The 72,089-nt window shown below is 45.0% G+C and overlaps 2 protein-coding genes across 2 annotated transcripts; one reads left to right on the top strand and one right to left on the bottom strand.

Annotated features, from left to right (window-relative positions):
• Positions 1-41,577: 41,577 nt before the first annotated feature.
• On the top strand, positions 41,578-43,415 carry LOC109748437 (putative pentatricopeptide repeat-containing protein At3g28640). The gene has a single exon (XM_020307463.4). The coding sequence runs from the start codon at positions 41,645-41,647 to the stop codon at positions 43,169-43,171; it is 1,527 nt and encodes a 508-aa protein (XP_020163052.1). The 5' UTR covers positions 41,578-41,644; the 3' UTR covers positions 43,172-43,415.
• Positions 43,416-44,551: 1,136 nt separating this feature from the next.
• LOC109748438 (E3 ubiquitin-protein ligase SRFP1) lies at positions 44,552-47,178 on the bottom strand. The gene is made up of 11 exons (XM_020307464.4): positions 46,858-47,178; positions 46,680-46,767; positions 46,495-46,533; positions 46,312-46,344; positions 46,126-46,203; positions 45,970-46,013; positions 45,851-45,891; positions 45,584-45,758; positions 45,397-45,466; positions 45,242-45,271; positions 44,552-45,059 (listed from the first exon to the last, which is right to left on the bottom strand). Exons 1-11 carry the CDS (start codon positions 46,908-46,910, stop codon positions 44,931-44,933), a joined length of 780 nt encoding a protein of 259 aa, XP_020163053.1. The 5' UTR covers positions 46,911-47,178; the 3' UTR covers positions 44,552-44,930.
• Positions 47,179-72,089: the final 24,911 nt, after the last annotated feature.

Below are 72,089 nucleotides of genomic sequence, written 5' to 3'. Positions count from 1 at the left end.
CGTTTAGGTCTACTTGACACGGACGTGATTCCTATATTCATGATCATTGCCTTAGATATCGTCATAACTTTGCGCTTTTCTATCAGTTGCTCGGCAGTAATTTGTTCACCCACCGTAATAAATTCTATCTTGAGAGAAGCCTCTAGTGAAACCTATGGCCCCCGGGTCTATTTTCCATCATACAAGTTTCCGATCTACAATTCTAGTTTCCTATTTACTTTTCTTTGCAATCTTTACTTTCCGTTCCATAAACCAAAAATACCAAAAATATTACTTTACCGTTTATCCATCTCTATCAAATCTCACTTTGCAAATAACCGTGAAGGGATTGACAACCCCTTTGTTGCAAGTTGGTATTTGTTTGTGCAGGTATTCGGTAACTTGTGCGTTGTCTCCTACTGTATTGATAACTTGGTTCCCAAAGCTGAGGGAAATACTTACGCTACTTTGCTGCATCACCCTTTCCTCTTCAAGGGAAAAACCAACGCAAGCTCAAGAGGTAGCAAGAAGGATTTCAGGCGCCGTTGCCGAGGAGATCTACACCAAGCCGAAACATACCAAGTACCCATCATAAACTATCATCCCTCGCATTACATTATTTGCCATTCGCCTCTCGTTTTCCTCTCCCCCACTTCTAAAATGATTTTCGAAAAGATTCGCCCTTCTTTCATTCATCTTTTTCGTTTGCCCTTATGTCTTACTTGGATTGTTTGCTCGTTTGCTTGGTATAATTGTTTGTTTATTGCAAATCAGAACCAAAGCTTATGGATCCTCATCCACTTTCTAATCTTTTTAAGAGATCCAATTATGTCGAATCAATTGCTAGTGAGTTGAGTGCACTAGATTATCTTTATGAAGTTTTGCTTGAAATCCGTGAATCTGAAAATTGTGATGAAGTGCTTTATGAAGTGATCCACGATAGATCTTTGAATAAAAAGCATGATTGCAATGATATTATTATAAATTGTATTAATGTCAATGGTGATAATTATATGCAAAACCCCAAGCTTGGGGATGCTAATTTTGCTATGTCTACTACTTGTTGCAATGATCATGATTGGGGTGATTCTTCTTATGATCTTGAAAATTTATTTAAGCCCCATGATGAATATGAGATTGATAATAATCTTTGCAATAATATTGAAAGTGGGTTTGGAAGAGTGTCAACTTTAGGTCCCACATATTTGGATAATGTTCAATCTTATGAAGTTTTTGATAAAAGTGGGTTTGGAGAGGTCATGACTTTAGTTAATGATATTCCCACTATTTTGGAAGAGTGACAACTTTGTATGCATGTGGATCATGTAGAGAATATGTTATGTGATAGCTATATTGATGAATTTGATTATGATCCTACATGTAATTATTATGAGAGAGGAAAATAGGTTGTAGAAATTTTCATGTTACAAAATTACCTCTCGTTATGTTGAGATTGCTATTGTTCCTTTCTTGTTTCTTGCATATGCTAGTTTTTGCTTGCCTTGATGATTTGTTTGCTTATAAGATCCCTATGCATCGGAAGTATGTTAGACTTAGATGTGTTTTTCACATGTTACATGATGCTCTCTTCGTGTTTCAATCGTTATCTTTCATGTGAGCATCATCGAAATCTCAATGCCTAGCTAAAAGGCTTTAAAGAAAAGCGCTTGTTGGGAGACAACCCAAATTTTTTCCTTCCTGTTTTGCTTTGAATAAATCATCTAGCCTCTGGTTAGATGTGGTTTTGTGTTTTAGTTAGTGTTTGTGCCAAGTAAGACCTATGGGATAGCCTACGATGATAGTTAATTTGATCTTGCTGAAAAACAGAAACTTTTGCGCCCACGAAAACAATTCTTATTCTTAACAGGAACATGTTAAAATACTGATTCTTTTTGCAGAAGATTAATAAAAAAATTATCTAGGATTTCCTATTTTCTCAGGATTTTTGGAGTTACAGAAGTATTCAAAATATTCAGATTGCTACAGACTGTTCTGTTTTTGACAGATTCTATTTTTCGCGTGTTGTTTGCTTATTTTGATGCATCTATGGCTAGTATCGGGGGGTATGAACCATGGAAAAGTTGGAATACAGTAGATATTACACCAATATAAATAAAGAATGAATTCACAACAGTACCAAAAGTGGTGATTTATTTTCTTATACTAACAGAGCTTACGAGATTTTCTGTTGGAGTTTTGTGTTGTGAAGTTTTCAAGTTTTGAGTAAGGATTTGATGGACTATGGAATAAGGAGTGGCAAGATCCTAAGCTTTGGGATGCCCAAGGCACCCCAAGGTAATATTCAAGGATGTCAAAAAGCCTAAGCTTGGGGATGCCCCGGGAAGGCATCCCCTCTTTCGTCTTCGTCTATCGGTAACTTTACTTGAGGCTATATTTTTATTCACCACATGATATGTGTTTTCCTTGGAGCGTCTTGTATGATTTGAGTCTTTGCTTTTTAGTTTTCCACAATCATCCTTGCTATACACACCTTTTGAGAGAGAGACGCATGAATTGTGATTTATTATAATGCTCTATGTGCTTCACTTATATCTTTTGAGCTAGGCAAATTTGCTCTAGTGCTTCACTTATATCTTTTTAGAGCACGGGGTGATTTTATTTTATAGAAATTGATGAACTCTCGTACCTCACTTATATTATTTTGAGAGTCTTTAGAACAGCATGGTAATTTGCTTTGGTTATAAAATTAGTCCTAATATGATAGGCATCCAAGAGGGATATAATTAAAACTTTCATATAAAGTGCATTGAATACTATGAGAAAGTTTGATTCCCTATGATTGTTTTGAGATATGAAGATGATGATATTAGAGTCATGCTAGTAAGTAGTTGTGAATTTGAGCAATACTTGTGTTAAAGTTTCTGAGTCCCGTAGCATGCACGTATGGTGAACTGTTATGTGATGAAGTCGGAGCATGATTTATTTTTTGATTGTCTTCCTTATGAGTGGCGGTCGGGGACGAGCGATGGTCTTTTCCTACCAATCTATCCCCCTAGGAGCATGCGCGTAGTAATTTGTTTTGATGACTAATAGATCTTTGCAATAAGTATGTGAGTTCTTTATGACTAATGTTGAGTCCATGGATTATACGCACTCTCACCTTTCCGCCATTGCTAGCCTCTCTAGTACCGTGCAACTTTCGCCGGTACCATAAACCCACCACATATCCTTCCTCAAAACAGCCACCATACCTACCTATTATGGCATTTCCATAGCCATTCCGAGATATATTACCATGCAACTTTCCACCATTCCATCTATTATGACACGTTCCATCATTGTCATATTGCTTTGCATGATCATGTAGTTGACATCGTATTTGTGGCTAAGCCACCGTTCATCATTTTTATACATGTCGCTCTTGACTCATTGCACATCCCGGTACACCGCCAGAGGCATTCACATAGAGTCATATTTTGTTCTAAGTATCGAGTTGTAATTCTTGAGTTGTAAGTAAATAAAAGTGTGATGATCTTCATTATTAGAGCATTGTCCCATTTGAGGAAAGGATGATGGAGACTATGATTCCCCCACAAGTCAGGATGAGACTCCGGACAAAAAAAAAGAGGCCAAAAAATGAGAGAAGGCCCAAATAAAAAATGAGAGAAAAAGAGAGAAGGGACAATGTTACTATCCTTTTTGCCACACTTTTGCTTCAAAGTAGCACCATGATCTTCATGATAAAGAGTCTCCTATGATATCACTTTCATATACTAGTTGGAATTTTTCACTATAGAACTTGGCTTGTATATTCTAATGACGGGCTTCCTCAAATTGCCCTAGGTCTTCTTGAGCAAGCGATTTGGATGCACACCCACTTAGTTTCTTTTTGAGCTTTCATAAACTTATAGCTCTAGAGCATCCGTTGCATGGCAATCCCTACTCACTCACATTGATATCTATTAATTGGCATCTCCATAGCCCATTGATATGCCTAGTTGATGTGAGACTATCTCCTTATTTTTGTCTTCTCCACAACCACCGTCTATTCGACCTATAGTGCTATGTCCATGGCTCACGCTCATGTATTGCGTGAAAGTTGAAAAAGATTGAGAATGTCAAAAGTATGAAATAATTGCTTGGCTTGTCATGTGCATGATTTAAATATTTTGTGTGATGAAGATGGAGCATAGTCAGACTATATGATTTTGCAGGGATAAGCTTTCTTTGGCCATGTTATTTTGAGAAGACTTAATTATTTTGTTAGTATGCTTGAAGTATTATTGTTTTTATGTCAATATTAAACTTTTGTTTTGAATCTTACGGATCTGAACATTCATGCCACAATAAAGAGAATTACATGGATAAATATGTTAGGTAGCATTCCACATCAAAAATTCTGTTTTTATCATTTACCTACTCGAGGACGAGCTGGAATTAATCTTGGGGATGCTTGATACGTCTCCAACGTATCTATAATTTTTTATTGTTCCATGCTATTATATTATCTGTTTTGGATGTTTTATATGCATTAATATGCTATTTTATATGATTTTTGGGACTAACCTATTAACCTAGAGCCCAGTGCTAGTTTCTGTTTTTTCCTTGTTTAGAGTTTCGCAGAAAAGGAATACCAAACGGAGTCCAAACGGAATAAAACTTTTGCGATGATTTTTCTTGGACCAAAAGACACCCCGGAGACTCGGAGTGCAAGTCAGAAGAGCCACGAGGCGGCCACAGGGATGGAGGGCGCGCCCAGGGGGTAGGGCGTGCCCCCGACCTTGTGGGCCCCTCGTAGCTCCCCTTACCTAGATCTTCCTCCTATATATACTCTTATACCCCAAAAACTTCCAGGGGACCCACGAAACCACTTTTCCACTGCCGCAACCTTCTGTACCCGTGAGATCCCATCTTGGGGCCTTTTCTGGCATCCTGCCGGAGGGGGATTCGATCACGGAGGGCTTCTACATCAACACCATTGCCTCTCCGATGAAGCGTGAGTAGTTTACTTCAGACCTACGGGTCCATAGCTAGTAGCTAGATAGCTTCTTCTCTCTCTTTGATTCTCAATACAAAGTTCTCCTCGATGTTCTTGGAGATCTATTCGATGTAATACTATTTTGCGGTGTGTTTGCCGAGATCCGATGAATTGTGGATTTATGATCAGCTTATCTATGAATATTATTTGAGTCTCCTCTAAATTCTTATATGCATGATTTGATATCTTTGCAATTCTCTTTGAACTATCGATTTGGTTTGGCCAACTAGATTGGTTTTTCTTGCAATGGGAGAAGTGCTTAGCTTTGGGTTCAATCTTGCGGTGTCCTTTCCCAGTGACAGTAGGGGCAGCAAGGCACGTATTGTATTGTTGCCATCGAGGATAAAAATATGGGGTTTTCATCATATTGCTTGAGTTAATTCCTCTACATCATGTCATCCTGCTTAATGCGTTACTCCGTTCTTTATGAACTTAATACTCTAGATGCATGCTGGATAGCGGTCAATGTTTGGAGTAATAGTAGTAGATGCAGAATCGTTTCGGTCTACTTGACACGGACGTGATGCCTATATTCATGATCATTGCCTTAGATATCGTCATAACTTTGCGCTTTTCTATCAACTGCTCGGCAGTAATTTGTTCACCCGCCGTAATAAATTCTATCTTGAGAGAAGCCTCTAGTGAAACATATGGGCCCCGGGTCTATTTTCCATCATACAAGTTTCCGATCTACAATTATAGTTTCCTATTTACTTTTCTTTGCAATCTTTACTTTCCGTTCCATAAACCAAAAATATTTTTTACCGTTTATCCATCTCTATCAGATCTCACTTTGCGAATAACTGTGAAGGGATTTGCAACCCCTTTGTCCTGTTGGTTCCAAGTTGGTGTTTGTTTGTGTAGGTATTCGATGGCTTGTGCATTGTCTCCTACTGGATTGATACCTTGGTTCTCAAAACTAAGGGAAATACTTACGCTACTTTGCTGCATCACCCTTTCCTCTTCAAGGGAAAAACCAACGCAAGCTCAAGAGGTAGCAGGGACACGGTGTTTTGTCTATGTATCCACACATGTATCAAGTTTCTGGTTAATACAATTCTAGCAAGAATAATAAACATTTATCATGATATAAGGAAATATAAAATAACAACTTTATTATTGCCTCTAGGGCATATTTCCTTTAGTCTCCCACTTGCACTAGAGTCAATAATCTAGTTCACACACTGGTACGCGTCTGTGCTATACGAACGGTTTTTAACCCCTTTCCGCGACGGCATTTGGAACCGTTGCCTAGTGAGTGACGGCGATAGGGGGGTCCTTCCCACACGACCCAGAAACCGTCGGGGATATGCCCTCCTGGCACACACGCTCGGCAAAATGAGTTCGTGTGCGACCGACGAGCGCTCAAATACGGAAATACGTACAGTAGAGCTAAACAAATATAATTATAAAGGTGAAATTGTTTTCGGTCGCAAGTACATCCCACACAGTCAGACCCCACTAAATGTTTCCGTTCATATGTACATCCCACACAGTCACTCCAAGGAAAATGTTTCCGTTCATAGGTACATCACACACAATTTTCCCCGTTAAATCGTTTGTGATAGCGTTGCCATTGCACACAATATTAACAATTTTATCATTTACATTATTGAATGCATCACACACGGTGCGTAGAAGAACTGTGTGGCAAAGGCTGTCCATCGCACACAGTTTTTATGTGGCAAACGTTTGCGCAAGGTGGCCTAACGCAAACAGTTTTCAAGAGGATGTCATGTGTGCAGTGGAGATTGATCGCACACGTAGTGGATCCTAGAAACGTTTCTGATCTCCACGTCTATCGCAGACGTTTCTCTTTCGCAAACCGTGTGCAGTGTAATCCCTAATTAATCCCTAATTTAAAAATCACATGTTTTAAATTTGAAAGTAGGCAATCACTTATTTCATATCCAACCATGTTTATTACAAATATAGTTTCAACCACCAATGCACAGGTACAAATACTGAAGAACTACAAAAGCACCAAGTAAAGAATGATGAACCACAGTTGTACTAAAGACTGTAAAGAGAGAGGTGAAAGACATTCTGGTTGCTGGAGAAGGTGAAGCGGCATGCCCATATTGTGCCCTCCTCCATGCGTAATGCGCGCACGACTCTAGGCCAACCCCTTGTGATGGCTGCCCGTCCATCCTTCACTGTCTTCATTACGACTTCTCGATGATCATTGTAGACTGGATGAAATAATTTAACCTTCATTGCGTGTCCACCAATCATGTACTTTGCGAGGTAATCTTGAGTGAACTGCTTCGGGAACCACTACGAATGAAAAGATTCAGACATTGTTGTCTAACAACTCATTATGGGCAGTAAAGAGAGAAGGCTGCAGAGTTTGCAGTTACCCTCCTACAGCTCACTGTTGTGTTGGATAGAGCATAAACAAATAATTTGCTTGCCACCATTCATATCTTTATGCTAATAATCCTTATCAGTTTCCTCACTTGATGCTTGTTCATGAATATCTCATTGCCCCATACGCAAAAAGGGTCGATGCATGGATCCTTGCCAAGGGCATATGTACCTACAAGCAACAAGTCAATATTAGAAGTTAGCAAGGTGTTCAGGCCTGGATCTATATGCACTACATTATGGAACGACGGGGGGGTACAAGCCGAGGGATGAAGCTAACCTCGGCGGAAAATGGTGGCCACTCCCGTTGTTGTCCTGCATAAGTAGCGGAAAGGCATGATAAGTACAGCAACCTTAACATCAAACAAATATAGCAAAGGTAAACAACATCATCTCCAAATGATAGCTTGAATGTGTTGGTTTCAATATGCTGTCAAAGCAGATATGAAATGGAAGGCAATGTTACCGACAGCAGGCTTAACAGCCATGAAATGTTGCAATTCAAACTGGTATTGTTGAAAATGAATAGAACATAGGTAATGCTTAAACATCACACTGGATAAATGTGTAAAACTGAAATAAAGGGCATGTGTTAACTACACCAAGAATAACTGGAACCAAATATAGCCGTTCAAACTGGTATTGATGTAGTCGAGCGGCACAGTTCTAACTTGCACATAATGAACAACACATTGTGAATGACTAAAATAAACAAGGCATAAATGACTAGTATAACAACCAAATATAGCCATTGAAAACTGGACAGAGTCTCACTGCAACCAACCTAACAAGCAAATACAGATAAACAGGGCATATGCTTGAAAACTGGACAAATGCTCACTGCAACCAACCTAACAAGCAGATACAGATAAACAAGGCATCTGCTTGATAACTGGACAAATGCTAAAAAAGCAACCTAACAACCAAATACAGATAAACAAGGCATCTGCTTGATAACTAGACAAATGCTCACTGCAACCAAACTAAGAACCAAATACATATAAACAAGGCATCTGCTCAATAACTCAAAAAATGCTCACTTCAACCAACCTAACAACCAAATACAGATAAACAAGGAATCTACTCACTATAAACAACCAAATATAGCCATTCGTGAAACTGAAGTGGACAATTCATATATAAACATCACATAGACCTATTGAACAATACATTTTTGCATAACTAAAATAATTAAACACGGCACAGTTAAAGCACCTCATGCCAAATGCTACTACAACAAAGGGTACGGGTTGGCAACCTAGAAAAGGTAAGATTTGCTGATAGAATGTTGCCTCACATTTCATGGACGGGATCCTCCTGTTGGAAGAGCATAGACCCATGGTGCGCTCTCTGATGTCACAGATGGGTTGTTTCACCTTGGAAGAACCTTCGTGGGTGCCCTCCTCATGGTCGTGGTCATGGTCGATGAGATCTGACTTGGCAATTGAGGATCCCAAGCCACCGCCGTAGAACGTGTCCTTCAGAAATGACAAAATGGGCTCGATGGTGTATAAAGCTCGCAAATCCTTGACCGCTTGGCAGAGGAGATCAGCGGCAGGGCCGTCGAAGAGATCGACGGCGGTTGAACCAGAGGGGTTGGGGATGGACCACTTAACCTGTGACATGGACCGCGTGAAGCCGTCGCTGTGGACGATCTTGATGTCTTAGCCAGCTTTCCCAAGATACACTAATACGCTAGCCCACTGACATGAAGCCTTCGGCATGGCAATGTAGTCAACGTCTTCGCCGGCTTCCGCGGCGACATGTTGCTCCGGGATCGACAGGTCAGGGCGAACGGCGGCCACCTCGCCAACGTCCGCCGGAGAGGCCATGATAAACCTCTTATTGGCCGAACGCTCGTCGGGCTCCCCGGGATACGTGGTCGAGCTTAGGCTACGACATTATGGAGCAGAGGATGTGGATCTGGTGGGGAGGGACACCGCAGGCCTCATCTAAAAACTCAGGGGAGTGGGGCGACGGTATGGGAATCACTGGGTAACCTGAACTTTATTATCTAAGCTAGGAGGAACGGGCAGACCGACAGGGGTTGGCGGCGGCGCCGGCGCCGGCCGCGAGCTAGGGTTCGAGGGGGGAGGGAGCAGGTGCGGGACTGTGGAGGGGGGTGTTTGAGGATACGCCACGGCTACTGAAAATTTTAGTAATGGTGGGTGGAGATGGTGGTGGACGAGGGAGGGCGACGGTTCAAATGCCTCGGCTACTGCAATTTTACTATAAGGTCGGTGCTGGAGGAGTGTGGGCGACGGTTGAAGTACGGAGGCTACTAAAATTTAGGTAAAGGAATTGATGCGGGGCGGGTGTGCCCAAGATCGCGCATGGTCCAATAACAATATGTGTGTATGATAATAAGGAAAAGTGGCGCGGAACCACCGATTTTTGCAACGCTCAAGGCGGGTAGTTTGTTTTTATATTTCTAGCTAGCTGGTCTATCGCACACGGTTCGTCCTAATTTCCAAATAAACTTACCCGCCTTTAGCTTGCACACAGTGGCAGACCCAGGAATTGTTGACGCCCCAGGCGAACAACTAATGGCTAAAAACTACCCAGAAAAAACTTCAGTTTCAAGGCATACAAGAATCAATCTATGTTTTGCATAACTAGTAAGAAACCAAACATGATATTCAATGGCAGCATTTGTTCCATGATGGGTCAACTAATAAAGCAAGACAAATCAAAAGACAATATGTGGCATAGATAAATGATACAGAAGATTGATACCAAATCAAATGATTGGTTGATCTGAGCCTCCCATGACTACATCTTCAATAGCATACATCGCTAAACCTTCAATCATCAATTTTGAAATGTGAATCAGTGCATAATATAGCAGGAAAAACTAATTAACAATAGATGCAAAATGTGAAAACTTACATGTAGGACGAGGCAAAACACCTTTACGTGTGCGATAACCTTGAAATCGCTCAGTGATCTTGGATTCTTCGATAATAACAAATACATCTCTCTCAATGTAACATGCCATTCTATGATTCATCCAATCATCACCCATTTTGTTCCTCAATCTGGTCTTGATAATGCTCATAGCTGAGAATGCCCTTTCCACGGTTGCGGTTGCAACAGGTAAAATCAATGCTAACTCAACCAGCGGTAAACTAAGGGAAAAGTTGTGTGCATATCACTTTTAACCATATTCATGTCAAGATGACCAAGATCATTGCAATTCATCAAATGTGGATCACCTCTTGCTTCCCGAATGAATGAGTCTATTTGGTTTCTAAGGACAAAAGTCATATGTAGAGAAGTCAGCAACATACATATTAGCAAGATCTACTAGCTTGCCTTCATTATAATTGGCAAATGAATTCTTGGAATCAAGACAAGCAATGCATCTCAACAATTGAGTAGACCTTTCAGCAAAGCGGTTGTTCAACTCCACAATAAGTTGATCATGCAACACATTGAATATTTCAATTTTGAAATGATGGTTGTAAGTTACCAATTGCCCACCCCAAGACCTTGAACAGCCATTAACAGTTCTTGTATCTTCCATATTTGGCACTACAATGTTGTATTTGACACAAAAGTCTGTTACCTCTTTGAAGAGCTCATCCCAACCATTCTGCCTTACACCTTGAATATCGTCCAATGTGGTTTTAATAAATCCCATAGCACGTACAACATTTTGATTTTTCAATTGCAAGCATTGTGATAGGTTGTTAGCCTTGCCCAATAATCTAATCATAAGATGCAATATGGAACAAATTCAAAAGACTCCATGTGCTTTATCAACCCCGCGGCTGTGGTTCATTGGGCAACATTATCTGCATCATTGTGTAAATTTTCTAATACCTTTAGAACTGGTTTCCACATCTCAACAAGACGACACAATGTTTTATGATGTGATCCCCAACGTGTATCACCGGGTCTTGCAAGGTTAGTTAATTGGTTTTTCCCTTTTCCCTCAAGAAGTCCCCGGACTCTATTTGGCGTACTATTTCATCATGTTGCTCTTGGGCTAACTGATCATGTCTTTTACAAGAAGCATTAACAATGTTAACAAACATGCTTGTGTACTCAAAAAAATCCCTTACTGATGAACAACACTTGGCAACAGCAACAACCACTAATTGTAACTGGTGGGCAAAACAATGTATATAATGAGCATAAGGATTTTCCGCCAAGATCAATCTTTGCAACCCACGAAATTGCCCTCTCATGTCTGAAGCCCCATCATAACCCTGCCCTCTCAAATTAGACATAGATAAGCCAAGATTACCAAACATACCATCCAAAGCTACCTTCAGTGAAGTTGTTTTAGTGTCAGGAACATGCTCAACTGCCATGAATCTCTCAATCACCTCCCCTCGTTTGCCGAGATACCTACATAAGACAAAGGAGCATGATTAATATAGAAGAACTTTAAGAAAATACACCTATAAGGCTACAATAACACACACACACAAGCAAATGTACTAACCTCAAACACATAGCCATTTGCTCCTTCATAGATGCATCTCTGGACTCATCAACAAGTAATGCAAATTTACTATCTCCAATCTCCTCAAGAATGGCACTGGTGGTCTCTTTTGCACAAGCCTTGCATAAATCCTTTTGTATCTTATGTGATGTCAGCTTATGGTTATCTCCCGCATTCCCAAATAATTTTGCCACCTTTGGGTCTTTCTTTATGAACAAGTCCAACAACTCTTTAAAGTTACCCTTATTCATTGAGCTAGTAGTCTCATCATGACCACGAAAAGCAAGAGCTTGTAGTATCAAAAAATTGACAATACCCAATATAATCAAGAGGCGGGCTTTGTGTTCTTCTTCTTGCTTCTGAGAACCCCTATCAAAGACATGTGGCAGATTTTGTCTTTGATTTTTGAAATCCTCATAATGTTGCCTAGATTTATTATGAGCACTATCATGCTTGCCAACATGCTGATTAAAAACTTCAGGTCCATCCTTCCAAGATTTGAATCCATTTCTCGTGAATGCTTCAATACCATAGTTTTCAGCTCTTGGTTGCATAAACAGAAAACAATAAAAGCAAAAGGCTGATTTTTTTCAATGCTGTATTCCAACCAGCCGCGATGATCATTGAACCAATAGTCATGAAAGCTCCTACCATTTATCTTTTCATATGTATGATTAGTTGGTTGGCAAGGACCCATACTAATGTACTCCCTTCTAGCAAGATCTCTAATGTCTGGATCTAACTCCTAAATTGGTATTCTCTTACCGGGGTCAAATTCAACATCACCGGGTTTGAGTTCAGCTCTAACATTAGGGGCAGATTCAACATCAATTGTTTGAGCTGAAGGACCCATTTCTATGGCTTCGATGGTTCGAACTTGAAAAAAAGAATTCAGTGTCTTGTTTCTTTTGCTCATCTTGAGCTCCTGTAAAATTTTAGAGAAACAAAAATTTCTCAATGTCAAAATTGGTTTCTACATGACAACATCTAACAAACAGACAAACAGTGGCATCTAGCACCTAAAATCATCATCATCCAGTCGAATACTGACAAGGCAATGGCATCTATAAACAAAAACAGGGCATCAAGCCATCAAAATTGTATTGAGAAAGTGAGGACTACCTCGCTAGACGCCGGGCCGGGCAGCCTGCAGGCTGCAGCCTCGCGCGGTCGCGCCCTAGCCGGGTTCGTTGCCTCCCGCCCTCACCACCTCGCCGGACGCCGGACACGGTGAACAAGACAGCAGCAGCAACCAGCAGGACCGCAGCGGCAGTGGTACAATCGGGGGGGAGGGGGCGGGCGCTGAAACGGGGGGCGCTGGAAGGGGGGTCCGGGGGGTACTGTCGGACGGAGGCAAGAAGCTGACCGGCAACGGCAGGTGGCGACCCGCGACGGCGGGTGGCGACCTGCGACGGCGGGTGGCGACCCGCGACGGCGGGCGGCGACCCGCGACGGCGGGCGGCGACCGGCAACGACTTAGGGTTCGTCAGGTCCAGACTGAGTCGGGGGCAGAGCATCTGGCTATTGCGAGTTCGCGCGGCCGTGCGGGTGAGTTGGCCTGGGCGGCCTGCCGGCTGGGCCTGTTCGCCTGGCTGCCTGAGGTTGGACGTGGGCTGCGCCCCAGGCCAATTTTTTTTAAATATAGGCCTACGATTTTTTCCATGCCCCAGGCAATGGCCTGGGCTGCCTGGGGCCCAAATCCGCCCATGCTTGCACATGTCGTGGTTTTACAGCGCAATGGCATCGCACACGGTTAAGCCAGCACCTCCACCCTTTGCTCGCGCTTGCGCGGTCGTGGTGATTCAGCGCACTTGCATCACACACGGTTGAGCTAGTACCTCCACCTTAATTTGCTCACGCTTGCGCAGGCGTGGTGATTCACAGCGCACTTGTATCGCACACGGTTAAGATATTATACCCGTGTCCGTTGAGCGTCATCAGAGTCTTTGCAGCAAAAAATAACAGAGAGGGTCAGAAGACAGCCACACCAGCATGTGGCCCAAATATATATGAGTGAAAAGGGTGGTCTGTGATGTTCAAATTCCAATGCACAACTTTGACCGCGCGGGCCCACGGTTGGGCGCATCATCGAAGATCGATGAGAGGGGCCAAAAGTCAAGAACCACCTGGAAGTGGCCAAATATATGTAGGAATATTGGGGATGTTTAAAACTTTAAATACACAATGCATAACTTTGGTGGCACCTGCCTCGCAAACCCGAAAGCACCCTTGGATATATATATATATATAATGACATAATGTCGTACCTAGCTAGGATGCTTGGCCCACCACCTCCCACTTCGTGTCAGCGGGGCGGATGCACGTAATGATCGATACTAGTTCCAGGCATTGTAAAGAACTAGGGATGTGACACGGTAGGGAAACATGCCCCTCTTGTGGGCGAAATGATAGTCGCTGCCTCTTCTCGCCTTGAACTTTCTTTTCTACAGGCAACATAGAATAACAGGAGTGTCGGGCTGAAATTTGAAACTGTTCAGGGTTCGTTTGGCCATTGTATATATTACTAATTACTAAGTTTTCTACGCATTTAATGTAGTTCATAATTCAAATTTGAACTACAAGCACATGCTCCAGTGAAGCAAAATGGGTGGGAAATCATACATGTGTCATTGGGTGCATGTTTAGGTCTCATTTAAGGAATGGGAATGAATTACAAACTTGTCGTCGTCCTGAAACATTGAGAATCTTGGTTTTTTAATCCCAGTAAATCAAAAAGTCGCCCAAAAAACATGAAACTTTGCATGGTTTCATGACATGGCACATATATGCCGTGGTAAAAAAATCGTCCAATTTGAGAAGAGGCGCACACATTAGTAGCCAACGAAGTCCTTTTTGAAACAAAAAGCTGACACGTTAATATCGTAAACGGTTGTATTATATTAACCGTGACGAAATTTAACCATACTCGGTGGCGTGCGTGCAGCTGTTTGATTAGACGGGACGAGTGCGAGAAGTCCGCCGTGCAGGCTCGATGGGACGCGTGCGAGCAGTCCGCTGCGCAGGCTCGACGGGACGCGTGCATCCTGTCCACCTCGCAGGCTCGACGGGACATGTGCGAGCAGCAAGGCCGCCCATGCTCACCGGGAAGCGAGCTCTTTGACCTCCATGCACTAGCCGCCGCCCGCCTCGCTCAGAACTTCTCTATTAATGGGTTAATTAAAGCACCTGGACGGAGGGTGTTTGCTTGTGATCCCATGGCAGCATTTGCTTTGTTCGTGTTTTCAAGTTGTATTCCGCTCTAATTTAAATTGCCACATAGGGCAACGGATAATACGACCACAAATAAAATGGCAACGGATAATACGATGAAAAATTTACAATGGCGCAGATAATAATTGTCTTACAAATTCTGGATAATTTAAAATGCCACATGCGGCAAAGCCCGGAAGACACGGGGGCAAGAGAAGAAGGAAATTACAGACAACGATCTGGGTCGCTACTGTCTCTACTCATCGATGGATCGCCGGGCGATGAAATCCTCTAGCTTTTTCTTCAATTCCTCACGACTTTGCTTGAAAGCAGCCACGGATTCCTCCACCTCCTGCTCGCGCTCGATTCGGAGCTTCCTCAAGCCACCCATCAGTTCCCCGACGACCGCTTTCAGCATCATCTCCAAGGCACTGCTCTGCTCATGCAGCATCTTTAGCTGGCGGCCTGCTCCTCTTTCTTGGAGAGCAACTTCAGGAGCTTTGCATTATCACCCATGAGTTGCTCGACGAGGCCGGTCGCCTTGTCAACCGAGGCATCGCTGATCTTGAGCAGCTTCATCAAGCCGTCGACCAGCTCCTGCTGTGTAGTGACGCCAGCGAGAATGTTGTCGTCGCCGGCGAAGGACTTCAGGAACGCCGGCTCGTCGCGATGGCTGATGCCGCGAATGCGCTTGTGAGAGCCCTCGCGTGCTTGTGAGAGCTCATTCGAGGGCTCCGCGGCGTGCCGAGACATCTCTGCTACGGCTGCGGCTTCACGGCGGGACCTCTCTAGTGCTTCCGCGGCCTTGGTGTTTGCTTCCTGGTTATATGTCCACCCTAAACTCCTCCTACCGGTCATGGCAGAATGACTTGACAGGAAAGACCAGTTTTGTGGGTGATGAGGAGAGGAACTGTGAAGTAATTTTCGAGTCGGTAGTTTTTATAGCCCAGTGCTAAGTGTGAACACATATTAGTTTCATAGGTGTGAACAGATTTGCAATTACTTATTGCGTTGTAATCTGCAATGTGACGAGAAACAAGGAAGGTTGACCACATGGTTGCTCGCCGTTGAGGCGGCCGCGGCGCACTCTGCTCAAGTCCGTCCGCGCGTTTTGCTTGCCATTGAGGCGGCCGCGGCGCGCTCCGCTCTAGCGTCCGTGCGCGCGCTCTGCTCGCCGTTGAGGCAAATTTACAATGGCAACGGTTAATAATTCTTAACAACTGTCTTACATATTCAGGATAATTTAAAATGCCACATGCGGCAAGGCCCGGAACACTCACGACCTACATATGCCTACAATTATAATAAAATATAAGCTAAAAGGTTGAGCTGGCGGCCTTCTGACAATGGTCTTCTCGGTCTCCATGATCAGCATAGCACCCTTGCGGTCGTTCACTCCAAGTGTCTCGACCCGCCTCGGCCTACGGAGCTGCTCGCGCTGGGAGGCTCTTGGGGCTGCTGGGCCTCTTCCAGAAGAACTTGACAGCGTGCAATCGCGCGCATGACAACTCCGCGGAACCGCTCTATTTCCATGTCTCTGAAGGAAATATGCCCTAGAGGCAATAATAAAGTTATTATTTATTTCCTTATATCATGATAAATGTTTATTATTCATGCTAGAATTGTATTAACTGGAAACATAATACTTGTGTGCATACATAGACAAACAAAGTGTCACTAGTATGCTTCTACTTGACTAGCTCGTTGATCAAAGATGGTTATGTTTCCTAGCCATAGACATGGGTTGCCATTTGATTAACGGGATCACATCATTAGGAGAATGATGTGATTGACTTGACCCATTCCGTTAGCTTAGCACTCGATCATTTAGTATGTTGATATTGCTTTCTTCATGACTTATACATGTTCCTATGACTATGAGATTATGCAACTCCCGTTTATCGGAGGAACACTTTGTGTGCTACCAACCGTCACAACATAACTGGGTGATTATAAAGGTGCTCTACAGGTGTCTCCGAAGGTACTTGTTGGGTTGGCGTATTTTGAGATTAGGATTTGTCACTCCGATTGTCGGAGAGGTATCTCTGGGCCCACTCGGTAATGCACATCACTTAAGCCTTGCAAGCATTGCAACTAATGAGTTAGTTGCGGGATGATGTATTACGGAACGAGTAAAGAGACTTGCCGGTAACGAGATTGAACTAGGTATTGAGATACCGACGATCGAATCTCGGGCAAGTAACATACCGATGACAAAGGGAACAACGTATGTTGTTATGCGGTCTGACCGATAAAGATCTTCGTAGAATATGTGGGAGCCAATATGAGCATCCAGGTTCCGCTATTGGTTATTGACCAGAGACCTGTCTCGGTCATGTCTACATAGTTCTCGAACCCGTAGGGTCCGCACGCTTAAAGTTTCGATGACGGTTATATTATGAGTTTATGAGTTTTGTTGTACCGAAGGTTGTTCAGAGTCCCGGATGTGATCACGGACGTGACGAGGAGTCTCGAAATGGTCGAGACATGAAGATTGATATATTGGAAGCCTATATTTGGATATCGGAAATGTTCTGGGTGAAATCGGGATTTTACCGGAGCACCGAGGGGTTACCGGAACCCCCCGGGGGCTTAATGGACCATAGTGGGCCTTAGTGGAGAAGAGGAGAGGCGACTAGGGCAGGGCCGCGTGCCCCTCCCCCTCTAGTCCGAATAGGACAAGGAGAGGGGGCCGGCGCCCCCCCCCCTTTCCTTCCTCTCTCCCTCCTCTTTCCCCCCTTCTCCTAATCCAACAAGGAAGGGAGGGAGTCCTACTCCCGGTGGGAGTAGGACTCCTCCTGGCGCGCCTCCTCCTGGCCGGCCGCACCTCCCCCCTTGCTCCTTTATATACGGGGGCAGGGGCACCCCAAAGACACAACAATTGATTTGATCTTTTAGCCGTGTGCGGTGCCCCCCTCCACCATAGTCCACCTCGATAATATTGTAGCGGTGCTTAGGCGAAGCCCTGCGTCGGTAGAACATCATCATCGTCACCACGCCGTCGTGCTAATGAAACTCTCCCTCAACACTCGGCTGGATCGGAGTTTGAGGTCGGGCTGAACGTGTGCTGAACTCGGAGGTGCCGTGCGTTCGGTACTTGATCGGTCGGATCGTGAAGACGTATGACTACATCAACCGCGTTGTGCTAACGCTTCCGCTTTCGGTCTATGAGGGTACGTGGACAACACTCTCCCCTCTTGTTGCTATGCATCACCATGATCTTGCGTGTGCGTAGGATTTTTTTTTAAATTACTACGTTCCCCAACAGTCTCTGGCCTGGTAGCAAATTCCGTCATCACCTGCATCCTCAAGATATCACGTTGCCGATGTTCTACTTCGTCGGGGACGTCAACTCCGCCAAGGATGCGCTCGAGCCTGGCCACGATATCATCAGGATCGAGGTTGACACAGCCGCCACGGGCAATGATGAAGCCGCAGACTGCTGTGTCTTGACTGAATCGCAGAGGTCCTCTGCCCATTCCTTGCGGGGCATCTGGCTCTCGTTGAGCACTGGTGATGGCGGCTCTTCAGGTGGGTCATCGATCATGCCGCCGAGCAGCTCTGGATCTTTCACATGGTGGATGGCAAGCTGCTCATCACACCTCCTCTGCAATATGTCGATTGTGCTCCCAAGGATTGTCACGCCGATATCGCTGCCGATGGGCCATGGTGCCTGCACCGGCCGATGAAGCTCTTGCTCCCCGACCTGCTCCGGCTCGTTCTCCTCGCCGAAGATGTAACGCAGGTAGGCGTCGACGTCGAAGCTTTGGTCGTTGCCTGGCATGCTTGGAATAACTAATGGTAGATGGGTGAGGACTAGATCTGCAAAGAGTGTCGCGGCGGTGCGTTGCCGCCTGGGTTATATGCACTTATGCAGCAAGCCGTTAGCTTGTGGCAGGAAACCGGTGAGGGAAGAGGCGTGGATTTTACAATTCACCCATGTGGAGCGCGGGAAGCATTCGCTGGAACGCGGGAAGACTAAGTGGAGCACACACACAACCCGAATACCGTATCCGGTGCCACGTGTTATTTATCACACAAGTGTTAACATAAGGAAACATGTGTAACTTACTAATCATCGCACATGAGTACTCGCAGACACATTGTGTGCGATACTCCTAGCCACCGCAAGCAACTAGTTTGCATTTTTCAAAGTTTTTTGTACACACAGAATCGCACACGAACTAACTGTATTAACCGTCTGTGTTGTAATTTCTCATCGCAAACAATTCATCTGAGTCGGCTGTTTGCCACGTATCACACACATCTTGTTAAGTTGAAGCATTTATGTTGTGTTCGCTAATCGAAAACAAGTCGTCTGAGTGAACCGTATGCCCTATATCACACACACCTTGATCTGGCTAACCGTTTCTGTTGCACTCCCTAATAGCAAACCGTTCATCGGAGCGAACTATATGTCGTATATCGCACACACATTGATATGTCTACCCGTTTCTGTTGTTCTGCCTCATCGCAAACAGTTCGAACGGGTTAACTGTGTGCCCTGAATCGCACACGCAACAAAAATCTAAACCGTGTTTGATGGCTCCGCCATCGCAAACGTTTTGCACCTTTTTTGACGGTTTTCTTACATCCCCGTTTGTGATTAATGCATCGCACATAGTTTCGTCAATGGGTCTCTGATCGTAGTGTCGCGTTAGCAGCATCCTGCAGTAGTGACATCGCCATGTGATTTAACAACAATAGTTCACATCACCATGTGATTAACACCCATAGTTCACATCCCCATGTGACCAACACCCAAAGGGTTTACTAGAGTCAATAATCTAGTTCACATTGCCATGTGATTAACACCCAAAGAGTACTAAGGTGTGATCATGTTTTGCTTGTGAGAGAAGTTTAGTCAACGGGTCTGCCACATTTAGATCCATATGTATTTTGCAAATTTCTATGTCTACAATGCTCTACATGGACCTACTCTAGCTAATTGCTCCCACTTTCAATATGTATCCAGATTGAGACTCAGAGTCATCCAGATCGATGTTAAAGCTTGCATCGACGTAACTCTTTACGATGAACTCTTTATCACCTCCATAACTGAGAAATATTTCCTTAGTCCTCTAAGGATAATTTTGACCGTTGTCCAGTGATCTACTCCTGGATCGCTATTGTACCCCTTTGCCAAACTCATGGCAAGGTACACAATAGGTCTGGTATACAGCATGACATACTTTACAGAACCTATGGCTGAGGCATAGGGAATGACTTTCATTCTCTCTCTATCTTTTGTCGTGGTTGGGTTTTGAGTCTTACTCAACTTCATACCTTACAACTCAGGCAAGAACTCCTTCTTTGACTGATCCATTTTAAACTCCTTCAAAATCATATCAAGGTATGTACTCATCGAAAGTCTTATCAAGCGTCTTGATCTATCTTTATAGATCTTGATGCCAATATGTAAGTAGCTTCACTGAGGTCTTTCTTTGAAAAAATCCTTTCAAACACTCCTTTATCTTTCCAGAAAATTCTACATCATTTCTGATCAACAATATGTCATTCACATATACTTAACAGAAAGGCTGTAGTGCTCCCACTCACTTTCTTGTAAATACAGGCTTCACCGCAAGTCTGTATAAAACTATATGCTTTGATGAACTCATCAAAGCGTATATTCCAACTCCGGGATGCTTGCACCAGTCCATAGATGGATCGCTGGAGCTTGCACACTTTGTTAGCACCTTTAGGATTGAGAAAACCTTCTAGTTGCATCATATACAACTCTTCTTTAATAAATCCATTAAGGAATGCAGATTTGACATCCATTTGCTAGATTTCATAAAATGCAGCAATTGCTAACATGATTCGGACAGACTTTAAGCATCGATACGAGTGAGAAAATCTCATCGTAGTCAACACCTTGGACTTGTCGAAAACCTTTTGTGATAATTTGAGCTTTGTAGATAGTAACACTACTATCAGCGTTCGTCTTCCTCTTGAAGATCCATTTAATCTCAATGGCTCATCAATCATCGGGCAAGTCAATCAAAGTCCATACTTTGTTCTCATACATGGATCCTATATCAGATTTCATGGCCTCAAGCCATTTATCAGAATCTGGGCTCATCATCGCTTCCTCATAGTTCGTAGGTTCATCATGGTCTAGTAACATGACTTCCAGAACAGGATTACCGTACCACTCTGGTTGACCTACGAGGTTCGGTAGTAACTTGATCCGAAGTTTCATGATCATTATCATTAGCTTCCTCACTAGTTGGTGCAGGCATCACGGGAATGGTTTTCTATGATGAGCTACTTTCCAATTCGAGAGAAGGTACAATTACCTCATCAAGTTATACGTTCCTCCCACTCACTTCTTTCAAGAGAAACTCCTTCTCTAGAAAGGATCCATTCTTAGCAACAAAGATCTTGCCTTCGGATCTATGATAGAAGGTGTACCCAACAGTTTCTTTTGTGTATCCTATGAAGACGCACTTCTCCGATTTGGGTTCGAGCTTATCAGGCTGAAGCTTTTTCACATAAGCTTCGCAACCCCAAACTTTAAGAAACGACAGCTTAGGTTTCTTGCTGAACCATAGTTCATATGGCATCATCTCAATGGATTTAAACGGTGCCCTATTTAATGTGAATGCAGCTGTCTCTAATGCATAACCCCAAAATGATAGTGGTAAATCGGTAAGAGACATCATAGATCGCACCATATCTAATAAAGTACGGTTACGACGTTTAGACACACCATTATGTTGTGGTGTTCCAGGTGGCGTGAGTTGTGAAACTATTCCACATTGTTTTAAATGAAGGCCAAAATCGTAACTCAAATATTTGCCTCCGCGATCAGATCATAGAAACTTTATTTTCTTGTTATGATGATTCTCCACTTCACTATAAAATTCTTTGAACTTTTCAAATGTTTCAGACTTGTGTTTCATCAAGAAGATAGACCATATCTTCTCAAATCATCTGTGAAGGTCAGAAACTAACGATATCTGCCGCGAGCCTCAACACTCATCGGACCGCATACATCGATATGTATTATTTCCAATAAGTCAGTGGCTCGCTCCATTGTTCCGGAGAACGGATTTTTAGTCATGTTGCCCATGAGGCATGGTTCGCAAGTATCAAATGATTCATAATCAAGTGATTTCAAAAGTCCATCCGCATGGAGTTTCTTCATGCGCTTTACACCAATATGACCTAAATAGCAGTGCCACAAGTACGTTGTACTATCACTATCAACTTTGTATGTTTTGGCATCAATATTATGAATATGTGTATCGCTAAGATCGAGATTCAATAAACCATTTATATTGAGTGTATGACCATAGAAGGTTTTATTCATGTAAACAGAATAACAATTATTCTTTGACTTAAATGAATAACCGTATTGCAATAAACATGATCCAATCATATTCATGCTCAACGCATATACCAAATAACATTTATTTAGGCCCAACACTAATCCCGAAGGTAGAGGGAGTGTGTGATCGTGATCTTATCAATCTTGGACTCACTTCCAACACACATCGTCACTTCGCCCTCAACTAGTCTCTGTTCATTTTTTAACTCCTGTTTCGAGTTACTAATCTTAGCAACTGAACCGTTATCAAATAACCAGGGGCTACTATGAACACTAGTAAAGTACACATCAATAACATGTATATCAAATATACCTTTGTTCACTTTGCCATCCTTCTTATCCGCCAAGCATTTGGGGCAGTTCCGTTTACAGTGACCATTCCCTTTGCAGTAAAAGCACTCAGTTTCAGGCTTAGGTCCAGCTTTGGACTTCTTCACGGGAGTGGCAACTTGCTTGCCATTCTTCTTGAAGTTCCCTATCTTTCCCTTGCCCTCTTTTCTTGAAACTAGTGGTCTTGTTAACCATCAACACTTGATGCTCTTTCTTGATTTCTACCTTCGCTGATTTTAGCATCGCGAAGAGCTTGGGAATCGTTTTCGTCATCCCTTGCATATTATAGTTCATCACGAAGTTCTAGTAACTTGGTGATAGTGACTAGAGAACTCTGCCAATCACTATCTTATCTGGAAGATTAACTCCCACTTGATTCAAGTGATTGTAGTACCTAGACATTCTGAGCACATGCTCACTAGCTGAGCTATTCTCCTCCATCTTGTAAGCAAAGTACTTATCAGAGGTCTCATACCTCTCGACATGGGCATGAGTCTGAAATACCAATTTCAGCTCTTGGAACATCTCATATGCTCCGTGGCATTCAAAACATTTTTGAAGTCCCGGTTCTAAGTCATAAAGCATGGTGCACTAAACTATCAAGTAGTCATCATAACGATCTTGTCAAACGTTCATAGCGTCTGCATCTACTCCTGCAATAGGTCTGTCACCTAGCGGTGCATCAAGGACATAATTCTTCTGTGCAGCAACGAGGATAATCCTCAAATCGCGAATCCAGTCCGCATCATTGCTACTATCATCTTTCAACTTAGTTTTCTCTAGGAACATATCAAAAATAAAATAGGGGAGCTATACGCGAGCTATTGATCTATAACATAGATATGCAAATACTATTAGGACTAAGTTCATGATAAATTAAGTTCAATTAATCATATTACTTAAGAACTCCCACTTAGATAGACATCCCTCAAGTCATCTAAATGATCACGTGATCCATATCAACTAAACCATGTCCGATCATCACGTGAGATGGAGTAGTCTTCAATGGTGAACATCTCTATGTTGATCATATCTACTATATGATTCACGTTCGACCTTTCGGTCTCCAGTGTTCTGAGGCCATGTCTGTACATGCTAGGCTCGTCAAGTTTAACCCGAGTATTCCGGATGTGCAAAATTGTCTTGCACCCGTTGTATGTGAACGTAGAGCTTATCACACCCGATCATCACGTGGTGTCTCGGCACGACGAACTGTCGCAACAGTGCATACTCAGGGAGAACACTTATACCTTGAAATTCTAGTAAGGGATCATCTTATAATGCTACCGCCATACTAAGCAAAATAAGATGCATAAAAGATAAACATCACATGCAATCAAAATATCCGACATGACATGGCCATCATCATCTTGTGCCTTCGATCTCCATCTCCAAAGCACCTTCATGATCTCCATCGTAGCATCGTGGTCGTCTCGCCAACTATTGCTCCTACAACTATCGCTAACGCATAGTGATAAAGTAAAGCAATTACATGGTGTTTGCATTTCATACAATAAAGCGACAACCATAAGGCTCCTGCCAGTTGCCGATAACTTTTACAAAACATGATCATCTCATACAATAATGAATATCACATCATATCTTGACCATATCACATCACAACATGCCTTGCAAAAACAAGTTAGACGTCCTCTACTTTGTTGTTGCAAGTTTTACGTGGCTGCTACGGGCTTCTAGCGAGAACCGTTCTTACCTACGCATCAAAACCACAACAGTGATTTATCAAGTTTGCTATTTTAACCTTCAACAAGGACCGGCCGCATTCAAATTCGATTCAACTAAAGTTGGAGAAACAGACACCCGCCAGCCACCTTTATGCAAAACTAGTTGCATGTCTGTCGGTGGAACCGGTCTCATGAACGTGGTCATGTAAGGTTGGTCCGGGCCGCTTCATCCAACAATACCGCCGAATCAAAATAAGACATTGGTGGTAAGCAGTATGACCATCACCGCCCACAACTCTTTGTGTTCTACTCGTGCATATCATCTACGCATAGACCTGGCTCGGATGCCACTGTAGGGGAACGTAGCATGCAATTTCAAAAAAATCCTATGCTCACGCAAGATCTATCTAGGAGATGCATAGCAACGAGAGGGGGAGAGTGTGTCCACATACCCTCGTAGACCAAAAGCGGAAGTGTTTGACAACGCGGTTGATGTAGTCAAAATTCTTCTCGTTCCGACCCATCAAGCACCAAACGTACGGCACCTCCGAGTTCTGCACATGTTCAGCTCGATGACGTCCCTCAAACTTTTGATTGTCGAGGGAGAGTTCTGTCAGCATGACAGCGTGGTGACGGTGATGGTGAAGTGATCCGCGTAGGGCTTTGCCTAAGCACTACGTGAATATGACCGGAGGCATAAACTGTGGAGGGGGGCGCCGCACACGGCTAACAATGTTTGTGGTGTGTTCTAGCGGTGCCCCCCTCATATATATAGGTTGGAGGGGAGGAGAGGCAACCAAGGGGGCGCCCTAAGTAGGAGGAATCCTACTTGGTGTCCTCCCAATTAGGCCTCCCCCCTTTCCTATTCCTATTCGGAGTAGGAAGGGAAGAGGGGGAAGGGGGAATCCTATTCCCTTTTTCCTTTCCTTCTTCCCCTTTCCTTCTCCAATTTGGCCAGCCCATATGGGAGGGTGCACCAGCCCCTTTGTGGCTGGTGTGTTTCCCCTCTTGGCCCATTAGGCCCATATAGCTTTCCGGGGGTTGCCCGGAACCCCTTCGGGTGACCCGATACGTACCCGGTACCCCTAGAACACTTCCGGTGTCCGAATACTATCGTCCTATATATGAATCTTTACATCTCGACTAGTTCGAGACTCCTCGTCATGTCTGTGATCCCATCCGGGACTCCGAACAACATTCGGTCACTGTTGGGGATATTACCATTGGGCGTAAACCGGCTAGGAGAGGCCGGGTTAACCCCATAAGTAGTTCATCTGTATCTGAAGTCCATGAAGATAGACGGTGACGCTTTATGGAGGCCCAGGGCCCAAAGCCGATTTAAGGCCTGTAGACATAAACCGGCATTGATATGTAAACTTGTGTTGTAAGATAGAAGTAGCAGAGACCGAGCCGGACACGATTATGAGCCGGCCTTGGGATTTTGTAAACCGACGGGCGTCAACCCATGTATATAAGGGGATGACCCGACGGCGGTTCAAGGACAACGGACAACAACTCGAGACTCAGGCAAAGCATATTCGCTCCCTGGTCATCGAAACCCCATCAATTCCATCACAACTAGACATAGGCTTTTACCTTCATCGTAAGGGGCCGAACTAGTATAAAAACTCTCTTGCGTCCCTTGTCCGCTTTAACCCCTTTAAGCTAACCCGTAGCGATGGCTCCACGACTAAGTCCTTTCTCTAGGACATCTGCCGTGACAAAACCACGACATTTGGCGCCCACCGTGGGGCTATCGCACGATGGTTTCAAGTTCTTGGAGGGCAACTTCAAAGGACTCAAGGGTTACGCTGTGGGCCGGATGACCAAGAGTCGTCGCGGCAAGCTCTACATCGACGATGCAGGCTGGGGCCCCGAGGCCGGCTCAATCGAGTACGGGTACCGGGTCCCCTTTGGTGGCATACACATTTTCATTGGCAAGATCGGCGAACCGGGCCCTGAGGCGGACATCTGCACCGACCTCGTCGAAACAGCTCAGCGTGCAAGATCTGACCGGGTCAAGCCTGTCATGAAGCGTGCCTTCGTGGGAGTTATCCATGGAGGGGAATCTGAGGATAGATCGGAATCTGGTGGTGAGACCGTCGTTTATTCCGGCGACGAGTCATCGACCGGAGACACCGAGTCGTTATATCAGTTACAAGATGGCCGGATTGGGGGCTGTTTCGATGGCGACAGTATTCCGGACCCCTTTGATCTGCCAAACCGGGTTGCGATCTTCATGGCCGGCACGCAATCGGCGCTCCACTCTTCGACCGTAGCGGCGATGATTTCCGGATCGGCAGCGGCAGCAGCGGCTGGGGCAGGAGGCCCTGTGCGACCGCCAGCTCAGGTTCTATCTGATTTGTTTGACGCATTGGCAACGCTGATGGCGGAGGTTAACCCGGCGGATCAGGATGCACACAATGCGGAAATCGCGAAAGTGAAAGATCAGATCACCCAGGCCAAAGCCGACTTAGCAGCTGAGGATACCAGGATAGCCGCGGAGCGGACCGCTTTGGATGCACAAGCTTACCGAATTATGCTGGATCAGAGTGCGTCGAACGAAGTCCTGAAGAGGAGGCACCGATCTCGCCTGCCACCGGTTTATGACGCCAGAAATCTCTTTAACACCCCAGGAGCAGGGACCAGTAATCCGCCGGTAGTAAACCGGGCAGAGGCACCTGGAGCAGGGGCGCCGGTTCAGCCACGTTTGGTGGATCCGCCTCGTCAGAACAACATTGTAACACCGCATGTCCCCACGCCACCGGGTCATTACTCTAACCCGATGGACAACATTGTCGCTGCCGCTTCACGGCTGGCAGCCATCCCGATCGAAGGCGATTCTCCGGCGGCGGTCGAGACGCGTCGGGTTAAGGAGCTTCTTCAGACAGCCTTGGTTCAACAGGAGGCTTATTCATATAGTCGCGATCGGATTCATTCCACTCCCCGTCCAAGCCGGAGTTACAGCAGGCATATGGATGAACCGGCAGTGTCAAGCAATGCGCGGAACCGTGATCCGCCCCGTGGCGATAACCCGGTGGGTGGTGCTGGTGATGCTCAGGAGGTGGTGGACCGGGCTCGGGCACGCAGAGAGGCCGAGTTAGCGGCGCAGCATGAAGCCCGACAGCTTACTCCGGTTCGTCCAACCACATCGGTGGAACCAACAGTTACCTCTAGTTCTTTGGGAGTGCCGTGTCTCGTCCCGGCGTTGCATAATGTGCGCCTGCCCAAGGATTTCAAGGGCCCGCGCAAGGTGCCGAATTACACCGCCGATTTATCCCCTGAAACATGGGTCGAAAGCTATGAGATGGCCATGGAGATGCTGGATGTGGATGATGCGGCATGTGCGAAATACTTCACCATGATGCTAGAAGGGACAGCCCGCACTTGGTTAAAGAGCTTACCGGCTAATTCTATCAGGTCATGGGCCGAGTTGAGAGCCCGTTTTATTCAGAATTTCAAGGATACATGCAAGCAGCCCATGTCAATTGTGGACTTAGTTGCCTGTGTCCAGGAGGAAGGAGAGTCAACAACCCATTGGGTGCGCCGAGTTTCGGAGATTTTGCATTCATCGGACCGCATCAACGCTGACACCGCAATTTTAACATTGGAAGGCAATTGCCGGTTTGAACCCCTGAAGTTGAAGTTGGGACGGCTCAAATGTCATTGTAATGACATGGGAACCCTCATGGCTGTACTGGTGAAGTATGCCGACTCTGATAGTACCAAGGATCCCGAGTCTGACGATGATAAGACAGGGAAGGGAAAAAAGGGCGGAAACGCCAAGGGGCAGCACCACAACCCGGCGGGTCATGGAAACGGCGGCAAGCGTAAGGCGGACCACGGTTTAGACTTTGTGGCTAATACTAATACACATGACAAGGGCCAGCGACGTAAGGGTAAACCGCCCCAGCGCGGTGGAAGGCCAAGTCCTAATCCGGACCATTTGTCTTATCTGTTGAACCAGCCCTGTCCAAAGCATGGGACGAAGGAGGACCCGTCCACGCACCTCTGGAAAGATTGTTACATCATGCAAGAGTTCAAAAATTCTGATTCTTTCCGGTATGATCATGGACCAGGAGGCGGTTCGGGCCCCGGCTCTCATGGGCCGGGCTATGGTGGAGGAAATTCCGGTTCAGGCTTCCACGGTAATCAGGGTGGACATAACAATCAAAGTAATCAGGGTAACCAAGGTGGCTATAATCATCAGGGCAATCAGCAGCAGCAACAGTCGGGTTACCAGAGCAACCCGAAGCAGTTGAATAGCGGACAGTATCATGTCTCACCACTAGCTTGGATAAACGCGATCAGAAGCTTCATAAAAGGGCGGTGAATGCCGTTCAACCGGCGGTGCCCCATTATTTGCGCTGGTCCGAGCAGCCGATTGTGTGGAGTAGAGAAGATCATCCGCCCGGGTTGACAATCCGGGTCATCTGGCTCTGGTGGTGGCACCTCAGGTGGGAGGTTATAAGTTCACTAAGGTACTCGTGGATGGAGGGAGTAGTATCAATATCCTTTATTATGAAACTTTCCGTCACATGGGGCTAACAGATAAAAATCTTAAACCGTCCAATACGGTGTTCCATGGTGTGGTGCCTGGTAAGTCGGCATATCCTGTTGGTAAGATAGCTCTGGAGGTGGCTTTTGGAGATGAGCATGACTCGAGATCAGAAACCTTGACCTTTGAAGTGGTGAAAATCAGAAGCCCGTATCATGCCCTATTTGGACGGCCAGCTTATGCTAAGTTTATGGCACGGCCTTGTTATGTCTATCTGCAGCTCAAGATGCCGGGTCACAAGGGAACTTAACCGTGCATGGGAGCCGCAAGATCGCTCTAGAGTGTGAAGAAGGTGATGCGGCTTATGCTGAGTCAGTTTGTGCAACAGAAGAGTTGAAGTTTTACAAGGACAATGTTGATCCGGCAGATATGACTTCATTGAAGAAACCAACTACAGAGCATGATCCGGCCCTGAAGTTTAAATCGGTTGATGAGACTAAGCTTGTTGACTTCGTGCCTGGCGATTTATCCAAGCAGTTTAGCATTAGCGCTAACTTGGATCCGAAATAGGAAAGCGCGCTCATCGAGTTCATCCGTGAGAATCGGGACATCTTTGCATGGAAGCCTTCTGACATGCCAGGTGTACCGAGAGAACTCGCTGAGCACACTCTCAATGTTGATCCCAAGTATAAACCGGTCAAGCAGTTTCTCCGCCAGTTCAATGAAGTAAGACGCAAGGCTATTGGAGAAGAGGTAGCCAGGCTCTTGGCGGCTGGATTTATCGTTGAAGTATTCCATCCTGAGTGGTTGGCTAATCCGGTGCTGGTCCTCAAGAAGAATGGCACTTGGCGTATGTGTGTGGACTACACAGATCTCAACAAAGCTTGTCCAGCAGATCCTTTTGCCCTTCCCCGTATTGATCAAATTATTGATGCTACGGCGGGTTGTGAGTGTTTAAGCTTTTTGCATGCATATTCTGGTTATCATCAGATCAAAATGGTAGTTAAGGACCAGGAGAATACAGCCTTCATAACTCCCTTTGGAGCCTTCTGCTATGTGTCCATGCCCTTTGGGCTCAAGAGTGCCCAGGCGACTTATCAACGGTGTGTGCAGAATTGTCTTCATAAACAGATCAGCCGCAATGTTCACGCCTATGTGGATGATATTGTGGTAAAATCAAGGAAGAAGGAGACATTGATTGATGACTTGAAGGAAACCTTTAATAACCTGCGGGTTTATAAAATGATGCTTAATCCGGCCAAGTGCGTCTTTGGTGTACCTGCAGGCAAGCTCTTGGGCTTTTTGGTGTCTAACAGGGGCATTGAAGCTAATCCGGAAAAGATCAAAGCCATCACCTCCTTGGCTAAACCGAAGTGTATCAATGATGTTCAACGCCTAGCAGGCCGGATTGCCGCGTTGAGCCGGTTTGTCAGTCGCCTTGGCGAGAAGGCCATCCCTTTATATCAGATGCTGAAGAAAACGGATAACTTCGTCTGGAGTGACGCCGCTAATGAAGCCTTTGAGGACTTAAAGTGGCAGCTGGCTAATCCGCCAATTCTCGCTACTCCAGTGGACAAAGAACCATTGTTGCTATATGTGGCAGCTAATGCTCAGGCTGTTAGTGTGGCTATTGTGGTGGAGCGTAAGGAGGCAGGAAAGGAATATCCGGTTCAGCGGCCGGTTTATTATATCAGTGAGGTACTTATCGAGTCCAAGCAGAGGTACCCGCATTGGCAAAAATTGGTGTATGGGGTTTTCAGGGCAAGCCGGAAGCTTAAGCAGTATTTCCAAGGTCATCCCATCACGGTGGTCAGCTCTGCTCCTTTGGGGGATATAATCCAGAACAGGGAAGCAACTGGTCGGATTGCTAAGTGGGCTATAGAGCTCGGGCCTCACGGGTTGAAATACATACCCCGAACGGCGATCAAATCTCAGGCACTTGTGGATTTGATCAATGATTGGACAGAACTACAAACGCCAGAAGAGAAGCCGGATCATACTTATTGGACTATTCATTTTGATGGGTCCAGGCAATTGGAGGGCTCGGGGGCTGGAGTCGTATTAACTTCCCCACGAGGTGATAAGTTTTGTTATGTTCTCCGTTTAATGTTCCCTTCCACTAACAATGCAGCTGAATATGAGGCTTTACTCCATGGTCTTCGGATGGCTAAGGAGATGAACCTAAGTCGAGTTAAGTGCTTCGGTGACTCGGATCTGGTGGCTCAACAAGTGTCCGGCACTTGGGATTCCAAGGACCCACTCATGGCAGCATATCGTCGTGAGGTGGATATTGTTGCAGGTCACTTTAAAGGTTATCAGGTGGATCATGTGGACCGGCGGAAGAATGAAGCGGCGGACGCTTTAAGCCGCCTGGGTTCCCAACGTAAACCGGTTCCACCTAATGTCTTCCTGGATGTTCTGCATAATCCGTCCGTCAAGCTCCCTGGTGAAGAGGATTTGGCCGTTCCTGATCCGGAAGCTCGGTTGGTGGCAGCTCTTCATGTTATCCCGGATTGGACGGTTCCATATCTGGCGTATATGAACCGGGGCGAGTTACCAGAGGATGAAACTTTGGCCAGGCAGATAATCCGGCAGTCCAAGTCCATGACTATTATCAATGGAGAGTTACATCATTGCAGTGTGACATGGGCGTTTCAACGCTGTGTGTCTCTTGAGGAAGGCCGTGAAATTTTGCGTGAGATCCACGAAGGAGATTGTGGTCACCACGCCGGTTCAAAATCTTTGGTGGCCAAGGCGTTTCGTCACGGTTGCTATTGGTTGACAACTCATGCTGATGCCGAGGACTTGGTCAAAAGATGTGATGGCTGTCAGAAATTCTCAAGGCGCGCTCATGTACCGGCTCAAGAATTGAGGATGATTCCAATCACCTAGCCGTTTGCAACTTGGGGCTGGATACGGTTGGGCCTTTCAAGAGGTCCAAGGACAAGAAGACCCACCTTTTGGTGGCGGTTGATAAGTTCACAAAGTGGGTGGAGGCAGAGCCAGTTAGTAAGTGTGACGCAGCCACGGCGGTTCAATTCATCAAAAAGGTGATCTTCCGGTTCGGCTTTCCACACAGCATTATAACAGACAATGGTACCAATCTGTCAAAAGGTGCCATGAAGGAGTTCTGTCAACGTGAGCACATCCGGCTTGACGTGTCATCAGTGGCTCACCCACAGTCTAATGGTCAAGCGGAGAGGACCAATCAAGAGATCTTGAGAGGCATCAAACCCCAGCTTATGGTTCCTTTGCAACGGACGTCGGGTTGTTGGGTTGAGGAGTTACCTTCTGTGTTGTGGAGCATCAATACCACACCCAACAGATCGATAGGATACACACCATTCTTCATGGTTTATGGAGCGGAAGCAGTTCTTCCTAGTGACATCCGTCATGACTCGCCTCGTGTAGCGGCATATGTTGAAGCTAAGAACGAGAAGGCACGGCAGGAAGCTCTTGACCTGTTAGATGAGTAACGTGACAAGGCGGCAGTCCGTTCGACGATTTATCAGCAAGATCTGCGTCGTTATCATAGCTGCCGGGTTAGAACCAGAACCTTTCAAGAAGGTGATTTGGTGCTTCGGCTCATCCAGGATCAGACGGATATGCACAAGCTATCCCCCCTTGGGAAGGACCCTTTGTGGTCAGCAAGAATCTACACAACGGGTCGTACTACCTAATCGATGTTCGAGAGCGCAAAGACTCACGTAAATCGGAGGAGGAGACCAACCGGCCATGGAATATTGCTCATCTTCGGCCTTACTATACTTGAGCTATAGGCTCTGCTTATGTACATATTATGACATTGTATATATTATGATCAATATAATAAACCGGAACCTCAGCTAAAGCGGGGTATCTGTTGTTTTTCTTACATCATGTGTGGTTACATGGAGCTTACAAAGCGGCGTCCGGTTTACCCCTTGATTTAGCTTCTCAAAGCTTCATATTAGATCACTTGGGGCTTGGTCGTATCCGAACCATAGCTACACCTCTTGATCGGCGCAATGCCACAGCATCACTTGGGGGCTTGGTCGTACCCGAACCATAGCTACACCTCTTGATCGGCGCAATGCCACATCATCACTTGGGGGCTTGGTCGTATCCGAACCACAGTCATACCTCTTGATCGGCTCAAAGCCACATCAATCCGGGGCCAAAGAGAGTGTTGTAAAACAACAGCTCAAACATAGGCACCCACTGAGCACAACTCACAATGTTGTTTGGAGATTCTTTGCTGTCGAATTTAGGGCCTGGCAGCCCGTGAAAAGCCTCGACTACAACGGTTTTATTTGCCTTTTGCTAAGTTTCTCTTTATTTTGATAAGATTTGTGATGTTTTCAAACCGGAGTTTATCAACCCGGTTATGCTGTCAACTACAAGTTGTCAGTACATGATCAAGTTATAATCCGGAGACTATCATCCCGGTCTGGTTTTTACTCAAAATCACCAGTATGGAATAAACCGGTGTTTATCACAACCCGGAACGGTTTTATTGTAAACCAACATTATGCCTAACGGTCACAGGTATCATATATTTCCATATTTGGTTATCTTTTACAACCTTGGTTATAAACCGTGGTCATATATATATATATTTGGGTATCATGACCCGCCCGGTGGTAAACCGCCAGGGCGCTTTAAGCTTCTTATCTGCAGGAACAACTTGAATAAATAGCTATGGATTATGAACATCATATCTTAAAGCATGGCGGATTAACACGCATCAGTTGCAGATAAATATGCACGAAGGCATAACAGACCAAGTGTTTTAACTAGCCTATTACAAGGCGTTTCAGTGCCCAAAGGGATAACTGTTTCTCAATAAGCATTGCAGCACGTGGAAGACTAAACCGGCCCCCGGATTATGATTGCTTATCAGCTTGACCTGACGGCTGCGGATCATCTTGCACTGGTTCATCTTCTTCGTCTCTACCCAGCGGTTGGAAGTCAACAGTTGTCCAATCGATCCAAGTTAAAGCTTGGAACACAGCTTCATCACTTATAAGGGTTGACAGTTCAATATCAGGGGCATAAGTGTGCTTACGGATTGGAGGGATCAGATTTTGCGCTTCCGGAATTGGTGCAGTAACCCGTCTGTTCTTGTCATCATAACTTGCCTGATAGTATGAGAGATCAGCTTCTTCAGCCAATTGACAAGCCAGTGGACGTACTTCCCGGTTTATGGCGCGGAGATCCTCCTGGCCAAATTCTGATCCGTCTTCTTTTAAGCTTGGGAAGCCTTTAGCCACGTCCACCGGATCAAGATTAGGCACCCACGCCTTTTCCCGGGTTAGAGCGGTCAGAGCTCCGGCCCTTGCCGCAGCTTTCTTTAGTTCTTCAACCCGGGCAGGCAGCATGGATAGCCTTTCTAAAGTGTCCTTGATCAATGTTGGTGGAGGTTTATTGTGTGAAGCGGTGCAGATGATCCGCTGCGCACCGGTATACAGCTGCTCTATCAAAGTACAGGCCGCTTTCAATTTCTTCTGTACGTCAGAACCCAGATGGCTAATACGAGTTCCTGCATCATTATAAACGTCAGTAAACCAGCAAAACATGGGAAGATATGTTGAAAGTATAAAGCAAGGATGCTTACCAAACACAGCAGCGGTCATAGCATGTACTTGCCTCTTTACACCAGTCAGCTCGTCTACCACCGGTTTGAGAGCAGCTTCTGCGTCTTCAGCTCTTTTCTGCAAAGCAGATTTCTCTGTGTTCCAATCCGCCCGCTCCTTGTTGAAGCTCTCCTTTAGCTTTTCCATAGCGGCTAAGGCGCTCGTCAGCTCATCTTTTGCCTTGGAAGCTTCAGCCTGTTGGGACTTGATGTTCTCTTGCAGATCAGCGGTTTGGCTTTCCTTCTTGCTCAGCTTAGCCTATAAAGGGACAGATGTATAATGAGTTGACATTACATATTTGAAGTACCAAGCACATAACAAGTTATGCCCTTGATACTTGGGGACTAATGCATGTTTTGCTCCCTATCAGAAATTTCTACAAGTCCCAAGCACAATACAAGTATCAATCTTGGCACTTGGGGGCTAATGTGTGTTTGCTCAAAAACTGTTGGTATGGGAATTCTTCTATAGTCCCGGTTCATCCTTATAAAGTTAAACCGGCCCTTGGGGGTTATACCGGTGAAAGAGCAGTATGGCAAATTTTAAAGAACCGGTTCATCTTAAAGAGGTAATCCGGTCCCTGGAGGTTAAATATGCAAAGTTAAGTTATGACAAAAGTCCCGGTTTAGATCGGTATCATAAACCGTCACTTGGGGGCTACTAGGAGTTGATAAACTGCAATTGGACAAAAGAGAAAAATAGTAGTTACCTCATATCGCTCCTTCATCAAGTTTACCAAACTAGCTTCATAGTCACGGCTGGTATACAGACGGTTCAAGAAGCCAGAGTGAATGTCTGGAGCATTGAGATGGGCGTAGCTTGATAAATCGGCATTCCATTTGCCTTTGCCGATAGCAGAGAGCTCGTCCTTGGCAGTATGCTTTGACAAAGCGACAGGATTGCCAGGAGTGGTGTGGCCAGTGCCAGTAATCATAATGTCATCATCTTTGTCATCAACAGCCTTTTCCAGAGTTGGCGGTTTGTCAGTATCCTTAACTGGGCTGACCGGTTTGTCATCAGTTAGGACAGGGCTGGTTGGCCGGTCTGCATGGCTTGTAGTGTCAACTTGCACTTGTTCAGCAACGAAGTCATGGTCTTGAGGCGGCAGATCATTAAGCATGGCGTCAGCGTCAGTTTCTTCCAGATCTGGAGTTTTTTCCGGTTCAACAGCTACATTATCATCAGCCGGTTCGCTTAACCGAGCCTTCTTGCTGGGTCTCAGCTTGGCGCTGAGAAAAGATAGACATGAGGATCAGTACAGTATGTAAAGATAACACATCAAGAATAAAGACACGTGCATAGCTCACCCAGGAACTGTTTTGAGGGGTGGACGCTGTGTGGCCGATGACTCGCCAGAACATGAGTGATAAGTACCCTGATAATTTGAATCAGACGGGTTAAGAGGCTGGCGGAAACAACCCGCTTTGGGGCATGAAGTGTCAAGGGGATAAGAGACCTCTGATCGGCGTTTCCGAACCGGAGTGTTCGGTCAACCAGCGGTGGTAACTACCTGGCCGCTGTGCCGGGTTGTGCGGCGAGCCTCGTGCTGCTGTGTCTTCAAAAGAAATTTTGGGTCCAAGTAAGCAAGGGGGTGAGAAAATTTTACTTTCCGGTTTGCTCGACGGATTTTTGATGTCGGCAGAGGATCTGAATCGGAGGAAAGAATGATTACCTCTACATTGTCAGCATGACTGCCTTCAGCGTCGTCCTGATAATAGTCATTGTCAATGAGGTGTATGAAAAATGAACCAAGAGAGTCAAGTTCTACCTCTGGTTCCGGATTACCCACATCGTCATCAGCAGGTAGGTCGGAGGATGCAATGGTCCTTCTCTTGGCAGGTTTTTTAACAACCTTGGTCTTTGGATGAACTGGCTTGACCGGTTTGTCTTGCGGCTTCGCCGGTTTGTCTTGTGATGGTTTCTTGTTCCAGAACGGATCATCACCCTGTCAGAAAATAATCACACTTTCAGAGAATATTTGGACAGAAGCAACTTCAGATAAAAAGATTATATGATTCTTATAGCTGGTGGTTTGTTGAAGGTGCAGAAAGGGAGTAGTCCGGTTTGGGCACAGACAGCCTCCGGTTCGTTCAGTATCTTTTTTACAGCCTCAGTGACTTCTGCATCTGTAAGCTGAATGTCAATGTGCCGCTGAGCATCCTTCAAACTCCCCGTATGCTCACACATCAAACCGGAGCGCCGGCTTAAAGGCAGAATACTCCAGCTTATCCAACAACGAGCAAGATCAACTCCTGTCAAACCGTTTGCCATGAAGGCTCTAAGCTTTGATAATTGAGGAGCATAGTTGGCCCTTTCTCTTGCAGTCAACCTCTGAGGAAAAGGATGTGTGTTGCTCAGGCGTTCAGGGCGGTAACCCGGCAGGGGGTTTTCGTCAGGTGGAGATGTATCCATGCAATAAAACCAAGTCTGGTTCCACTCTTTGGGGTGACTGTGGAGTTTGGGATGAGGGGAGGTGACTTCTTTCCTTTTCTGAACCGCCATTCCGCCCAGTTCAGTATTGGGTCCATCCGAGAACTCTGTGCGACGGTTTAAGTGAAAGAAATCCCTAAACAGTTCGACTGTAGGTTCCTCTTGCAGATAAACCTCACAAAAGACTTGGAAGTGACAGATGTTGGTCACATAATTGGGACCGATGTCTTGAGGGCGCAGTTGAAACTGGCCAGTACATCCCGGAAATTTTTTGAACCGGGAGGGCTAAAACCTCGTCCGAGATGATCAGCAAACACAACTACCTCTCCGTCCTTGGGTGTAGGAGGATTTTCCGGGCCAGGGACCCTCCAGTGGATGACATCTTTTTTGGCTAAAGCGCTCGTTTTTAACAAGATTGCTTAACTGCTCTTCGGTTACTCGAGAAGGAGCCCAATTGCATTCAAAGACTTGCTTGGCCATAGCAATGGAAGTCTGAAACATGATTATTGCCGGTCTAAGATTCATAGTGGACAACTATACAACGGTATAAGGATACAAGCATATTGATAAACCGGATTTGGTTATTCGTAAACCGGAATCTGACAATGGAAACAGTATAATGCATTGGCGGTTCAACAGGGGACTAATGGTATCTACCGGGTCATCATTTTTTCTGTGAAGTTAAACCGCCTAATCTGGTATTGAAGGTACAGATCTAAGAGGCATAAGTGAAAGAAAAACAAGTTTCACAGCTTGGCATAGTAATTTCAGATCTGCTGTGCGTTGGAAAATCAAAATATGTTCTGACATAATTTCAAGTGTTCGAACAGTTCAGCAAAGTTCAGATGCGTTTGATACAAAGCAGATGCCCTAACGAGGAAAAAGGAGTTTAAACTACAAGGGTACTAGAAAATATCAGATCTAACTAGCCATTGGTGTTACTAAAGAGGAACAGGGAAGAATAGCTCCAAGAACTTCGAAGAACTCTGATGAACACTGAACCCTAATGGCGGATCTAGAGTGAGGAGAAGAGGAACTTACTGGTGATGAGGAAGCAGTGGAGGATCGCCGCGTTTCTCTAGTGCAATCAGGCTGATGCAGCGGCCGTTGTTGAGGCAGATGCGAAGATCGACGGCGGCAGCGGAGCTCGAAGGGTTGGTCGGCGCGAGGAAGAAGACAATGCGAAGAGGCACGAGGGGGGAAAAGTGAAAAGAACACCTCGGCCTTATTTATAAGGTGAATGGATAATTGGCAGGTGCGAGAATCGAGGAGCCCGAAAAATGGGATATGTGACAGCTCTGTTGCCTCGATTGTCGGAGGCTCGTTAATGAAGGTGGATTATCCACAGTTTTAAATAACAGGTGACGTCGTGGCGGTTTACCATGATCCTAGAAGATGATGTCACGGCGGTTTACAAGAACATGTGAAGATGTTGAAGAAGAAAATTTCTTAAGTATTGAGGATTGACGTGAACCAGTTCAAATCAATCTGGGGCCTAATGTTGGGGATATTACCACTGGGCGTAAACCAGCCAGGAGAGGTCGGGTTAACCCCATAAGTAGTCATCTGTATCTGAAGTCCATGAAGACAGACGGTGACGCTTTATGGAGGCCCAGGGCCCAAAGCCGATTTAAGGCATGTAGACATAAACCGGCATTGATATGTAAACTTGTGTTGTAAGATAGAAGTAGAAGAGACCGAGCCGGACACGATTATGAGCGGCCTCGGGATTTTGTAAACCGACGGGCGTCAACCCATGTATATAAGGGGACGACTCGGCGGCGGTTCAAGGACAACGGACAACAACTCGAGACTCAGGCAAAGCGTATTCGCTCCCTGATCATCGAAACCCCATCAATTCCATCACAACTAGACGTAGGCTTTTACCTTCATCGTAAGGGGCCGAACTAGTATAAAAACTCTCTTGCGTCCCTTGTCCGCTTTAACCCCTTTAAGCCAACCCGTAGCGATGGCTCCACGACTAAGTCCTTTCTCTAGGACATCTGCCGTGACAAAACCACGACAGTCACCAAATCACATAACTCATATAATACAAAATCTTCATCGAACGTTAAGCGTGCGGACCCTACGGGTTCGAGAACTATGTAGACATGACCAAGACACCTCTCCGATCAATAACCAATAGCGGAATCTGGATGCTCATATTGGTTCCTACATATTCTACGAAGATCTTTATCGGTCAAACCGTAATGACAACATACGTTATTCCCTTTGTCATCGGTATGTTACTTGCCCGAGATTCGATCGTCGGTATCTTCATACCTAATTCAATCTCGTTACCGGCAAGTCTCTTTACTCGTTTCTTAATGCATCAACCCGCAACTAACTCATTAGTCACATTGCTTGCAAGGCTTATCATGATGTGCATTACCGAGAGGGCCCAGAGATACCTCTCCGATACTCGGAGTGACAAATCCTAATCTCGATCTATGCCAACCCAACAAACACCTTTGGATATACCTGTAGAGCATATTTATAATCACCCAGTTACGTTGTGACGTTTGATAGCACACAAGGTATTCCTCCGGTATCCGGGAGTTGCGTAATCTCAGAGTCAAAGGAATATGTATATGACATGAAGAAAGAAATAGCAATAAAACTGAACGATCAACATGCTAAGCTAACGGATGGGTCTTGTCCATCACATCATTCTCCTAATGATGTGATCCCGTTCATCAAATGACAACACATGTTTATGGTTAGGAAACTTAGCCATCTTTGATTAACGAGCTAGTCTAGTAGAGGTTTACTAGGGACACAGTGTTTTGTCTATGTATCCACACATGTATCAAGTTTCTGGTTAATACAATTCTAGCATGAATAATAAACATTTATCATGATATAAGGAAATATAAAATAACAACTTTATTATTGCCTCTAGGGCATATTTCCTTCACCACCTCCCACCTCTCTCTCTCTCACCCCACCCACCTCCCACCTCTCTCTCTCTCACCCCACCCACCCACCCCAACTCCAATGCACGATGGTAGCTGTTGTTGCTGCAGGGGGACCGTGCGAGCGAATCGTGGGGCAATTGTGGGTCTTGTTAGGACAAGCCTTTGATAAATAGTTACACTATTAATATGTAATATTCATGATACAAATCCAATGACATCAATTTTATGTCACATAAAATACATATTAATAAAGCAATTGTGGGTCGACGATTTGTCCTACCGAGATGTGACATGCAGAGCAAAAAACGGAGGGGTATATCGATTGACACTAGAAAATGAAGACACGTGACTATCGAATGACATCTGATGAAAAATAAGCCTTATAAATTTTGTCTGAATTCAAATGGTGTAAAGTTTGATCAAGTTTGTAGAAAATATCAAAAACTACAACATCAAATTAATCTCATTAGATACATAACAAAATTATTTATATATTATGTCCGTTAATTTTGTATTTAATTGTTCATGATTTTCATCCGAAGTTTAAGAGCATCTACAACCAGACTTGGCAAATTCGACCCCTCAATGCGTCCGCGGATAGTGACTGGTCACGCCTCAAATATTTGATTCTACATCCTCGAATTAGAAACCTCAAATCCATAGTATTACATGCAACATAAACCGATCTTTAAGCGGAGCTCGTCCGGTTCCGCCGTGCCCATGTCCGGCGGCAAGCTGGCCTCCCCAGAGTGTTGGTCCGGTCGCCAGCAAGGTAGAGTAGGGCAGGAGACACGAGCCGGCTCACGGGACTCAAGTTGCCGCCATCTCCCATGCCATACTCTTCCTCGTCGGAGCCCGGAACCCAAACGGTGCCGGTGGACTTCAGATCGATGATGGATTCGTCTTGGGACGAGCCGGCGACATCCATCACGACGCGGTTGCGGCGCCTAGACTGGTGCACCATAAAGGACGCCGGAGAATGCGACTCCGCCTCGCGATGTCCACCGCCGCGAGGGCAGCCGCAGTCCCCCTCGCCCGCTACCTCGCACGCCGGGCATGTCGTGCCATGTCTGAGTCGATGGACTCCCATGGTGCGTCCATGGCCTCGCATCGCCAACGGAGGGGTTGCACGTCCTCCACCGCATTCGGACATCAGTTGGACCGCACGGCCTCCGGTGAGGCAGTGACGGCACAACTAGTGCCAGATCCATGCACCATTTGGGTGGACGCAATGGATTCCTAATGGAAGGAGTCCGAGCGCTGCCTCACATAGCATCCTCCCGGGAGCGGCGACGCGCAAGCCGAATGGCCATCTCCTCCTCGGGGCCGCGTGGGATGAGCTCAGGGTCGCCTGATCTAAAAAATGAGGTGGAGGACTCGAATCGGCTGCCCGTCATGTCGGAGAAGGCCGGAGCTTGCCGGACGGGAGCTTGTGTGACGGAGAGGAGTGTAAGGGAGTGGAGTGAAGTGGTTAGGGTTTGGTTCGGCAAGCGAATGGGAAGAAATATATATGGGGTCGGGTGGGTATGAGGGGTGCCGGTCAGCCCGACATTTGAGACTCGTTTAAGGCGTCCGTCTGGGTCAAACTTTCGCTACTGCTCAGTGACCGGGCCGTCCGCCCGGACGTTTGAGACAGGTTTGAGACGACGGGCGGTAAATGCTCTAATTAAACTTTGCACCGTTTGACTTAAACCAAAATTACAAGGTTCTCTTTTTCAAAGGCAGAGAGGGGGTACAGGGCCAGCAACTCGGCCCTCTTCAAGAACAGAGAGGTCTCTCCCATTCCCGCCGACTGCTTCCCCGGCCAGACCAAACCAGCATGCGATGCGCCCGTACATCCCCAAGGCAACCTTCGCCTTCTGCCACTCGCTCCTCTCCTCCCGCTTCCGGCCGTCCGCCGCCTCGCCGGCGGCGCCGCTCCTCCCCGTCCAGGCCCTCCTCACCACCGCCGGCCTCTCCCCGCGCCACCCGGAGCTCTCCCTCGTCGCGCTCAACTCGCTCCTCCGCGTCCTCGCCCGCGGCGCCTCCTCCCAGGCCCACCCGCTCCTCGCCCTCCGCCTCCTCCTCCTCATGCTCTCCCCCGCCTCGCCGCTCCCCGGCCCCGACCACCTCTCCTTCCCCTTCGCCCTCTCCGCCGCCGCCGCGGCCCCCGTCGCCCCGCCCCCAGGCCCGCAGCTCCACGCGCTCCTCGTCAAGAACGCCCTCTTCCCCTCCGACCACTACGTCACCACCGCGCTGCTCCAGCTCCACGCGCCCCGCCCGGACGACGCGCGGAGGGTGTTCGACGAGTTGCCGCGGCGGGAGGCCATCCACTACGACCTGGTCATCGGGGCGTACGCGCGCGCCGGGATGGCCGCCGAGGGGCTGGCGCTGTTCAGGGCCATGTTCGTGGACGGGGTGGCGCCGGACGCCGTCGTGCTCACGACGGCGGTCGCGGCGTGCGCCCAGTCCGGTGCGCTGGAGTGCGGGGAGTGGGTGCACCGGTACGTGGAGAGCAACGCGCCTGGGCTGCTCGCGGACGCTTTCGTCGGGTCGGCGCTGGTAAGCATGTACGCCAAATGCGGGTGCCTGCAGGAGGCCGTGAGGGTGTTCGAGGGAATGCCGGAGCGGAATGAGTACGTCTGGGGCACAATGGTTGGAGCGTTCGCGGTGCACGGCATGGCGAGGGAGGCAGTGGCGTGCTTGGAGAGGATGGCAGGCGAGGACGGGGTGCGCCCGGATGGCGTGGCGGTGCTCGGGGCGCTGTCCGCCTGCGCACACGCTGGAAAGGTTGAAGACGGGCTCAGACTTCTCAAGGAGATGCGGCGGCGGTACGGCGTCACCCCGGGGCACGAGCACTACAGCTGCACGGTCGACATGCTGTGCCGAGTCGGGCGGCTGGAGGACGCGGTGGGTCTGATCGGGACAATGCCGATGACCCCGCTTGCATCGGTGTGGGGCTCTCTCCTAGCAGGCTGCCGGATGTACGGCAACGTCAAGTTGGCTGAGGTGGCGGCCAAGGAGCTCGAGAAGCTAGGCGTGGGCGCCGACGAGGGCGTGTACGTCCAGCTGTCCAACATTTATCTTGACGCCAACCGCAAGGATGACGCGCGGAGGGTGCGAAAGCTGATCGGCAGCCGGGGGCTCAAGAAGGTTCCAGCGTATAGCGCGGTGGAGGTCGACGGCGAGCTAAGCTCGTTCGTCGCTGACGACCAGGCGCATCCGCGGCGGTTCGAGATATGGGACTTGCTTGGGCTGCTCGCTGACCAGATGGGGCTGAAGTCAGACGAGGAGGACGAAGAAGAAGAAACAACCTTTTCGTTGCGCCCTTGTAGCAATAAAAGGAAATTTGAAAACCATGTAACAGACTAACAAGTTAAGCAGTGAGCACGGAGCAGCAACCGATATATATTCATTTATTATTGCCAAGGAATATGATACTCAGGAAACAACGGGACAGTATTCAGCACCAAACACAAAGTATATTTTGTTTCTGAGTTTTTCCTTTTTCCTTCCAATTTTCTTCAAATTTTGAGTGCGTCCTCTTGATATATGATGGAATGGTTCGCCAGCACTGCTCGACCTCTTGATCATACTAAAGTTTTCACTTCCCTGAGAGATTCTGTATTGTTGATTTTTTGGAGATTTTTTTGGCCTTAAAATCTTCAGCCATATGGCCATAATCAAATGCAAAGCTCATTGTACTATATTATCTTTTGTAGGATTGTTCTTCTGGTATCATTAGGGTTACAATTACTATTTGACTTTCGGTTCTTATATTGGTGCACCTTTAACCCGCCCTGTATTTCCTGAACAGCGTAATTAAGGATTTGCTTCGCCCACTGATTGGATCATATGCTACTTAGTTAGGTAACCCAATTACCTGTCATTTTTAATTCCATTATGGTTAATTACCTGTCAGTAGAATCTATCTTCACCTACAGGTTGCTTGGATGTTTAGATCAGAGTCATCCATTTCTAATGCTAGAATATGTTGCAGACTTGAAGGTGTGCAATCCATACCATCAAGAGGAAAAATATACCAGGAGAACTTCTGTTTGCAAGCATATGTGGAGGTTGAAATGGTTAGTATGGTACGAACCTTTTAGATTAGCTATACAGTGCAGAAGGAAGTATTCAGATACTTACACATCATGAGTTCGAACAACAGCCTATTACTTCAGAGTGGATATTTTGATATTCATGGTTGAGACAAACACTTTGATACCAGCGATCAGCGAACCAAATTCTCAAGCAAGCAACATAGTGATGTTTATTCCTCCTCCTTAGTGAATTATCATTTTCTAGATAGCTAGGTACAAATTTGATTAGACCATAAGGGGGATTCTACCCTCATCCATGCAGTATATGTTGTCAACTTGTCATAGTAGTTGGTACACTAAAGTGCGGGACAGGTCATTTTCATTATCTTTGACAAGTAAGGACATTTCTTTTCCTGTATACTAAATGTCTAAAACGTCCGGGTCTTGCATCTCATAGTGATATCGGGGAAGTCTTTTGAGAAGGATGTGATGATTTCCATGTTATTCCATAATAGCCTTTCTCCAGCCCGACCGTTTTACAACAAGCTTTCCTTTTTTTTTTTTCGCTCTTTCTCTTATCCTTGGTTCATTGTTTTCATAATTGTGAGCTATGTGTGCAGCATACATAATTCTTTGCAACTAAAAACAACCCATTATAGGTTCTTTTGGCTCATAATTCTTGGAGATTTTTGACGGGAAGGACAAACTATTATAAGAAGCTTTACATTCACATCAATATTTACAAGGTAGTACAATACATTCATGCATAGGGACGAATGTGTGATATGAAACCAATCATTTTTCACAAACCAGTTTCTGGGGGATCTTTTCTCAAAAGATGACCAACTTTGACCAACAACCAACAATATACTTCTATATCATCAATCAAATTCCCCTAGAAACTGCAACGAGACGGCGTTTTTCCATTCATCTTTCTTTCTCGCAAATTGGCACCGTACGTACATATAAATCGGTACCGTATATGATGCTTCTGCAGCCTGCACAGTTCATGTTGAACTGCAAATAATACATCAATGGCAGCTAGTACTAAACAATCGTAGTGTTCACCGAAGCGGGTATCATGGCTACTAGGCCGGTAGCACCGATGGAGCGACCCTGCAGGTGTTGTAGGACTGGCAATGGCAACACTTTCTCTGTCCGGCCATGCCCGGATACACTCGGGTCGTGTCCCAGCAGTCGTTGCACACGATCCATCCCTGCACCGACCAACAAACACATGCCATCAGAAAGCCATCAGATTTATATAACTGGCTACTACTAGACGAATATTGGTAGATGAGTCTGGGTTAGTCGGAGCCCTTTTCTTAAGAAAATCGAAAGTATATTTTTAAAGTTTCAAAATTTTCATAAATATGTGAGTTGCAAATGTGGCACTGACCTTTCCCATGTGTAAGAACTTGGCCTCAATCTGACAAAAAAAAAGATAACAAAAAAAATTTCTCAGGCCGGGGCCAAGAACGTGAAGGGAAAATTCACACGAAAAGGAACCCAAGATGAGATCGTTGCTGTGGATCTTACTGAGGAAATACCTACCTCAGCATCTAAGGCCCTCAAGAATTTTTCCATGTCAAAGATGGACACAGAACACATGGGGCAAGTGAACCTGCAAATACGTCGAGGATAGCGTTATCTAAGAAAGAAAAACAAGATCACACGCAAGGAATGGCATGTGTGGGTAGGGGAGGGGAGGGGAGATGGATAGAAAGGCATGGGCAATTACTTGTCGTGCTTGAGCATCTCGTGGAAGCACTGCAGGTGCATGGTGTGGCCGCATCTCAGCACCGACGACTCCCTCAGGGAGTCGAACAGGTACTCGTAGCAGATCGGGCAGTTGTTCTTCATTGAGCCCTCGATGCAGACATGCTTGTCCCGGAGGGTCACCGAGTAGCACGATCCTGCGGCGGCGGCACCCGACGGATACATCCATAGTTTGAATTGGAGTGAGTCTATCAAAATTAGGACTGTATCATGAAAAGATCATGCTTACCGCACTTCTTGCAGTGGAAGAAGTTGTCCTTCCCTCCAACTCTGTTGATCACAGTTTCAGTCAGCTCGGCAACTGAAAGTGGAAGCGAGAGTCAGCATATGATAGGCAGGACGACCTACCTGCAGATGCCGCAGTCTTTGCAGTGGTATTGCTCCTTGTCGACCTGCACAGCAGCAGCAAGATCCTGTCAGCAACAACCCAATCACCACCAAATCCAAATCCAGCACAGGGACAGGGACAGGGACAGGGACAGGGACGATGGATCTCATTCTCACATCGTCGTCGAAGAATTTGCACGCCCGGCAGAAGTACTCCCCCATGCACACGCCGCAGTTGCTGCACACTTGCGCCACCTGATGATCACCACCCAATCTGTTAGTGTTATACCCAAACTCTGAAACTAAACTGTTAGCAGCACAAGAAAGAAGAAACTAGGGAGGGAATCGCCGTCAGATGCTAACCGGCTGCTCGGTGTCGCAGACGAGGCATATAACCTACGGGAGGAGAGGAAATTGATCAAGGAAAATGTTGTTTTGTCAGCGACAAATTAAGTTGAAGGCGAAGTCAAGAAAGAAACAAGATATCCGGGCATTGGTAACATAAGAAATGAAGAGGAGGAAGGAAGCAGTGAGAGAAGTGCGCACCGATTCAACTGCGTGGCGGTCGAGCTCGTGCCCGTCTTTCTAAGCCCAATCCAAGCAAGAAGAAGAAGATGCAGACGAAAAGGCAGAGATTATCCAAAGAAATAAAGAAACGTGAGGACCACCAACCCAAGCAGACCAGAGAAGAGAGCAAAGAGAAGAGAGGTGGAGCAGAGCAGAGCAGAGACCGTGGAGTCGTTGTGGCAATGGCGGCAGTGGAAGACGTCGTTGCAGCAAGGCGCCCGGATCCTGCACCGCCTCCGGTAGTGCTTGCACCTGCAAGCACACACCACGAAGTCAGCTACTGCTCCAGCCAAGGGCAAGGATAGTACAGACAAGCAGCAGACAGATGAGAGGCTGACGGACCCGAAGCCCATCTTGGCGAACCCGTGGCGAGCGGCGTCGAGCTCCATATCCATTGGCGAGATTGCTGTTCTTGTCCGGGTTCGACGGAGGCGGCGGCTTCGGATCTGGCTTCTCCTCTGCTCTTGTTGCCTGTTGCCGCGCTCGCTCGCTCGCTCGCTACGAGGAGGGTGAGGAGAGTCTCTATTTTATACTGTCACTGGCAGACGACTACTCTGGTGGTGGTGGTGGTGTGCGTTGCCGAGAATGGAAAGAAACGGGGGTCGAGTTGGGGATTGGGTCATAGAAGGAGGAGAGAAGAGACAGGCGCTGTAAAAGGGAGGCTCTTGTTGGCAGGCAGAGCCTTCCTTGCTCGGCGCAATTGTTTTCCCTTCTCAACTTTCCTCTCTTCTCTTCTTCTTCTTCTTGTTCCACAGTTGTATGGCTATTGTTTCCAGAGCTGAGAGGATCTAGATACTGGATCTACTGCCATTTCTTTAACTTCTCAAGAATTCAAGATCCAGGAGGAGAGCCTTTGCGCTTCTTTCTTTCTTCCCCTTTTTTTATTCAATAAACATACTAGTATAATTATCAGTAGCGTTGCTTTGTTGTTACAGGAAGGAGGTGGTGGCGTGCGGGCCAAAGATGGAAGCTCCCAAAGCACTCAAGATGACGATTCTTTACTCCTCCGGCGGGTCACTGCATTCTAACTCCACAGCGTACGCGTCAACCCCTCCCCTCACTCTGAATTATATCTATCGTCACCATTCACCAGAGAGCATGCGCACGGAAGAAGACCTCTGACCCAGACGGCTTCCCGTGAAAGCCCCGAATCCTCTGAATGTAGGATATCTCATCAGTTTGACTGACGCCGGGGGCTGATCCCCGAGCATAAATGCACGTTGGTTTGTTGATCGGTCCTGTCAAGGTCGACCCGACGCCCCTTCTTTCGTGTTTCTTTACCAGGCATCAGGATCATGGTGCCGTAGCTCCTGCAGCTGCAGGGCAATAAAGTACTCATTCATGTGGATCATGAAGCCCAGAGTTTTCATATTCATTCATTTCGCCGCCGATCGCTCCATCATCATCGGTGTACAGTAAGTACATGATTTCTTTTCTTTGGTCGATCGGATCGCCTTGTTTGCCTTGCCTGCTCGCACACTAATAATTGAATGCCTTGAATTGATGACGCCTGGTGGTGTAACCGTAGTAGTGGCGCGCACGAGTCGCCCGGGGATCTCGTGACTGACTGACTGACATCACGTGGGCTAGCATGGCAGCTTGGAATCATCATCCACTGCAACTTGCCCGCCGGCCATGGACAGACACGACCAGCTCTGCTCTGGAACCGAGATCGGTCCTTGGTGGGATCACAACGAGATGCTACAGCTGATACACACACGTCCACACGCACTCACTTATCACAAGAGCAGCGCTGCCTTATTTTTAATCGTCGTGCGGACGTGCACACGTAGAACGAGTTACGAGTGTGTCGGCGATTCTTACCAAGACACACGCACTTCGACTCCGTGGCGATTCCCATCAAGTCTCGAGGCTTTCATGGTCGGTCCCTCCCGACTCCATGTACTCCCTCCGTTTCGAATTATTTATCGCAGAAATGGATGTATCTAGAATTAAAAAAGTCTAGATACATCCATTTTTACGACAAATAATTCCGAACGGAAGGAGTAGCATAGTAGCACCGTAGGATCAAGGTGTTGTTGGAATACCGAAACGATCGCCCGACAGACTGCTACGGGCCACCCCTCCCCTCGGTACAGCCAAAATGACTGTTTTGGCTTCTGGTCAATATTTAGCATCATTTTATCTCTTTCGAAAGTTTTTTCTGGACCTGACGTGTTTTGGTACCGCCGGTCGAGCAGGCCGAAAGGTTTTATCACACACGTCGAGACATCATGCGATGGGGTTTGATCAACGTCCAAACAGCGTGTGCTCGTGGCAGAGCTCTGCCGCGTAGCTGGTGGTCGGTGGCGGAGCTTCATCCAAATTGTGGGCGGGCCGGCGAGGCCTAGCCGAAGAAAATTACTACTAGGTTGCTATTCCATGGTCCAATAGAGGAGTTCCTAGTCAACGCCTTAGGCGTCAACTAGGGGTTCCGACGTCACGCGCCAGCATATACGGGCCGGCCCAATAGCGCTTTCGGTCGATGGTTGATAGGTCAACGATTGACCAGTTGACCAGTCAACCATTGATTTATCATGATTTTGATGAATGATGAACTAAAAATACAAAATATTTGCCGCCAATGATTGTATTACATGGGTTTCATCCTTGATGTTATCGTTTGCTCGCGTGCACACAACACAAACTCATAGACAAACGAGATATATTGACATAACAGTACTAAGGGCATCTTTAACGACAACCCGAAAAAACCTCCCGCATCCATCCACGGACAGGGGGGCCAATCTGCATACACGGATGCGGGAGGACGTCATCCAACTGTCGCCGCCTTTGTCCATCAGCAAATTCAAATTCAAACCTACGCTGACCCACACAACGCATCGGATCGGATAAAAGGAGGCAAATATGATTAGTTTCTACATGCCCGAATCCAAAAGAACATCAGTCCGGCAGTCCGTGCATTTCTGCCCTACCCGACCGACCATCCCAGCAAGATGCTTCCCGATCAAGGAGGTGCGGTCACCGCCGCGTAGGCAGCCTCCGCCTACGCCACGTCCTCATCTTGCGCCACCGCCAGCTGATCTTTCTGCCGCTCCAGCGTCTGGTAGCGGATGGATTGCCCGATAATTCTTGCATCGGCATCCGAAGAGTTGATATTCAAGGTCAACATCTTGGTGTCCTCCGCATTGGCGGCGATCTTCACCCTCTTTTCCTCGAGGGCGACCTTCTTCTCCTCGAGCGCCGCCTTCCTCTCCTCGATCATGGTCCTCCTCTTTTCGAGCTTGATCTTCTTCTCTATCGCATCCATCAACTGCTTGAACTTCTCCGCCTTCCGCTCCTCCTTGATGTCCGAGCGCCTCACGCATGCCTCTTCCTTCTTCGCCAAGATCTCCTCGAACCTCTCTGTCAGCTTGGCCGCCGCACCTTCTCGCTTCGCTCTCTCCTCCTGCCACTTCTTGCCCCGCAGATTTCTTCTTATCTTCTTCGGTGGTTCTTGGGCTGGGTCGGTAGGGTCACCGATTTCTTCCTTGTTGGCCTGGGCGGCGGCCTTGGCAATGAAAAGGTTCCACTTCGGCTGCCCATTCAACTTCAACCAACAATGCATGACGGTGAAGGACTTCTTCTTCAACTTCTTGTACACCACACAAGCACGAGTAGGCTACAAAAGTGAAACAATGCATATCCGGCTAGTGAGCAACAAAACTAGAGCATCTCCGGCTAGTGATCAACAGAACTAGGGCATCTTCGGCTAGTGATCAACAAAACTAGAGCATATTCGGCTAGTGATCAACAAAACTAGAGCCTATCCGGCTAGTGATCAACTTACTTGCTCGGTGATTTGTGCACCACTAGGCCACCGTGCGGTGAGATGCTTAAAGTGCCTGCAATACTTGGAGATGACCTCTTGGATGGTGTACCACCGATGGTTGAGGGGCTTCCACTCACGGTTCCGGATCAACGCGTTGGAGTAGAGCGTGAAATGCTTGTGCTCATGGAACCATATGTGAATGTTCCTCCAAAAGGTTGTGCCCTTTTGCTCCGTGCCATGGACAGGATCGAGGCTATTGGACAACCATGCGTCACACAGCAGCTCGTCCTCCCGCATGTTGAAGCTTCCTCCTCTACCCTTCTTCTTTGGATCGCCGGTTGTATCATCCAGATCATCGTCGTCGCCGTCCTACTCCTCCTCCCCCTCTGGATGCTGCTCTCCAACGACCCAATGTTGTTGTTGCTGTGTGCCATCGTCGGTCTGGGTGTAGGACTGTTGCGTGGCCGTCTGGGTGTAGGACTGCTGCTGCTGGTAGTTGCCGGACTGGGTGGGATCCGAGTCTTCCACTTGCCCATCCTCATACCGAGCATCTCCATGTCTGTGTCGTACGCTGGCTCCCCCTCTCTCGGCATTGCAGCAGACATCACACGGGCACCCATCTGCTCTCCGCCCGCCGTCCTCGCCCGGACGAGCGATGGTGAAGAATACTCGAGAAGAGCGGCGTCGCGTTAACATCGACGATGTAAGGAATGATACGTCCATTTTGCATCATGTTTTCTTACTGTTATTTATAATGTTTTTATCCATAATAATGCTTTTTGGAGTAATTCTAATGCATTTTCTCTCATAATATGCAAGGTATACACAAAGAGGGAGAATTCCGGCAGCTGGAAATCTGGACCTGAAAAAGCTACGTCAGGCTACCTATTCTGCATAACTGCAAATGAGCTGAAACTTCACGAGGATTTTTTATGGAATATTTGAGAATTATTGGAGCAAATAACTACCAGAGGGGGGCGACCAGGTGGGCACAACCCACCTGGGCGTGCCAGGGAGCCCAGGCGCGCCCTGGTGGGTTCTGCTCACCCAGGCCCACCTCCGGTGCCCATCTTCTGGTATATAGGTCATTTTGACCTAGAAAAAAAATAAGGAGAGGACTTTCGGGACGGAGCGCCACCGCCTCGAGGCGGAACTTGGGCAGGAGCACTTTTGCCCTCCGGTAGAGCGATTCCGCCGGGGGAACTTTCCTCCCGGAGGGGGAAATCATCGTCATCATCACCACCAACAACTCTCCCATCTTGGGGAGGGAAATCTCCATCAACATCTTCAACAACACCATCTCATCTCAAACCCTCGTTCATCTCTTGTGTTCAATCTTTTTTCCGGAACTATAGATTGGTGCTTGTGGGTGACTAGTAGTGTTGATTACATCTTGTAGTTGATTACTATATGGTTTATTTGGTGGAAGATTATATGTTCAGATCCAATATGCTATTTAATACTCCTATGATCATGAGCATGTTTATCATTTGTGAGTAGTTACTTTTGTTCTTGAGGTCACGAGAGAAATCATGTTGCAAGTAATCATGTGAACTTGATATGTGTTCGATATTTTGATAGTATGTATGTTGTGATTCCCTTAGTGGTGTCATGTGAACGCCGACTACATGACACTTCACCATATTTGGGCCTAAGGGAATGCATTGTGGAGTAGCAATTAGATGATGAGTTGCGAGAGTGACAGAAGCTTAAACGCGAGTTTATGCGCTATTCCGTAAGGGACCGATTGGACCCAAAAGTTTAATGCTGTGGTTAGAATTTATGCTTAATACTTTTCTCATAGTTGCAGTTGCTTGCGGGAGGGTTAATCATAAGTAGGAGGTTTGTTCAAGTAAGAACAGCACCTAAGCACCGGTCCACCCACATATCAAATTATCAAAGTAGCGAACACGAATTAAACCAACATGATGAAAGTGACTAGATGAAATTCCCGTGTACCCTCAAGAAAGCTTTGCTTATCATAAGAGACCGTTTTGGCCTGTCCTTTGCCTCAAAAGGATTGGGATACCTTGCTGCACTTCTGTTACTACTATCGTTACTTGCTCATTACAAATTATCTTGCTATCGAACTACTCCGCTACTTACAATTTCAGCACTTGCAGACATCACCTAACTGAAAACCACTTGTCATTTCCTTCTGCTCCTCGTTGGGTTCAACACTCTTACTTATCGAAAATAGCTACAATTGATCCCCTATACTTGTGGGTCATCAAGGCTATTTTCTGGCACCGTTGCCAGGGAGTGAAGTGCCTTTGGTAAGTGGAATTTGGTAAGGTAACATTTATATAGTGTGCTGAAATTTATTGTCACTTGTTACTATGGAAAACAATCCTTTGAGGGGTTTGTTCGGGGTATCTTCACCTCGACCGGAACCACAATTAGCTACCCCTCAGCCTACTGCACGTACTGAAAATATTGAATATGAAATTCCTTCGGGTATGATAGAACAACTGCTAGCTAATCCTTATGCAGGAGATGGAACCGAACATCCTGATATGCACTTGATATATGTAGAACAAATTTGTGGATTGTTCAAGCTTGCAGGTTTACCCAGGGATGAAGTTGTGAAAAAGGTTTTCCCTTTATCTTTGAAGGGAAAAGCATTGGCATGGTATAGGCTATGCGATGATATTGGATCTTGGAATTGGAATCGTTTGAAATTGGAGTTCCACCAAAAAATTTATCCTATGCATCTAGTTTATCGTGATCGGAATTATATATATAATTTTTGGCCTCGTGAAGGACAAAGTATCGCTCTAGCTTGGGGGAGGCTTAAGTCAATGTTATATTTATGCCCCAATCATGAGCTCTCAAGAGAAATTATTATCCAGAACTTTTATGCTCGGCTTTCTCGTAATGATCAAACCATGCTTGATACTTCTTGTGATGGTTCTTTTATGAAGAAGACTATTGAATTCTGGTGGGATCTTTTGGAAACAATTAAACGCAACTCTGAAGATTGGGAACTCGGCGAAGGTAAAGAGTCAGGTATTAAGCTTAAGTATGATTGTGTTAAATCTTTTATGGATACCAATGCTTTTCAAAAGTTTAGCACTAAATATGGACTTGACTTTGAGATAGTAGCCTCCTTTTGTGAATCATTTGCTAGTCATGTTGATCACCCTAAATAGAAGTGGTTTAAATATCACCCACCTATTAAAGAAGAAACTAAAGAGCCGGTACCAATTAAAGAAGAAACTATACTTTATAATGTTGATCCAGTTGTTCCTTTTGCTTATATAGAGAAACCACCTTTCCCTGTTAGGATAAAGGAACATGCTAAAGTTTCAACTATGGTTAACAAAAGCTATATTAGAACACCTAAACCTGATGAACAAATTAAAGTTGAACCTAGTATTGCTATGGTTAAAGATCTCTTAGAAGAAGATATAGATGGGCATGTTATTTACTTTTGTGAAGAAGCTGCTAGAATTGCCAAACCTGATAAAAAAGTTAAACATAGACCTGTTGTTGGCATGCCCGTCATCTCAGTTAAAATAGGAGATCACTGTTATCATGGTTTATGTGACATAGGTGCTAGTGTGAGTGCTATTCCTTGCACCTTATATCAAGAAATTATGAATGACATAGCACCCGCAGAGATAGAAGACATAGATGTTATTATTAAACTTGCTAATAGAGACACAATATCACCAATTGGAATTGTTAGAGATGTTGAAGTCTTGTGTGGGAAAATAAAATACCCTACTGATTTTATTGTTCTTGGTTCCCCACAAGATGACTTTTGTCCCATTATCTTTGGTAGACCTTTCTTGAACACTGTTAATGCTATAATAGATTGTGAGAAGCAAACTGTCGGTGTTAGTTTTGGTGATGAGTCTCATGAATTTAATTTTTCCAAGTTTAGTAGAAAGCTTCATGAAAAAGAATTGCCTAGTAAGGATGAATTAATTCGTCTTGCTTCTATTGCCGTACCACCTACTGATCCTTTAGAACAATATTTGCTAGACCATGAAAATGATTTACATATGCATGAAAGAAATGAAATAGATAAGTTTTTCTTTGAACAACGTCCTCTGCTTAAACACAATTTGCCTATTGAAACTCTAGGAGGTCCTCCTCCACCTAAAGGTGATCTTGTGTTTGAATTAAAACAATGGCCAGACACTTTGAAATATGCTTATCTTAATGAAAAGAAGATATATCCTGTTATTATCAGTGCTAACCTTTTAGAACATGAAGAAGAAAGATTATTGAAAGTTCTAAGGAAGCACCGAGCTGCTATTGGATATACTCTTGATGATTTAAAGGGCATTAGTCCCACTCTATGTCAGCACAAAATTAATATGGAACCTGATGCTAAACCCGTTGTTGATCACCAACGTCGGTTAAATTCGAACATGAAAAAAGTGGTAAGAACGGAAATATTAAAACTTCTGGAAGCAGGTATAATATAGCCTCTGGCTGATAGTAGATGGGTAAGTCATGTTCATTGTGTCCCTAAGAAAGGAGGTATAACTGTTGTTCCTAATGATAAGAATGAACTTATTCCACAAAGAATTGTTACAGGCTATAGAACGGTAATTGATTTTAGAAAATTAAACAAAGCAACTAGAAAAGATCATTACCCTCTGCCTTTTATTGATCAAATGCTTGAAAGATTATATAAGCACACACATTTTTGCTTCCTTGATGGATATTCTGGTTTTTCACAAATACCTGTTTCTCAACCTGATCAAGAAAAGACCACTTTTACTTGTCCTTTTGGAACCTATGCTTATAGACATGCCCCTTTCGGTTTATGTAATGTACCTGCTACCTTTCAAAGATGTATGACTGCTATATCCTATGATTTTTGTGAAAAGATTGTTGAGGTTTTCATGGATGACTTTTCTGTTTATGGGAAGTCTTTTGATGATTGTTTAAGCAATCTTGATCGAGTTTTGCAGAGATGTGAACAAACAAATCTTGTCTTGAATTGGGAGAAGTGCCACTTTATGGTTAATGAAGGCATTGTCTTGGGTCATAAAATTTCCGAAAGAGGTATTGAAGTGGACAAAGCTAAGGTTGATGCAATTGAGAAAATGCCATGTCCTAAAGATATAAAAGTATTTGTAGTTTCTTAGGTCATGCTGGTTTCTATAGGAGATTTATCAAAGACTTTTCTAAAATTTCTAGGCCTCTTACTAGTCTTTTGCAAAAGGATATTCCTTTTATTTTTTATGATGATTGTTTGGAAGCCTTTGAAACACTCAAGAAAGCCTTAATTTCTGCACCTATTGTTCAACCACCTGATTGGAACTTGCCTTTTGAAATTATGTGTGATGCTAGTGATTATGCTGTTGGTGCTGTTCTAGGACAAAGAGTTGATAAGAAACTTAATGTAATTCATTATGCTAGTAGAACTCTAGACAATGCTCAAAGAAATTATGCTACTACTGAAAAAGAATTCTTAGCAGTGGTGTTTGCTTGTGATAAATTTAAACCTTATATTGTTGATTCCAAAGTAACTGTTCACACAGACCATGCTGCTATTAAATATCTTATGGAAAAGAAAGATGCTAAACCTAGAATTATTCGATGGGTTCTCTTGTTACAAGAATTTGATTTACATATCATTGATAGAAAAGGAGTTGAGAACCCAGTAGCTGATAATTTATCTAGGCTTGAAAATGTGCTTGATGACCCACTACCTATTGATGATAGTTTTCCTGATGAGCAGTTAGCTGCAATAAATGTTGCTCATAGTACTCCTTGGTATGCTGACTATGCTAATTACATTGTTGTTAAATATTTACCACCTAGCTTTACTTACCAACAAAAGAAAAAAATTCTTCTATGATTTAAGACACTACTTTTGGGATGACCAACATCTTTATAAAGAAGGACTAGATGGTATTATTAGACGTTGTGTACCTGAGGATGAACAGGGACAAATCCTACGGAAATGTCACTCTGAAGCTTATGGAGGGCATCATGCTGGAGATAGAACTGCTCACAAGGTATTGCAATCTGGATTTTATTGGCCTACTCTCTTCAACGATGCCCGTAAGTTCATCTTATCTTGTGATGAATGTCAAAGAATAGGTAATATCAGTAAGCGTCAAGAAATGCCTATGAATTATTCACTTGTTGTTGAACCATTTGATGTTTGGGGATTTGATTATATGGGACCTTTTCCTTCCTCTAATGGGTATACACATATTTTGGTTGCTGTTGATTATGTTACTAAATGGGTAGAGGCTATTCCAACCAGTAGTGCTGATTGATGACCCACAAGTATAGGGGATCTATCGTAGTCCTTTCTATAAGTAAGAGTGTCGAACCCAACGAGGAGCAGAAGGAAATGACAAGCAGTTTTTAGTAAGGTATTCTCTGCAAGCACTGAAATTATCGGTAACAGATAGTTTTGTGATAAGGTAATTTGTAACGGGTAGCAAGTAAAAAAAGTAAATAAGGTGCAGCAAGGTGGCCCAATCCTTTTTGTAGCAAAGGAAAAGACTGGACAAATTCTTATATAAAGGAAAATGCTCCCGAGGACACATGGGAATTATCGTCAAGCTAGTTTTCATCACGCTCATATGGTTCGCGTTCGTTACTTTGATAATTTGATATGTGGGTGGACCGGTGCTTGGGTACTGCTCTTCCTTGGACAAGGATCCCACTTATGATTAACCCCTCTCGCAAGCATTCACAACTACAAAAGAAGAATTAAGGTAAACCTAACCATAGCATGAAACATATGGATCCAAATCAGTCCCTTACGAAGCAACGCATAAACTAGGGTTTAAGCTTCTGTCACTCTAGCAACCCATCATCTACTTATTACTTCCCAATGCCTTCCCCTAGGCCCAAATAATGGTGAAGTGTCATGTAGTCAACGTTCACATAACACCACTAGAGGAAATACAACATACATCTCATCAAAATATCGAACGAATAGCAAATTCACATGACTACTTATAGCAAGACTTCTCCCATATCCTCAAGAACAAACGTAACTACTCACAAATCATATTCATGTTCATAATCAGAGGGGTATTAATATGCATAAAGGATCTGAATATATGATCTTCCACCAAATAAACCAACTAGCATCAACTACAAGGAGTAATCAACATTACTAGCAACCCACAGGTACCAATCTAAGGTTTTGAGACAAAGATTGGATACACGAGATGAACTAGGGTTTGAGATGAGATGGTGCTGGTGAATATGTTGATGGAGATTGACCCCCTCCCGTTGAGAGGATCGATGGTGATGACGATGGTGATGATTTCCCCCTCCCGGAGGGATGTTTCCCCGGCAGGACAGCTCCACCGGAGCCCTAGATTGGTTCTGCCCAGGTTCCGCCTCGAGACGGCAGCGCTTTGTCCCGAAAGCTTCCTTCTGACTTTTTCCAGGGCGAAAGACTTCAGTTAGAAAAATATGGGAACCGGAGGCCTGCCAGGGGGCCCACAAGGCATGGGGCGCGCCCCCCACCGTCGTGGATGGTGGGTGGCCCCCCTCTGGTTCTTTCTCCGCCCAATATTTTTTATATATTCCAAAACGTGCCTCCATGAAGTTTCAGGACTTTTGGAGTTGTGCAGAATAGGTCTCTAATATTTGCTCCTTTTCCAGCCCAGAATTCTAGCTGCCGGCATTCTCCCTCTTCGTGTAAACCTTGTAAAATAAGAGAGAATAGGCATAAGTATTGTGACATAATGTGTAATAACAGCCCATAATGCAATAAATATCGATTTAAAAGCATGATGCAAAATGGACGTATCAACTCCCCCAAGCTTAGACCTCGCTTGTCCTCAAGCGGAAGCCGATAACGATAAATATGTCCACATGTTTAGAGATAGAGGTATCGATAAAATAAAATACGGACATGAGGGCATCATGATCATTCTTATAACAGCAACATATATATAAATTGTCATATGATTTCTTATGCTCAAGTAACAATCTATTCACAATGTAAAGTATGAATCAGAAACTTCATTAAGGACTAACAAACTATGATCTCGGTCATTGAAGCAATTGCAATTTATCATAACATCGGAAAGAGTCAATATAAGAGCTTTTTAGCAAGTCCACATACTCAACTATCATTTAGTCTTTCACAATTGCTAACACTCACGCAATACTTATGAGTATGGAGTTTTAATCGGACACAGAGAAAGATAGGGGCTTATAGCGTTGCCTCCCAACCTTTTACCTCAAGGGTAATGTCAACAATAATAGTTCATGCTAACTTACATTCAATTGGATATATATATCAGGATCTTTCCAACACAATGTGCTTGCCAAAGGATAAAATGTAAAAAGGAAAGGTGAAGATCACCATGACTCTTGTATAAGGTATAAGACAAGAATAAAAGATAGGCCCTTCGCAGAGGGAAGCAGAGGTTGTCATGTGCTTTTATGGTTGGATGCACAAAATCTTAATGCGAAAGAACGTCACTTTATATTGCCACTTGTGATAGGGATCTTTATTATGTAGTCCGTCGCTTTTATTTCTTCCATATCACAAGATCGTATAAAGCTTATTTTCTCCACACTAATAAATCATACATATTTAGAGAGCAAGTTTTATTGCTTGCAACAATGACAACTTACTTGAAGGATCTTACTCAATCCATAGGTAGATGTGGTGGACACTCATGGCAAAACTGGGTTTAAGGATATTCGGAAGCACAAGTAGTATCTCTACTTGGTGCAAATAATTTGGCTAGCATGAGAGGGAAAGGCAAGCTCAACATGTTGGATGATCCATGACAATATACTTTATTTCGGATATAAGAAAACATAACCCATTACGTTGTCTTCCTTGTCCAACATCAACTTTTTAGCATGTCATATTTTAATGAGTGCTCACAATCATAAAAGATGTCCAAGATAGTATATTTATATGTGATAACCTCTCTTTCTTTATTACTTCCTATTAATTGCAACGATGACCAAAACTATGTTTGTCAACTCTCAACAACTTCTATTCATCATACTCTTTATATGTGAAGTCATTACTCTCCATAAGATCACTATGATCTCTTTAATTCTTTTTATTCTTTCTTTTTCTTATTATTCCCTCAAGATCATAGCAAGATAACCAAGCCCTCGACTCAAGACTAATCTTTATTATATATAGCTCATGGACTCGATTACATAGAAGGATCATAAAGCAAAACTCAAAACTAGATCATACTAAAACTTTATTTTACTAGATCAAGATATTACCAAAAGGATCAAACTAAGAAAAACGGTAAAGATAGAAGTGTGATCGTGATACGATACCAGGGCACCGCCCCCAAGCTAGGCAGTTGCCAAGGGGAGTGCCTATACCCATGTGTTTATGTCTCTTTCTTCGGAGGTGGTGATGTGTTATTCTTGGTGATGATGCCCCTCAGGATACGATTCTCTTCCTCGAGCTTATTGACTTGCTGCTTGAGGTCCATTATTTCCTTACGGAGCTTACCCGTGACGGCTAAAGCTCCTTCCACCCATGGATGTTGCATAGCTGCAGGAGAACAAGTAACACTCCTTTTCATATTTTCATAAGAAAGAAATCTAACATTGGAAGGGATGACCGAGTTTGGAATAGCTGAGCTCTGTAGTTCCCCCATTGTGAATCCGGCTCAGAAACGAAAAGTAACTTCTTGATCCTCCTCCATGGCATCTATCCTTTTCAAGTCGGCCTCCATCTCTTCCTCCGTTGATGGCCCAAAGTGGCCAGCATCACTGTTTGCTCCTGGTCCCGGTGTCGGATGAGACACCCTACTCTCCCAAACTGACTCTTGAGAAGACATCTTGCTCTAATCTGCGGTAGAAACAAGTTGATACGTCTCCAACGTATCTATAATTTTTGATTGTTCCATGCTATTATATTATTTGTTTTGGATGTTTAATGGGCTTTATTATACACTTTTATATTATTTTTGGGACTAACCTACTAACCAAAGGCCTAGTGGAAATTGTTGTTTTTTTTGCCTATTTCAGTGTTTCGCCGAAAAGGAATATCAAACGGAATCCAAACGGAATGAAACCTTCGGGAGAGTTATTTTTGGAACAAATGTGATCCAGGGGACTTGGAGTGGATGTCAAGAAAGCAACGAGGCGGCCACGAGGCAGGGAAGCGCGCCCCCACCCTCGTGGCTCCACCGACCTACTTCTTTCACCTATATATACTCATATACCCCAAAAACATCCGAGAGCACCACGAAACCCTATTTCCACCGCCGCAACCTTCTGTACCCGTGAGATCCCATCTTGGGGCCTTTTCCGGCTTTCCGCCGGAGGGGGAATCGATCACGGAGGGCTTCTACGTCAACACCATAGCCTCTTCGATGATGTGTGAGTAGTTTACCACAGACCTTCGGGTCCATAGTTATTAGCTAGATGGCTTCTTCTCTCTCTCTCTTTGGATCTCAATACAAAGTTCTCCTCGATTCTCTTGGAGATCTATTCGATGTAATTCTTTTTGCGGTGTGTTTGTCAAGATCCGATGAATTGTGGGTTTATGATCAAGATTATCTATGAACAATATTTGGTTCTTCTCTGAATTCTTATATGTATGATTTGATATCTTTGCAAGTCTCTTCGAATTATCAGTTTGGTTTGGCCTACTAGATTGATCTTTCTTGCAATGGGAGAAGTGCTTAGCTTTGGGTTCAATCTTGCGGTGTCCTTTCCCAGTGACAGCAGGGGCAGCAAGGCACGTATTGTATTGTTGCCATCGAGGATAAAAATATGGGGTTTATATCATATTGCTTGAGTTTATCCCTCTACATCATGTCATCTTGCCTAATTTGTTACTCCGTTCTTTTGAACTTAATACTCTAGATGCATGCTGGATAGCGGTCGATGTGTGGAGTAATAGTAGTAGATGCAGAATCGTTTCGGTCTACTTGTCGCGGACGTGATGCCTATATACATGATCATGCCTAGATATTCTCATAACTATGCACTTTTCTATCAATTGCTCGATAGTAATTTGTTCACCCACCGTAGATTATGCTATCTTGAGAGAAGCCACTAGTGAAACCTATGGCCCCTGGGTCTATTTTCCATCATATAAGTTTCTGATCTATTTTGCAATCTTTACTTTCCAATCTATATCATAAAAATACCCAAAATATTTATCTTATTATCTCTATCACATCTCACTTTTGCAAGTGGCCGTGAAGGGATTGACAACCCCTTTATCGCGTTGGTTGCAAGGTTCTTATTTGTTTGTGTAGTGTGACGCCCGGATAATCAAGCTACCGTAATCCACTGTTAATGATGCCATGTCATCACCATTACTGTTGCTGATCCTCACTTTATCCAAATCCCAATTCAAATTCAAGTTCGCATTAAAGCCCATAATTCACATTTCTCAAACATGCAAAATAAAATGTTCAAAGTGTGGAAAATATTCCATAACTAATTATGGTTGTGACCCAACACTTTTGTAAAGTATTTAGATGCCCTTTTGTGAATATAATAGTGGCTAAAAAGAATTATTAAATTCCTTTTAAATTATAAAAATACTAAACTATTTTATTTGAACCTCAAACTAAATGTGGCAGTGGTATAATTAGTAAAACCAATTTAGATGGTGTTACTATATTTTATAAAGCTAATTTCTATTCAAAAATAAAAGAAAACTAAAACTGTAAAAAGAAAAATAAGAAAAAGAAAAGAAGCAATGTAACATCCCAAATTTTCAATTTGGAATGTTATACATTAGATCATCATTGCATAGCATATTTTATTGCATTTTGGCAAATCCTCGAAATCCTAAGCAACTCAAGGACCCTCGGAGAGAGTTGGGGATTTTTCCCGGCTTTCATATTTGATTTTTATCAAATAATGAAACGAGGATTTTTGGTTTTAATTATTTTTCTCTCTGAAAAATATTTCATATTAAAATATATGAGAGGAGAAAATATGACTTCTCCAAAATAATTGAAATATTGGAGGAAAAATATTAAAATCAAATATTTGATTTTTATCGGATTTTTATTTGCATTAGAAAAATTGCACGTTTTCAAAACTGCATTTTTAGGGCCAAGAAAATGTTCATCTCGTTCTAATTATTTTAATTAGACGGTGAAAATTTGTTTTGGTATTTTTAGATTTTTATTTATTTTTCTAGGATTTTTTTAGTTCGGCGAATTTTATAAAAAAAAGATCCCGCGCCCGAGTGGGCCGAGGCCCAGCCGAGCTAGGCCGGCCCATCCCCGCGTCGTCTCCCACCTGGAGACCTCGCCGCCGCCCGAGTCCAGATCGAGGACGCCGCCCCACCGCCTTACCCCTCCCCCACGGCAGCCCCCACCTATATATACCGCCGCCCCGCCGCCCCTCAACCCGTCTCGCCCCGAACCGAAGCCGCCGGAGCCGAAGCCCGAAGCCGCCGAACGCCGCCGTCGCGAGGAGCCCGCCCCGACGCCGTTCCGCCGCCCCCTCGTCGACCCCGCCGCCCTAACGCCACCCCGCAGCCCCGCCGCCCCCTACGCCCCGCCGGAGCCCGTCCCGCCCCGCCGGAGAACCTTGCCAGAGGTATACCGAGCCGCCGCCGCCGAGTCCGTTTTCTTTTAAACCGATTCGGTTTATTTTGAAACCCTAGTTTTTTTTACAGATCGGTTTATTTTTTTGGTTTAGTTAGTTAGTGAACGTTCGCCGGTCCGTTCGTTTTAACGAACGTGTTCACCGTTTAGTTGCTGTTAACGAACGTCTGTTCGATTAACTGTTCGTCAGTTTTTCTTTTTCTCGGATTTTCCACGATTATTCCAGATCGCGATTTGCGATCTGTTTTTCGTTTTAGTTTATCTTTTCGCTCGTTTATCGGAATCAGGCGATTCAAGTGCCTAGAGTTTCGTCTCGAAACTCTCTTTCCGTTTAACCAACTCAAAAAAGTTTTTGCTACTATAAAATTTGACTTAGATCCAGATTAGTAAACGAAGCTTGTTTCTTTCGCCGTTTGACTTTCGTTGCTTCGTTTGATTTGATTCTTTTTTTTGCAAACCGGAGTTCTTAAGTTGAACTTTCTGGTTAGATCTTTTACTTGAGTTTTACCTGTGCATTAGATGAGTACTTATTGTATGCTTGTTTGTTTGCGATAGAGTACCCGGAGTGCGCCGCTTGCTACTTCGAATCTCTAGGTTTCACGGATCATCAGCAAGACAAGTAACACTTTGATCATACCTCTTTACTATCCAGTTTTATTGCATTAGACCAATCCTCAAACATTGCATGATTAGGATCTAATTAAATTGTGGGTATTGGGAAGTAGATGAGGTAGTACCTATTACCTGTTTTGTTATCAAACCTTTGGGAGTTACTTCTACGTTTGCTCATATTGCTATGCTATGCTAGTAGACGTGGATTGGGTGAGTGTATCCATGACAGATGTGAGATTGTTAATTAATGGTTTACTTAAGGTGGCAACTTAAACACACATCTGGGTGGATTGAGGTACCTGGGTATTCCAGGATTGCCTGTTTTTCTTTTGGACCGCCACCCAGGCTCAAAGGGATCATGAGATTATTCATGCTAGAAACTTCCATGCGCAGCCACAAGCTATTATGGGCTCTAGCATAGTTGAGTAGGTTGTGTGAGATCTTGAAGAGGTAGACTAGCAGATGTAGGGGATGTAGGTGGTACTGTCTACCCGGAGTAGAGAGTTAACACTTCTGAAAGACTGTGTCTCGGTCATCCGTTTCTCAAACACCATGAAGTGCGAGAATCACAACGGAGGAGATCGAGTCTTGTGGGGAAAAGTGCACAAACCTCTGCAGAGTGTATAAACTAATCATGGTTAGCCGTGTCCCCGGTTATGGACATCTTGAGTATCTAGTACTTGGATTATCATGTGAATCTCATCATGTTACTTAAATAATTTTGTTGGGTTTGATGATGATACTTAATTGGGATTGAGAATGTTGTCAACCATTCTCAATGTTTAACAACCACCATGATAGTTAAATAAAATTTATTCCTTTGCAGTAGGGAAAATTTGGCTTTTCGCAAAACTGTAACCATAGAGCTTTCTACCAGCCATATATGCACGTAGTATAGCATTATTCTGTTCATTACTCTCTATGTGTTACATTGCCAGCATATTCCATGTGCTGGCCCGTTTTCGGGCTGCAACGTTTCATGTTGCAGACTTTTCAGACGACAAGTAAGGTGCCTTAGGTCGTGGTCTTATACTCAGTGATGCCGTTGGAGTTGATGGACTCACTTATCTTCCAAGTCTTCCGCTGTTATCGTTTTAGATGGCCTTAAGCCATATTTGTCATACTTATTTCTCTCTTGAGATACTCGATGTAATAAGTGTGTGATTGCTACTATGTTATAAATCCTCCAAGTACTGTGCGTGTCAGCATTACTGATCCAGGGATAACACTGGTGCACGGTAGATCAGACTGTTTGAGGTCTGGTCGCTACAAGGTGGTATCAGAGCACACGCTGACTGTAGGACACGACCACTAAGCTTAAACCCTAGAACACTACTCTCTTCTCATTTCTGACTCCTCTCCATTTTCTACTCTTTTAGGAATGGCGGATGCAAGGAACAAGTTCATGCAACCGGATGAAGATACACCTTTTGGACGTCACTTGAAGGAAGTCACTAAGTACCTAAACATCGGTATACCAAGCTTCACCGGGACCTACAATGCCACACTACCAGAAGAGGAGCGCTGGAAGATTCAAGTTAAAGTTCCAGGAAGGACGTTTACGCCAGTCACTGAGCCTATAGAGTTTTCCTTTGATGCACCAACCTGGAGTTTAGGGAAGAGCATGGCAGCCCACATCACTATGGGACGCATTGGAGAAGTCTACCACAGGGAGCTTAAGGATACCATTTATTAGATTTGTGGACGCCGAGATGAGCAATGGGAGATGATCAGCACCAAGAAGGATGGATCAATTGCAGCTTTCATCCAGGAGCAAAACCAACACATTCGTCGCCAGGAGAACCAGATGTGCGCAGACATGATAGATCTGAAGAAGGCATTGACCAAGATCACAGAGTTGGAGGAAGAACTCAAGTCTACGCGCGATGGATATGAGGAGGAGATCGCTACATTGTTGGAGAAGAATGACGACCTGATAAAGAAGATCGGAGTATTCATGGGAGACCCAGCACTAGGAGGAGAAGATGATGATTGCGCTTGCCCGGATAACTACATCATCATCGACGACACCGACTCAGACCCCAGTGAAGATGATTTTGTTGATGAAGCTGGAGCAGATATCATGGAGTCTTCGACCGATCAAAATTTCTAGTAGACCACCATAATCAGTAGTAGTATTTCCCCCATGTATATAGTATAGTCCGAGCACTTTGTAACGATAGTTAGATCGATTGTATGCCTTGTTTGAATTGATTGAGTGATATTGATTGTGTTTGTCTCATGAGCATATGGGTAGTGTTTTCTCTCTAGACCTCATTCTATTCTAAATTCTCATCTTTTCTAAACCTACCAGATGCCTCCGAGACGCGACACCGGATTTGTTTTCCCACCGGAGATCACTCAGTTGATTCAGCAGCAGAATGCCCTGATGCAAGTGTTAGTACAGAACCAAGGCAACAACAACAACAACCCACCACCACCACCTGTTGATCACTTAACCAGTTTCCTTAGATTGAATCCGCCGGTGTTTTCCAGCAGCACCGAGCCGATTGTTGCAGATGATTGGCTCCGCAAAGTTGGAAGGGAGTTGACCACTGCAGGATGCACAGATGCGGAGAGAGTGCGTTTTGCCGCACATCAGCTTGATGGACCCGCAGCATCATGGTGGGAGAATTACACAGCCACACACCCTATTGACACTGTCACATGGGACCAGTTTCAGCAAGCTTTCCGTACTGCCCATGTTTCAGCATGAGCTATGGCTATGAAGAAGCGTGAGTTTCGCAACCTACGCCAAGGAGGACGCACCGTAGGCCAGTATGTGGAGGACTTTAGTAAACTAGCACGTTATGCTCCAGATGACGTTGCTACAGATGCAGCCAAGCAGGAGAAGTTTCTTGAAGGACTGAATGATGAGCTGAGTATGCAGTTGATGGTAGCAACCTTGAACAACTACTAGGAGTTGGTAGATAGAGCTCTCATGATTGAAGGGAAGCAGCAGCAGGTTGAAAACCGTAAGAGAAAGTATGGACAAGGGAAGTACAATTCTGGAGCTCAGCAGAAGCCACGTTTTACCCCGAAATCGGGAGGACCATTTCAGCATACCCATGGAGGAGGTTCGCACAACCATAATGGCCCCAAGAATGGTAATGGGAATGGAGGAAGCAACGGCCAGAACCGTACCAACCCTTCAACCCCAGCTAAGAGAGACCTGAGCCAAGTCACTTGCTTTAAGTGTCTGAAGACTGGACATTATGCCAATGACTGTCCTGAAGCCCAGAATGGAAATGGCAATGGAAGCTCTAGGAAGAAGCCGAACCCTTTCAACAAAGGACATGTGAACCATGTTTATTTGGAGGAGGTTGAAGCACAGCCAGATGCAGTAATAGGTAAGTTTTTGGTTAAGTCATTTACTGCACTCGTTCTTTTTGATACTGGTGCATCGCATTCATACATATCAAGGGGATTTGTGGATAAGTATAAACTGCCAACCCAAGCCCTTAGGTCACCCATGTTAGTAACCTCGCCAAGAGCAGAGTATATGGCTAGTTTATGGTGTGATCGGTTACCATTAAGGATTGGTAACTACGTGTTTCCCTCGGACCTAATAGTATTGGAATCGCAAGGATTGGATGTGATATTAGGCATGGATTGGTTATCGAAGTATGGAGGGAACATTGAATGCGCCAGTAAGTCGATTTTGCTTACCACCCCAGAAGGAAGAAGGATTAAGTATGTATCCCGGCATATGCCGAAGAGGACTCAGGTGAATTCCTTATCAGGAGTTGTACAGGAGGAAGTACCAGTGTGTTGGGGAACGTAGTAATTTCAAAATTTTCCTACGCACACGCAAGATCATGGTGATGCATAGCAACGAGAGAGGAGAGTGTTGTCCATGTACCCTCGTAGACCGAAAGCGGAAGCGTTAACACAACGCGGTTGATGTAGTCGTACGTCTTCACGATCCGACCGATCGAGTACCGAACGCACAGCACCTCCGAGTTCAGCACGCGTTCAGCTCGATGACATCCCTCGAACTCCGATCCAGCCGAGTGTTGAGGGAGAGTTTCGTCAGCACGACGGCGTGGTGACGATGATGATGTTCTACCGACGCAGGGCTTCGCCTAAGCACCGCTACGATATTACCGAGGTGTAATATGGTGGAGGGGGGCACCGCACACGGCTAAGAGATCAATAGATCAATTGTTGTGTCTATGGGGTGCCCCCCTGCCCCTGTATATAAAGGAACAAAGGGGGAGAGGTGCGGCCAGCCTTGGGGCGCGCCAGGAGGAGTCCTACTCCCACCGGGAGTAGGACTCCCCCCCTTTTCCTAGTTGGATTAGGACTTGGGAGGGGGGAAAGACGAGAGGGAGAAGAAGGAAGGGGGGCGCCGCCCCCTTCTCCTTGTCCTATTCGGACTAGGGGGGAGGGGCACGCGGCCCAGCCCTAGCCGCCTCTCCTCTCTTCCACCTAGGCCCACTAAGGCCCATTATGTTGCCGGGGGGTTCCGGTAACCTCCCAGTACTCCGGTAAAATCCCGATTTCACCCGGAACACTTACGATATCCAAACACAGGCTTCCAATATATCAATCTTTATGTCTCGACCATTTCGAGACTCCTCATCATGTCCCCGATCTCATCCGGGACTCCGAACTACATTCGGTACATCAAAACACATAAACTCATAATATAACCGTCATCGAACTTTAAGCGTGCGGACCCTACGGGTTCGAGAACTATGTAGACATGACCGAGACACTTCTCCGGTCAATAACCAATAGCGGAACCTGGATGCTCATATTGGCTCCCACATATTCTACGAAGATCTTTATCGGTCAGACCGCATAACAACATACGTTGTTCCCTTTGTCATCGGTATGTTACTTGCCCGAGATTCGATCGTCGGTATCTCAATACCTAGTTCAATCTCGTTACCGACAAGTCTCTTTACTCGTTCCATAATACATCATCCCGCAACTAACTCATTAGTTGCAATGCTTGCAAGGCTTTAAGTGATGTGCATTACCAAGTGGGCCCAGAGATACCTCTCCGACAATCGGAGTGACAAATCCTAATCTCGAAATACGCCAACCCAACAAGTACCTTCGGAGACACCTGTAGAGCACCTTTATAATCACCCAGTTACGTTGTGACGTTTGGTAGCACACAAAGTGTTCCTCCGGTAAACGGGAGTTGCATAATCTCATAGTCATAGGAACATGTATAAGTCATGAAGAAAGCATTAGCAACATACTAAACGATCATGTGCTAAGCTAACGGAATGGGTCAAGTCAATCACATCATTCTCCTAATGATGTGATCCCGTTAATCAAATGACAACTCATGTCAATGGCTAGGAAACATAACCATCTTTGATCAACGAGCTAGTCAAGTAGAGGCATACTAGTGACACTCTGTTTGTCTATGTATTCACACATGTATCATGTTTCCGGTTAATACAATTCTAGCATGAATAATAAACATTTATCATGAAATAAGGATATAAACAATAACTTTATTTTGCCTCTAGGGCATACTTCCTTCAGTCTCCCACTTGCACTAGAGTCAATAATCTAGTTCACATCGCCATGTGATTTAACATCAATAGTTCACATCACCATGTGATTAACACCCATAGTTCACATCGTCATGTGACCAACACCCAAAAGGTTTACTAGAGTCAATAATCTAGTTCACATCGCTATGTGATTAACACCCAAAGAGTAATATGGTCTGATCATGTTTTGTTTGTGAGATAATTTCAGTCAACGGGTCTGTCACATTCAGATCCGTAAGTATTTTGCAAATTTCTATGTCTACAATGCTCTACACGGAGCTACTCTAGATAATTGCTCCCACTTTCAATATGTATCTAGACCGAGACTTAGAGTCATCTAGATTAGTGTCAAAACTTGCATCAACGTAACCCTTTACGACGAACCTTTTGTCACTTCCATAATCGAGAAACATATCCTTATTCCACTAAGGATAATTTTGACCGTTGTCCAGTGATCTACTCCTAGATCACTATTGTACTCCCTTGCCAAAATCAGTGTAGGGTATACAATAGATCTGGTACACAGCATGACACACTTTATAGAACCTATGGCCGAGGCATAGGGAATGACTTTCATTCTCTTTCTATCTTCTGCCGTGGTCGGGCTTTGAGTCTTTACTCAATTTCACACCTTGTAACACAGGCAAGAAATCTTTCTTTGACTGTTCCATTTTGAACTACTTCAAAATCTTGTCAAGGTATGTACTCATTGAAAAAACTTATCAAGCGTCTTGATCTATCTCTATAGATCTTGATGCTCAATATGTAAACAGCTTCACCGAGGTCTTTCTTTGAAAAACTCCTTTCAAACACTCCTTTATGCTTTGCAAAATAATTCTACATTATTTTCGATCAACAATATGTCATTCACATATACTTATCAGAAATGTTGTAGTGCTCCCACTCACTTTCTTGTAAATACAGGCTTCACCGCAAGTCTGTATAAAACTATATACTTTGATCAACTTATCAAAGCGTATATTCCAACTCCGAGATGCTTGCACCAGTCCATAGATGGATCGCTGGAGCTTGCATATTTTGTTAGCACCTTTAGGATTGACAAAACCTTCTGGTTGCATCATATACAACTCTTCTTTAATAAATCCATTAAGGAATGCAGTTTTGTTTATCCATTTGCCAGATTTCATAAAATGCGGCAATTGCTAACATGATTCGGACATACTTAAGCATAGATACGAGTGAGAAACTCTCATCGTAGTCAACACCTTGAACTTGTCGAAAACCCTTTTTGCGACAATTCTAGCTTTGTAGATAGTAACACTACTATCAGCGTCCATCTTCCTCTTGAAGATTCATTTAATCTCAATGGCTTGCCGATCATTGGGCAAGTCAATCAAAGTCCATACTTTGTTCTCATACATGGATCTCATCTCAGATTTCATGGCCTCAAGCCATTTCGCGGAATTTGGGCTCATCATCGCTTCCTCATAGTTCGTAGGTTCGTCATGGTCAAGTAACATGACCTCCAGAACAGGATTATCGTACCACTCTGGTGTGGATCTCACTCTGGTTTACCTACGAGGTATGGTAGTAACTTGATCTGAAGTTACATGATCATCATCATTAGCTTCCTCACTAATTGGTGTAGGAGTCACAGGAACAAATTTCTGTGATGAACTACTTTTCAATAAAGGAGCAGGTACAGTTACCTGATCAAGTTCTACTTTCCTCCCACTCACTTCTTTCAAGAGAAACTCCTTCTCTAGAAAGGATCCATTCTTAGCAACGAATGTCTTGCCTTCGGATATGTTATAGAAGGTGTACCCAACAGTCTTCTTTGGGTATTCTATGAAGACATATTTCTCCGATTTGGGTTTGAGCTTATCAGGATGAAACTTTTTCATATAAGCATCACAACCCCAAACTTTAAGAAACGACAACTTTGGTTTCTTGCCAAACCACAGTTCATAAAGTGTCATCTCAACGGATTTAGATGGTGCCCTTTTTTTAACGTGAATGCAGCTGTCTCTGATACATAACCCCAAAACGATAGTGGTAGATTGGTAAGAAACATCATAGATCGCACCATATCTAATAAAGTACGGTTATGACGTCCGGACACACCATTATGCTGTGGTGTTCCAGGTGGCACGAATTTGTGAAACTATTCCACATTCTTTTAATTGAAGACCAAACTCGTAACTCAAATATTTGTCTCCGCGATTAGATCGTAGAAACCTTATTTTCTTGTCACGGTGATTTTCCACTTCACTCTGGAATTCTTTGAACTTTTCAAATGTTTCAGACTTATGTTTCATCAAGTAGATATACCCATATCTGCTCAAATCATCTGTGAAGGTCAGAAAATAACGATACCCGCCACGAGCCTCAACACTCATCAGATCGCATACATCAATATGTATTATTTCCAATAAGTCAGTTGCTCGCTCCATTGTTCCGGAGAACGGAGTCTTAGTCATCTTGCCCATAAGGCATGGTTCACAAGCATCAAGTGATTCATAATCAAGTGATTCCAAAAGCCCATCAGCATGGAGTTTCTTCATGCGCCTTACACCAATATGACCTAAACGGCAGTGCCACAAACAAATTGCACTATCATTATTAACTTTGCATCTTTTGGCTTCAATATTATGAATATGTGTATCACTACGATCGAGATCCAACGAACCATTTTCATTGGGTGTGTAACCATATAAGGTTTTATTCATGTAAATAGAACAATAATTATTCTCTAACTTAAATGAATAACCGTATTGCAATAAACATGATCAAATCATATTCATGCTCAACACAAACACCAAATAACACTTATTTAGGTTCAACACTAACCCCGAAAGTGTAGGGAGCCTGCGATGATGATCATATCAATCTTGGAACCACTTCCAACACACATCGTCACTTCACCCTTAACTAGTCTCTGTTCATTCTGCAACTCTTGTTTCGAGTCACTACTCTTTAGCAACTGAACCAGTATCAAATACCGAGGGGTTGCTACGAACACTAGTAAAATACACATCAATAATATGTATATCAAATATACCTTTGTTCACTTTGCCATCCTTCTTATCCACCAAATACTTGGGGCAGTTCCGCTTCCAGTGACCAGTCCCTTTGCAGTAGAAGCACTTAGTCTCATGCTTAGGTCCAGACTTGGGCTTCTTCACTTGAGCAGCA

Source organism: Aegilops tauschii, chromosome 4, assembly GCF_002575655.3.
Source record: "Aegilops tauschii subsp. strangulata cultivar AL8/78 chromosome 4, Aet v6.0, whole genome shotgun sequence".
NCBI lineage: Eukaryota > Viridiplantae > Streptophyta > Magnoliopsida > Poales > Poaceae > Aegilops > Aegilops tauschii.
The sequence above is the reverse complement of the archived record's forward strand: the minus strand, read 5'-3'. Positions and strand labels throughout refer to the sequence as shown.

Excerpts from the sequence above, each read along its gene's own strand:
- LOC109748437 (XM_020307463.4), top strand. The coding sequence starts at position 41,645 with ATGCGCCCGTACATCCCCAAGGCAACCTTCGCCTTCTGCCACTCGCTC.
- LOC109748438 (XM_020307464.4), bottom strand. The coding sequence starts at position 46,910 with ATGGATATGGAGCTCGACGCCGCTCGCCACGGGTTCGCCAAGATGGGC. Across the intron at positions 46,768-46,857 it reads TTCGCCAAGATGGGCTTCGG|GTGCAAGCACTACCGGAGGC; the intron begins GTCCGTCAGCCT and ends GTGTGCTTGCAG. Across the intron at positions 45,060-45,241 it reads AGTTCTTACACATGGGAAAG|GGATGGATCGTGTGCAACGA; the intron begins GTCAGTGCCACA and ends TGGTCGGTGCAG.